The sequence below is a fragment of the Ascidiella aspersa genome, chromosome 1, assembly GCF_963924565.1.
Source record: "Ascidiella aspersa chromosome 1, kaAscAspe10.2, whole genome shotgun sequence".
NCBI classification, from domain to species: Eukaryota; Metazoa; Chordata; class Ascidiacea; order Phlebobranchia; family Ascidiidae; genus Ascidiella; species Ascidiella aspersa.
Window position 1 is genome coordinate 15,930,761 of NC_139447.1, and position 71,782 is coordinate 16,002,542.

The 71,782-nt window shown below is 37.1% G+C and overlaps 3 protein-coding genes and 2 non-coding genes across 10 annotated transcripts in view; 4 read left to right on the forward strand and 1 right to left on the reverse strand.

Moving 5' to 3' along the window:
- Positions 1–347: 347 nt before the first annotated feature.
- On the reverse strand, positions 348–422 carry Trnap-ugg (transfer RNA proline (anticodon UGG)). The gene has a single exon. It is a non-coding gene; the product is annotated as a tRNA-Pro (tRNA).
- A 3,174-nt stretch (positions 423–3,596) lies between these two features.
- LOC146168041 (EH domain-binding protein 1-like) lies at positions 3,597–35,865 on the forward strand. Of its 3 annotated transcripts, XM_083380391.1 has the most exons (25): positions 3,597–3,741; positions 4,260–4,317; positions 6,756–6,911; positions 6,975–7,156; positions 7,242–7,345; positions 7,482–7,652; positions 8,370–8,466; positions 8,696–8,784; positions 10,196–10,293; positions 11,061–11,239; positions 11,941–11,989; positions 14,298–14,432; positions 14,520–15,338; positions 15,875–16,036; positions 17,029–17,112; positions 20,187–20,295; positions 20,396–20,926; positions 20,994–21,074; positions 22,247–22,333; positions 22,942–23,042; positions 23,188–23,284; positions 29,242–29,347; positions 30,218–30,291; positions 34,336–34,450; positions 34,981–35,865. In XM_083380391.1, exons 1-25 carry the CDS (start codon positions 3,647–3,649, stop codon positions 35,069–35,071), a joined length of 3,870 nt encoding a protein of 1,289 aa, XP_083236517.1. In that variant the 5' UTR covers positions 3,597–3,646; the 3' UTR covers positions 35,072–35,865. The 3 variants fall into 3 exon arrangements, with proteins under 3 accessions (XP_083236517.1, XP_083236515.1, XP_083236518.1); XM_083380389.1 differs by having other exon boundaries at positions 14,298–15,338; XM_083380392.1 differs by lacking the exons at positions 3,597–3,741; positions 4,260–4,317; positions 6,756–6,911; positions 6,975–7,156; positions 7,242–7,345 and having other exon boundaries at positions 7,500–7,652; positions 8,701–8,784; positions 14,298–15,338.
- Positions 35,866–51,774: 15,909 nt separating this feature from the next.
- Positions 51,775–56,810, forward strand: LOC146168042 (uncharacterized). Its single transcript, XM_083381407.1, has 6 exons — positions 51,775–51,883; positions 53,016–53,125; positions 53,312–53,338; positions 53,458–53,517; positions 53,709–53,860; positions 54,881–56,810. Exons 2-6 carry the CDS (start codon positions 53,035–53,037, stop codon positions 55,844–55,846), a joined length of 1,296 nt encoding a protein of 431 aa, XP_083237533.1. The 5' UTR covers positions 51,775–51,883; positions 53,016–53,034; the 3' UTR covers positions 55,847–56,810.
- Positions 56,811–57,569: 759 nt separating this feature from the next.
- Positions 57,570–71,782, forward strand: part of LOC146168043 (inositol hexakisphosphate and diphosphoinositol-pentakisphosphate kinase 2-like) — a 25,117-nt gene continuing 10,904 nt past the window's right edge. Inside the window, exons 1-18 of one of the 4 annotated variants that reach the window (XM_083381371.1) lie at positions 57,570–57,684; positions 59,426–59,621; positions 59,733–59,903; positions 59,969–60,123; positions 60,212–60,325; positions 60,608–60,769; positions 60,842–60,963; positions 61,294–61,395; positions 61,468–61,554; positions 62,715–62,888; positions 63,498–63,580; positions 63,826–63,954; positions 67,540–67,661; positions 67,728–67,843; positions 68,177–68,230; positions 70,772–70,838; positions 71,083–71,224; positions 71,294–71,423. In XM_083381371.1, coding sequence (XP_083237497.1) covers positions 57,661–57,684; positions 59,426–59,621; positions 59,733–59,903; positions 59,969–60,123; positions 60,212–60,325; positions 60,608–60,769; positions 60,842–60,963; positions 61,294–61,395; positions 61,468–61,554; positions 62,715–62,888; positions 63,498–63,580; positions 63,826–63,954; positions 67,540–67,661; positions 67,728–67,843; positions 68,177–68,230; positions 70,772–70,838; positions 71,083–71,224; positions 71,294–71,423 — 2,150 coding nt within the window. In that variant the 5' untranslated portion in view covers positions 57,570–57,660. The remainder of the gene's footprint in view (positions 57,685–59,425; positions 59,622–59,732; positions 59,904–59,968; positions 60,124–60,211; positions 60,326–60,607; positions 60,770–60,841; positions 60,964–61,293; positions 61,396–61,467; positions 61,555–62,714; positions 62,889–63,497; positions 63,581–63,825; positions 63,955–67,539; positions 67,662–67,727; positions 67,844–68,176; positions 68,231–70,771; positions 70,839–71,082; positions 71,225–71,293; positions 71,424–71,782) is intronic. The other 3 variants (XM_083381379.1, XM_083381386.1, XM_083381394.1) reach the window with 3 other exon arrangements.
- Trnaa-ggc (transfer RNA alanine (anticodon GGC)) lies at positions 61,847–61,921 on the forward strand. The gene has a single exon. It is a non-coding gene; the product is annotated as a tRNA-Ala (tRNA).

Sequence of the window (71,782 nt, forward strand, 5' to 3'; positions counted from 1 at the left end):
AACCTACGGCGGCCGGCTCTGACTCTCCTGTGAAAATCATCCAGGCCCCGACCTCTGGTTCAAATTGGACACAAAGACATGTCCAATATTTTGAACTGTTTTACTGCGAGAAATGGCACAAATCCAAACAAAGCATTTTTTTCGCGATTTGCGTGTTGTTACCTTTTTAATATAATGAAAGACACACACAAACATATGTGTTTAATACCAACTGTGATCTAGCCCCTCGGAAGTTGCTTTATGACCAACGATTACGGCTTCCGTATCAATAGTACACCGAAAAGCCCTCGCAGACTCGCCGAATCTGTCGATCTATGATGCAAGCAGAGCAAGCCAGAAAAACAACTGGCCTGCAGTGAGGTTCGAACTCACGACCTCCGGTCCAGCCGGGACCGTCGCTCTACCAACTGAGCTATGCAGGCTCAGAGAGGAGCGAGTCGAGAAACAACCATGCGCCAATACTTGCACATTTTGTTAGTACAAGCAACTTCACACTGGGGGATCATCAGTCCGTATCAATCAATGAAAGACACACACAAACATATAAATCTGTCGATCTATGATGCAAGCAGAGCAAGCCAGAAAAACTGCTTGCATCGTAGATCGACAGATTCGGCGAGTCTGCGATGGCTTTTCGGTGTACTTTTTAATATAAGTTAGACTTATTTACTATTGTATCATAAAATATTTTCCGTCCCTTATAAGGAGTCATTATATTAAAATGCTTAAAAGCAACACGTGTTTATACCGAAATTGTTAGTTGAAATTTATTTACGGCCCGCGGAGAACTTGAGTTTTGGTAGGATCGCGACTAGAAAAGGTTCCTGACCCCTAATTGTGGGTCTATCCAAAACTAAGTTCGTACGCTGAATTGCAAATTTTATAGCAATTTTTTAATTTTGGCGCCTTCATGACGTCATACCTTGGTTTAATCGATTAAGTCTAATTGACTTTTTTGATCCCCTTATAGTACCTATTCTCTATTATGAGACCGATATCGAGTGTCTATTACTGATCTCTTTTTGATCAGGGGTGTCTATCGACATCTTGAATTTAGGAGCTTATACTGAATAGATATGACGTCATTATGACGTTTTAGACATGATATTTCCCAGTATTATTTTTAAAGTTCTTGGCACCTTTCTCGCCACGAATCAACGAATAGCCTGTTGTTGCAATTTTGTCTGATTTGTTTTAATTACCTGGTCTGGTTAGTCTACATTCTAAGTAGGCCTAAACCTTTATTTTATTCGTACTTTGGCTTCAAACCAGGTAGTCGAACCGTTTGACTTTTCCGGTTCAGGTTCGTTTCGGGTTTAAGGATTTTTTCGGAATCCGGTTCAGTACCGGTTTCGGTTTCGAGCAATTTAAAAGTTCCGGTTCAGCTTCGGTTTGACCATTGTTATTTTAAAACCGGTTCATAAAGTTCCGTTTCGGATACCATATCAGTTGCGTTAAATATAAAAATGTGCTCAATAAATGTATAAAGAATGATCTTTGAATTGTAAGTCATTTAAGCTAAGTTAGGTGACGTATTAAGAAAACCAGTAACTCCATATTGTATTATCTAAAAACGAACATGGCTTAACTTAACTCTGTAAAATACAAGTTGTGGCGTCATGCTGGAGTGAACCGCTTTTGTTTACAGGCTCGGGTTCGGTTAAGGTTCATGTTCTTTCAAACTATTCGGTGTAGTTCCGGTTCGGATCCTTAAAATCTTACAATAAAAGTTTCAGGTTCGGCTACGGTTCGGAAAAAATTGACTTAAAACCGGTTCGGTTCCGGTATGACTCCCTGCTTCAAACCACCATAGTTTTGTGACCAAAAATGGCGCTTATTTTCGGTTTATAAACCTTATAGTTAGAATTATGCAATGGGAGTAAACTATTATGCAAAAGCATTACAAAGTTATATGATTATTTAAATACTATCAGTGGTGTTTATGAATTATTCTGTTGCATAATAAAAAGTAGAGCTTGCTGCACTGGTCTATAATCCTATCATAGCGTTAAAACAATTATTAAAGCTACACACATTATTTAGATTAGTGTGTATGTTAGTGTTTGTGGGTTAAGTGAACGCTGGTCTAGAATCCTACACCCCAATTATTAAATTCACTTTTTTTGTTATTTACCTTGAGAACGTTGGTTTTAATAAGTAAATTAACAAGATAAACGAAACAAGCTAGCCATAAAATTAAGATTGAAATGTCATGTTTATACAGTTTTTAATGCCCAATTTGTTGTGGTTGGTATATAAGACTATAACATGACGATTCAACTAAAGTACTGATTAATTATTTTTTTACATCTTGCACAAAGTTCTTCATAAGTTGTTAAAGGTGTATCACAAAAAAAAAGTTAAAACGCACTACATTTAATATGATCAATCTGATTTAAAAGCAAGCATCTTTTTTATACATTTTATTGTCTCCTTATATACAAAAGTGTTTCAGCTTATACTATGTTGATTTTTGTAATATTGAACTTTTAAATCTGTGAAATAAATCTCAAGTTATGAAGGTTTGCTTTAAACAAATTGTGGTTGTTAGAATCAGACTAATTTATTAAGATTTAGACATTTCAAACACTTTTAACTTAATGTATCGACATCAGGATTTTCTGTGGCAGACTTATGGATCAGAATTAAATGCAAGCTATGATCAAAATGTGTGATGTTGTATAGTAGTTAAATTTGTCAAATAGTTATATATTTTTTAGTTTTGTTTGTTTAAATCATTGGTTCTCAAACTTCAAAAAAAATTATGCAACGGTCCCCTAGTAATTTTTTAAATTAAAATTGGTCACAGTCCCCTTAAAAATATACACACAATAACCTGTTGATTTTAATAGTATCAAATGGGTCAGCTGCACTTGCAGTCTTAGATAGGCTTGTTGATACCGTATTTGGGATTATAACTCTAACGAAATCAGTTTTAAAAACCGCGACCGTACAGCTCTAAGTGGCAGCGCAGCAAGCTGTAAAAAACGTAATTCTCATTAGCACAACGCAACACCATGACGTCACAATGCAGCTCAAACATGTTGGAAATTACATTAGATAAAAAAATTGTCACTTTGCGCGTATAGGTCGAATCCAAGTTTGGAAACTTTGGATTTTGCGCGGGGGAGACGATTTTGCAGCTTAAAATGGTGCGACTGCAATCTAATTTTCGCCCAAATTTAAGCGGCTGAAATAACGTTATTTGTATAATTTGCACTGCTAAAAATGGAGTACTATACTGAAAACCGTTAGCGCAACAAAAGTTTTGCACGTTTGAGCGATTTTTCGCGGCTGACTACATTTTACGTTGGTTTTACATAAAATGCACGGCTATGACCGCAACTGAGCGGAAAACTGCGTGGGGGATAAATCCCAACCTGGGTCGAACCTGAGTTTGGCTTAATTTCTTTTGTCCCACAATTAGGCCTATGTACGGTAAAGTCGTGTTGATTTTTTGATAGGTGCCTGGCGGTCCCAGAAAATTGTCTCGCGGACCCCAAAAGGACAGAGGATCCTAGTTTGAGAACACTGGTTTAAATCCTATTTTGTTTGAATCTAAAACATTCATATTTTTAATTTCATTTGCAGTGCATTATAAAATGCATCTTTGAATATTTTTTGATATTGTAAATTAAATTAAATTATGTTAAGAAAATTAAAACATGTGGGAAAGAAGGCTTGCAAATATAAGTTTACCATCGCCCTGAACCATCTTGATGTCCATGGAACCAAAGCATGGTAATTAAATATATTCTAATAAAGTTATTGGATTTTGACCTGAAAGAAACCATTTTTTCAGATCTTTCACCCTCCCTCTCGTAATATGTGTCATGGCCACAAAAATGTGCTTTCACAAAATACTTTCAATATGTAATGATCTGCATTATATAGGCAGTGTGTAATGATCTGCATTATTATAGGCAGTGCAGATTAATAGAAACATCACACAAACAGTGCAAATAGGCTCTTAAAGGTAAAACTGAAAAAAAATTGAATATATGAAATCTGTTGTTTTCTTTAACTAAATGTTAGTTTGACAATGGAATTATGTAAAATCACATAGCATATCAAAGTTCAAAATTCGAAGTGGTGGCTAGGTTGTTTGTGTTAAAAAAAGCGTTTTTTTCTTAGTAAGTCGTTACCAAGGCCCGCAAGGTTTATGGCATTAAACCTGGTTTATTTGATTATTATGATAATACCCATTCTGTGCTGTAAAACAATAAATGTGGTATTAAGTGTAGGTTTTGTATTTGCAGGCAACCGTTTAAGCTTGCAATAGTATGCACAAGAAGAAAGAAGAGGATTTCTGGAAAAGTAATTTCAAACATACATACATTCATACTTATTTATATTTATAGTTTTCTAATTTTACTTGTTGAACTATTTTTTTAAATTTCTACTATACATGAAACTAGACAAAATATCTGCCATTGCGCATGTTTAATAGGGCATTTACCAGTATAAAAGTATGTCACATAAACTTGGATTAATAACAAAATGCATAGCAATAAATGCTGCATTTTTCTTGGTCAACATCAAAGAAACCATGAAGCTGTGACCCATTATAACACTATTAGCTTTTCTTGTGTCATCTCGGTGTAATGGGATGGTTTCCACCACTAGAGGCCTTGTATAAAACAATGGTTGTCCATTGTTCTAAATTATGTGTCTTTGTGCTTCGTTGTTGTCAAATCTTTTTTGGAACTGACTATTTAAATATGCTTTAATTAATGTAATTTATCAGTTTTTATTTGTAATAACTTAAAATACTGCTAACGAGAGGGCCTTAAACATGTACTGTTGCAACTTCAAACTTGTAGTAAAAATGGAGTTTAAAAGTAAAACATGAAGTATTTGTTCAACTTTGAATCATAAATAAAATATAATTACAAATATTTAAGGTAAGCTAGTTTTGGACAAACCGAAACAAGTATTTTTATGACCACTTTTACTCAGGTTTGTAAACTTTTTTATAGTTTTATGAGGGAATATTGTAATGTTTTGTAGTAACTACTCTTTTTAAAACTATAACTTAGTGTAGGAAACTATTTCTGGTTTGGTTTCTTACATGTACTCCAGTGTCATTTTACGAAGGCAAATAAACATAGCCAGCAATGTTATGCAAGCTTGTTCCTATGGCTGAAAAGGCATTTCAAGGCATATTTTAGCTACAAAACTGAGTTCTTTAATCTTGATAAACCTTAATTTGTGGAACAATTCAAGGACAGTTTATGGAGTTATTAGTTTTTAATGTTACAAACAACTGCAGTGAATCTCATCCTAATCGATATGAGGCAAAGAATAGCTTTTTTGGATACAGTAACCGTGATATCATCATAATTGTAATACAGGGTTGTTCCTAAGCAAAAATTTACACTCGCCAGCGGGGCGAGCGCTTATCAATCAGCACTCGCCCGGACAAAATAACACTCGCCAAATTTGTTGGCACGTCGCCTGCCCATTTACGTCCTAGCGAGGTCATTTATTGGGCTATCGTTAAGCTGTCTTTTGGTTTCTATACGTAAACATTAGTTTTTCTAAAAGTCTGGTCGTTTATTTTCATGCGTGGATGAACAAATTAACGACCCATAAAGCAGTTTACGCTTAAAACAATTTTGTTTTAGCCGAAATATTTTATAAAATCTTTAGTAAAAAAATAACACTGACAATTTAGTAGCCACAGCCTACCTGTTTTCCTTTTTTCTAAAACTATTAACCACTGCAGCAATGACGTCTTTGGTTTGCCGGTAAACGTTTTTTTTTAACGGGACAAAGAATCATTATTACGATCATACAACGGGACAGAGAGTCCTTATTACGAGCTTTGAACATGACTTCCATTGACCTTATTAATTGTGTAGTGCTGAATGTATTTGTGTCTTTAGTGTTTAAGGAAATAACTGGCGTTAAGTAATATTTGGCTTAGTAGTGGTGCTTTAACACAAGTTGTCCTGACCTACACCAACTAATTAAATTTCTCGCCAGTCGGGCAAGTGGGTGTCAATCAGCACTCGCCAGGAGCAATTTGTACTCGCATTGGCGAGCGGGCGAGTGCTTAAGCCCAACCCTATAATATGAAATTTAGTAGAATGTATTTACTAGGTTTGCTAAGTTTAAATTTAACTAATTTCTTTAAATCGCAGCGCTTTGACCAACTGTATTTTATTTTGTTTTGAACAACTGATCACGTATTGTAAAGTTTAATAAAACGAGCATATGACATTGAGGACATGATTAAATTTTCATTTAAATGCGTAAAAAAAACAGAAAAAAATAATCCACCATTAATGGTACCTAGGACTATTGACTTAAGACTCTTAAGGGATCGTAAAATTGCAAAAAAAAGTTCAAGAATACAAAATATGTCAACTTTTTGTGGATTTGGGTCATTTAACTATTAAACATTCCCCCTCTTAGATGTTGTACATACATTACATGTGTATTTCGTTGATTTAGGTAATTGTTTTATGTTAATTTGATGTAACTGTGCTGCAAGTGAAAGAGGTTGCCGGACACTGTTTTTATGTAATATAATGTGACAACATCATTTTTTTAACAACAAAACACTTACACCTCAGTCACAAACAGCAAATTTGTCACCCATAACTATATCATATAAAACTTAAAAATGCTATGCCATTTATTTGACCAGCAGTTCTAAGTAGGTTTTACACCCGCTATATAAAGCACTGATAGCAATAAAATATTGAAATTGATTTCATTCCATTAACTGTGAATGTTTTCCTCTTTAGGCACAGAGCTGGCGACCAAGTCTGGAAAACCCATATAATGGTGTTGTGACCTGGTCAGGACACAATCAGGAAGCTCTTGAAATACATGTCACCTTTTTCAGGGAGCAATCGGGACAATCTTTTGAGCCAAAAGATTGGGTTTTTGTTTTGGAAAATGTAATTTAAGTGTTTACAATGATGTATTGATTTTCATTATACATTCCAACTGGCTTGTTACAGGAAACTCGGAATGGCAAACGAAAACCAATAGCAACTGTTCGAATGGACATGTGTAAATATATATTGGATGTCCCATCCCCGCAACCCATTGAAGTGCAGATGAAACCTCTGAACAGAAAGCTGCTATCAGCTACTTTGAAGTTTACACTTACTTGTATATTCATGTCTGAAAAACTTGCCACGTAAGTTGACTTGTCCTTGAGTTTATTGGCTTTTGAGCATTTCTCTGTTTTTAAGCATAACTAACTATTAATAATTATTGTATAGTGAGGCTGACTTAGCTTCAATGGCTGGCAGCACAACCAGTGAAGACACAATCCACTTGGGCGATATTGATATTGCTAATGTGCATGACTTTGATGATTCTGAAGGTAAGTTAGTAAACAGAGCTATATCCTTTGTTTTGCAATACTGTCCCTACATTATCACCAATGTAACATTGTGTGATTGTTCATGATTTTTGTTCATGGTTATTTTTTGTCATTGCATTCTCTTTTGTTTTCTTAGTTGAAGGAAGTTCACGTGGTAGCACTTTAGATGGCCACACAACAAAAACCTCAAACAACATTCAGCGAGAGTTGCATGACTTGACACAACAAATAGAGTCTTTTAAATTCCCAATGAGTGATTTAGACACATCTTCACAAAAAACATCTTCTGCAGTTGATGTCATTGACGGTTGTAGCTTCATAAAAATGTTTATTTTTTGTGAAATATATAATCATGAAGCGTTTGACAATATGCGTTGTACATAGTTTAAAAGAAAAATGCATGAATTTATAGACAATCGTTTAGTTATGTCAGTTAGGTAGACTATTAACGATGTTTTTATTTAGGCGTTTTTTTTAATTTTTTGTCGTTATTGTTTAATTTCCTATATTACAACATCACAACTTTCTTTCAAAGTGTCTAGTCAACTGAAGAGCTTTTTTCATAATTAAAAAAAAATCTGTTTTAACATCCACTGGTGACGAAAATGGTTTTCTGGTCCAACCTAAATTGTTTAAAATTAAAAATTAGTTGTTAGGGAGAGGCCACAGGCCAAATGCCTATACACATAAGGTAGTGTTTGTTTCTCCAATATCTTGAACTTTGTCATTTTATCGCTATAATGATTTTCTGAGGTATTATTACTTTGTGTTAAAAGGTTTTTAACACAATTTTCTTCATTATAACTTACAAAAAAACAATTTTATGTTTTATATAATTTATTAACTTCTTATTAGCTTAACAAGTGATGTATTTACATTGCTGTCCAATACACTGTTTTTAAAAGTTCAAACTCCTATTTTGGCAAATTAATGTGTTGATGCTTTAAAACTGCTGAGTTTTCTTAATTGTTTAGCTGTCAAGAACCATGCGTGAAGTACTTAACTAATTTATAACCTTTTACAGTACAAAGTGCAAAGTCAGGGAGTAGGCATACAAGTACAAGCAGTGTGCCCTCCGAGAAAACTTCTACCAGTCATGGCTCTAGTAATGACAATAAAAGGTTTGTGTCCCTTTGAAGTTTAATATTTATAGCTTCCCTTTATATGAATGATGACCTCCTTCTTTTCACTTTAAAAACAAATCTCACATAAAATCAAGATAGAGCTTAAATTTATTGAGGTATAGCATTTTATAATCTAAAAATAATACTTAAAAGGCCAAAAATTACTAATTTATATTTCATTCACCATGCAGAAATAAAAAATGAGTTTACCGTATTTATTCTTTAGAATAGATGCTTCAACTTTGATTGTGGAAAACGATGTTCCAGATAACATGCCTCATTCTAAAGAAAAAAGGTTAAGCCAATCATCCGAAGGTGACCAGAAACATTTAATCATTTTTTTGTGTGTAAACGGTACAATTTAAGTGTCTACAACTGTTTCTTGACTCAAACCTATGCCTAACTAAATTTATTGGAATTTTTGCATGAATATAATGGTATATGTGTTCTCCACAAAATAACCTACATCCATTTCCTAATGGAAGACTAGGCACTCATTGGCAGGTGTTTTTAGTGTCCACCAAAATCCATTTGTATATATGCTCAAATCCTGCACGCTTGTTTGGTTAACCTGTCTTGCCAAATTTTGGTGTAAATATTGGTATATTGACACTGTTGTTTTCCTTTTAGTTTTTGATATTTTTCTTATTCCTTCTATTATATATTATGATGAAGCATTTGTGCTTGCTTAGTTGTTTTGGTTAATTGCAGTGTCACATCAGGAGTTGTCCTGAGTATGTTGACAACTTGTTTATATTGCCATCATCTAGTTTTTCAGCTACCATTTTTTACAGTTTGGGCTACTTTTGATTTGTATTTATTACTTTTTGTCACCCGTTTTTATTAGTCTTTTTATGTTATGAATTCTGCATAAATGTGCAACAAAAGTTGAATCTTGCACGAAAAATGCCACTATTTGTTTAAAATAGTTAACTTTAATTTAGATTTTAGAGGGGTATGTGAACATTGTTGGAAATATTGGGAATTTTTAAGGGTAGCATTGACCCAAAAGCTCATCATTAAAATACGTAAAACATTTGTATAAAACACTTACAATGTTTTTTTTTGCTAATTAAAGCTTTAAACCCTAACCCAAATATAGTGCGTTATTGTAATAATTATTTGACACTGGGGAAAAAGCCCAAACTCGGGTAGGCATAAGATAACTTCTCGTCCAGGGTATATAGGATTGTTACGTCACAAATTGGTGTATTGGAACCTAAAGTTTTTATTAGTTTTTAATCTTAAGGTGCTAAATGCCAGGCAGCAAACTCAATACAAGATCCGGAGATTAGTATCCAAAAGCAGAAAATTCTGCCTGTCTGGTTTTGTTTTTACCGTTGCAACTTTTGACTTGTGCAATTTGTGCTTTTAATTGACGTTTTACTTTCCCAGCATAGTCGCAAAGGCAATGTGCTACACACGTAACTTGAAGCTGCATGGTATTTCAGGATTGTGCTAGTGCTCACCTTACATTTTGCAGTATCAGACAGTTGCTTGTTTTATGACATGATGTTATGACATAAATATGTGTTGGCATGTCAACTCTAAAACTTTCAAAGGTGTTATGTTGCAATTTTAAGTAACATTCTATCTTGACAACCTCTTAATTTAACAACAGTCTTGTAACCCAAATGATTGTCCCAACCCACATATAATAAAGAAGGGAACGCTGTTGACTCTACTATTTTGCCGTGTTTGATACTACTATATACATCTATTACAGCTTCCCATTCGTCGACTCCTAAGCTTAAACGGAGACTGCGACCTTCAGTAGACTTCTTACCCCAGTTGCAATCTGAAGAAAGTGAAAATTTACAACAGGTTTGAACTACGTATACAGAATGATATTTAACCTTTGTAGGCGAACAAACAATAAGACCTAAAAAGCAACGATGCCTAAAGCAGAAAAATCTATAATACCATAGTATTAGGCCCAAGAGCATAAAAAAACAAATACCCATATCCACGACAGATTAAGATCTAAAATCCTCTGAATAAGACCTAAATCTGTCGGGACTCGGGATACAGCTTAAATTCATTGAAATAAAGCCAAAATAGACAAATTTAGGCCTGAAACTGCAAGGAGAGGATATGGAATGATTGGGGGCCGTCTGGCATCGATTGACAGTTTTGGTGTCAACGTTTAAGCGCCGTAGTTTTATAGACGTTGTTGGGATTTGTAACTCGATTTTTTGGCCGATTTGGGGTTAAGGGTGGAGTTACAAAATGGGTTATTAAGGGAATTTGTGATGTACTTGGGGGTTGGGTTTGTTGTTAGGTGAAATTTGTATAAGCATGATTCTGACATCTGACTGGACTTATTTCGATTTATACATTATTATGACTATAAGGTATCAGTCCTATTTTGGTCTTATTTCGAACTGTGTTTTATTGCGACAGTGATGTTGTTCTTATTTCAGTCTTTTGGCTGGAATCCCTTTGTAGGTCTTTGAAATTTTTTTTACATGTTATTAAACATTATGCATAAATATAAAATATATTTTGGGCACAGAATTAGTACCATATTGAAAATAGTAAAAAAAACAGTGTTTATATAAAAGTTTTAAAAATGTTACAACCTCATTTAGATTGATCAACCTTCATCAGTTGGAAATTCACCAGCCACAGACAATCAGAAGGCACTCCTTAGGTGGTGCCAGAGAGTTACTGCTGGACACCAGGGAGTAAAGGTCACTAACTTTACAACGTCCTGGCGAAACGGGTTGGCACTTTGTGCCATACTTCATCACTATAAACCCGATTTAATGTAAGCTAAAATATAAATGTAATCACTGTGTTTAAAATCCTAAAATATTCATATTAAATAAATGCGCTCTATTTTTTACATCCTACGTTTATCGTGTTTTTTCCCTAAGTTTACTGGTGAAGACTCGGAGGTTACCTTACTCTGAAACTCGTTACCAAACATTTCCTTTTATTTACCTCGCATTAGTTTATACAGAACAAAATAGATGCCTATTTATCAGCATCGTTTAGATATGGCACACTTACTAATTTACTTGTGTTATCTTATAATATTTAAAACACCCAACATTTCATGTTAAAATTTACCGAAAATCGTTTCCGGATGTTTTTTTTTCGTGAAAAATATAATCATGAAGCGTTTGACAATATGCGTTGTACATAGTTTAAAAGACCATTTTTTTAACATTGCGCTGAAGAAGAAAAATGCATGAAATTATAGACAATCGTTAGTTATGTCAGTTAGGTACACTTTTAACGATTTTTTTATTTAGGCGTTTTTTTATTTTTTGTTGTTGATGTTTAATTTCCTATATTACAACATCACAACTTTCTTTCAAAGTGTCTAGTCAACTGAAGAGCTTTTTTCATAATTAAAAAAAATCTGTTGTTTTAACATCCTCTGGTGACGTAAATGGTTTTCTGGTCCAACCTAAATTGTTTAAGCTTCTCTTAAGGTGTTTTTTTAACGTTGTGCTTTTGCAGAGACTATACAAACTTGAAATCGTTAGATGGGAAGCAGAATATAAAAAAGGTAAATATGTTCGGATTAGGCAAGGTATTGTTTTTATGTTTAACGTGCTGAAATATACATGCATACACAACACATCCGTTAACAACAACTGAAATCTAGCACTACAGGAGTCGCCCTTTTATTCCCCTTTTTAACGATAACTGCACATATCATAGTTTTGAAGACTAACCGAATCAGTCGTTCCTTAAAAAAATTAGTGCAAGCAAGGCAGAGGCGTAGCGAGGGTATTTTGCGCCCGGGGGCAAACTTTAAATTTGGCGTCCCCTCCTCCATGTTCAATCACATTTTTTTATTGAATTAACATATTATACCGTACTTTATACGGAAACAGTTAAGAAGCGTTTTAGTTATACAAACTACACGTATGACTCACCTAGTCACTGTCAAACATGAATGATTAACAACTATAGATTATTTTTCACGTCATCGAAATCTGTTGTTTCCAATGTTTCTCTTTCAACTCTAAGAATAGCAAAATCTTTGAGACGATCCTGTCCCATTGATGCACGGCGTTGCGCGCAGATACGACAAAATAAGTTTCAATTTGCTGAACGACCACTCACAACTTGCAATTGAAACTGCTATTGTTAGCAGAATTTGTAGTGAACATCGCATATTTGGAAATACGTCATCATCATAAAACACAATAAAACCAACAAACTCTAAAGGAGTTCGGTTACTGAGCAGCATTCGGCAATCACCAATTTCAATGAAAAGATCGTTGTCATTGATGTTCGTGTCGTAGAAATTTGCAAAATCTGCACAATTTCGACGCATTGCATCCTCATCTGTGTCAGATAGAAGAGTCTTAACGTCCAACAAATATCCAAATTTATTGTTCAGGTCTTTTAGTCGTGAAAAAACGTGTTGACATCTCATATTGAAGCCTATGAAATACATTCTTCATAACGCGCAGAATTTCTTCTTCAGCTCAATCCCCAGATTGAGTATTTTGTTTTGGCCTTTTTTACAGCAGCTTGGCTCAAACCATCACGAAATGAGTCTTGGCTTTTATAGTGATTTTAATGGTTTAGTTTGGTGTTCATTTTGTTTTTTATGATGTCCTATACTTTACATTAAAATTGCACGTGTAGGTGACTGAAGACATAGTTCATGGATTTGCGATTTGCGAACTTCGCTACTAATTTTTAATAGTTTTTCAGTTGTTGGACTATAATTGCTACTTTTACGACCGATTCTAGGGCTATGTTTAGTCGGAACAATTATACCATATAAGTGTGCAATTGGGTTTGGCACCACTATTACGCCTGTACAAACTCTGTTTTTTTGCCCAACGATTGAAACTTCTGAAAAGTTCTCGTTTATTTTCTTGTTTTTTTTCAGTTGTATTTAGCACAATTGAGTCTCTGTGAGTACCATTGCATGTTTTCGAAGAAAAACGGTCCTATGTAAATTATAGTTTGGCTAACTTATATATAAACGATAAAAGTCATCCCTTTTTCAACTATTTTATATATAACAGGCTAGAAACACGGAGACACGAACCCTTTTTTAGCTAATTTAACCAAATAAGCAGAACTTTTTCACGCTACGTGCGACCAACGTACACTTTACTCTTTTTTATGTTGTCTAACTAATATGTAATTCCAAAATACCGAATTGATTTTCGTAGGGGGAGCGAAGCGCAGGACAATTATCAAAGGGGGCGCGGTTTAATAAAGGTTAAGAACACTAAGCTAGACGAAACCAGCTGCACGCAGAATCAGTATCTTGGCTGCTGTGATGGCTGGTAATAGCATAAGTCTGGGTGTGGGTTGCGTATCAGATGACGTCTGCCACAGCCGCTGGTGCGATCTTGCTTGTAATCGTTTTTTGCCCTTGTTGTGAAAAGTTTGTAAGCCTCATTTTGGCGCCCCTCTACCTTGGCGCCCGGGGACATATGTACCCCCCCGCACCCCCCCTAGCTACTCCTCTGAAGCAAGGTCAGGCTTGAGAAAAATTAGCCTGTGGTAAGCCGGCACCGTCGCTCTACCAACTGAACTACACAGACTTAACCGGAACCGGAAAGCAAGTCAAACAAAAACCATGGCACCATTGTCGGTTGCATCTTCATTTTGAAGGAGTTCTACTATATAAAGTCACCGACAAGTTTTTTTACGTGCCTGATCGCATGAAAACTGTTTACCTGATCGGCTGATTGGGTTAGTTTTCCCGAGGAATTAAGGAAGCTCTCCCCGTTTCATTTAAGAAATTATTTTATGTTTTATACCTGTTTTTATAAACGGTCTTAACATCATCTTTATGTTTATTGTATGTTGAATTACCGTATTGCTTTATAATGTTTAAGGCTTTCGATGGATTCAGATCTCTTGGCTTACCTTTTCTACAAAACCGAACAACATCTTCAATATCTGATAAAAGTAGCCTTATCTTCTACCTTAGCAAGATAAGAGAAGCTTTTGAACAAGATGCAGGAGACCAGGTACTTTTTTTTTCTTGTGTTTGGTTAATGGCACTAGTCATTTTATTTGTTCGGTTATTTTCTATATTTTTTATACTTTTCACGCAGAATGGATCACTGTCACAATTGTCGAACCGCCCCAACCTCCTGAACAGTCCCGTACTTTGTCAAATGGCAAGGGTGAAACTCCTTTCTGACCTGGAAGAAAAGGAGGATGAAGATGACGTCTTCTCGGCTGCTCTTGATGAGGTCCTTGAGCAGGAGAGTGAAACCTTATCAGAGCAGTTCAGTCCCGAAGCTAGCACTTGTGCGTTTAGGTCCTCTAACACCTCTGTAACTTGCCCAGTCGCTGTTAATGCCGAGCCGAAGATTTTACCTGGTGTTACTTCGAACTCTGTAACTTCTGTTGACAAAATAAGCAACCAATCGTCGGACAATGTTGCCGACATTAAGCTCGAAACAACCTCTTTCGCCCCTGAAATGAAAGCTGAAGAGGTCAGTTTCGATGTTAAAGAAGATATTACACAATGCGTGTCATTAAACTTCTACCCCGAAAATAATTCTACTCCCATTGACACACATACCCCGTCTGTGCATTACGATAATACTGACGTCGTTCAGTCGGCCACCACTTCAAACTTGTGCGAAGATCAAAATTCCACAAGATTGAGTTTGGTTGCAAATAAAGGTATAGACTCCCCGACTGCCATTAACAATTGTAATTCGCTTGGTAATCTATTGGAGAAAGTAGAAGTACCCTCAAACGAAGTTCCAGTATTTGAACTCCATGTAGATGATGCTTATTCTAATGAAAATTTGTCGGAAAGTCCTGATGTTATAGATGGAAGGGAAAGTGTTGATGTCACGAACAATTCAAGTCCTGACACATCTCCAAAACTAACTAAAGTTGGAAATGGTGTTGCCAAGGTTTGGAATTGTTGGTGTTTTGTAGTGATTTGTCAGTGTAAAGGCTTTCCGTGAGGATAAAAATATATAACAATTATTATTATAATTTGGATTGCTTGTCTACATACTATATGTGCTGGTGAATATCTGCGGTGGGTAAACTTTTTATACGGCGAAAGCCCTTTAATTTTCTGATGGATGACCCTATTTAGTTTTAACACTAAAAAATAATTCCTATTAACATTACAATGAAATCAGTTAACTATCTACACGAGCTGTAAAACATTAACTTCGTCCCATTAACTTAATTGTTAGTTCTCCAGCTCCTCTCAATCAACTTAAATCTTACTTGCAAACCTTAGCAGTTTGAGAACCACTGGCCTAGCTTATGTGTTAGGCAACTGTGTGGTGTGCATTGTACTTTTGTGTGTTATTAGCGTGGAATGCAAGTTTGTGCTTTGTTGATGCGTGTTGAATGCTTGTGTTTTTAAGTTGTTTTCTTCTGATAATTAAAATATTTTTTTTTATCATACCTTTACGCCATACTTAATATATAGATATGTTCCGCTAAAGCGCAACAGTATTCCTGTTCTGAACCCGTTCCGTTTGAACCTGCCGTGTTTGATTCGAACCTGAACCAACACCAATCATTCAACGAAGAAGAAACTGTACGACTGAAGGCGGACGATCCCCTGCAAGAGACTGTCGAGCAGTTATTGGTAATTTTTACGAATATAAAGTTATATATTAATCAAGCAAACGGGCAGCATGATTTATTTTTAATAAGTTAACACAATATTTGCTCATTCAAAAAATGTAATCTACTTTTACGTATAAAAATAAATCAAATCACCTTGCCCCCAATAAATTCAATTTTCAAATCTATTAACTTGAAATATGTGTGAATTATAGAGTTGAATATAACGGACTCTGACTACAGTTCAGCAATTAGCTGTTATTAACGTATTTAGTTGTTATTAACAATTTGCTGTTCGTAATTTAAAACCGGCTATTAACACAAAATAACTTTAACTGGTACTTATATAAGTTACGACGATTAACGAATATAGTGTTTCTTTACATCTGTTTAATTTAACTTCTACGTGGACTTACGATTGATGATTTAAGAATGCTGTTTTGAGAAATACACTTTAAAAGAACAAAAAAGTTCATACACGGCTTACCAGTTAAAACTTGTGGCATTCGCCCGATCTATTGAGCCTCTGGCCCGATATAACCCTGGCGCTAGTTATCCAACGCAAAATTCGTTAAACCCAACACAGTTAATAAAACGTTTCCAGCGAATATTATTCGGCAGATTAAAGTGTTACTATTGCTGACGCTAAATCGCGGTGTGCAAAAAAATTAGGCTTCGTTTGTTTCTGTGAAAGGAGTATATCGAAGAAATATATTACTATAATATACTAAAACAACTGTTTAAATGACTAAGTAAACGGTTTCCTTTAGCGCACTTGGCTCAGAATCAGACGTATGACTATTTTTTATAGCGAAATAGATCCCAAGCCAGTTCAAAATCAAAATGATTTTGCAATGATGGTGCATCATTCGCGGTGCAGATTACTTCAACATTTTTATTTTAGTTATGTTTCCTAAATTGCGAAATTAAACTGATTGAGTGGGTACAGCTACGCGCTTTAGGAGGTACTCACTGCTTTGCCCTTTCATTAAACCAGATCGTTTTCATATGCAGAAAGCATCCGCTGAACGAAGTAAAAAGACGAAGACGATGGAACTTATAGAGAAAGCAAAGGCTGATGCGTTGGCTTCTGCACAGGTTACAGACCTTTTTTTTTCTTTTTCCCAAAGTTTTACTAGACTATCCCGCCATTTTTTAAATGGCAGCTTATTGCGACACGCCCAGTCAGGCTTACCTTCAGCCACGCCTGATAGGGTTGTTGAGATTTTGAAATTTTTAAAAAGTTTAGCTAATCGAAGTTTTTCCCATGGTTTGGACCTTAAAAATAGGATTGACGAAAAAAAATTTAAATTTGGGTCATGATTTCGCCCTCCTCAAAGCCCCCAAAGTTTAGCAGTTAAAATCATCAAAATATGGGAATTCCCCTATTACGAAAACTTGCTAAATTTGCTCTATTGTTACCAAACGGTGGCAAATAGTATTGTAAAATGTTATTTGTAATACATCAACAACAAATACACATATTTAACACAAAGGAGCATTGAAAATTAGCTAAAAAAACTTTTTTTGCAACGATTGTATTTTTTAAAGTCTGGAAACTATCGCCGGTGTTCTTCTACGACTTGCAGGAGGCTAGCATGCTGCTGTGCATCATCAGTGATGTTTGCTGAATAATCAGTATTTACCTTGACCATTCTCTCAGCAGCATCATAACAACTTGACAGTATTTACAAAATTTTCTGCAACTTGGTAGTCTTTATCTTGCGGCCAGTCACAAACTGGAAGCCTCAGCCAGTTGCACTGAATGTCAAGAGATAAAAAAAGAAACCAGGACTCCTAGCCGACTAAATTTTCAATTCTGGTGCATCCTGTTTCTTTTGAACGCATTACTGGCAACTCCAGGGGAAATTTACTTGGGTATTGATTGGGTGTATCTAAAGTTTTTCTTGCCAATGCCGATTTCCTATCTTCGTCCATAGTAGGGTGAGAACTGAACATAGAAAACAATACAGTTTCTGCATTTATGTACCAATGATCAACTTTAGCAGCTTGTTGTAGGCAACCTACTGAATACTCTTTCATAGTTTGACAGCCAAAACGTCAGGTATTTATTAAAGATTCGGAACCAATACCTGTTTTTACCTAAGCTGAAACATAAAACAAGGCAATAAACTGGTTGATGCGCTGCCGGTGGTTTACAAAATCTTGTTCGTAGCCCATATGTTACATCCACATGAACATTGTTTGGCAGTATAGGACCTGGCTCATCCATCGAGCACTGCATGTAGCACCAGGTTTGCCAAACAATGTTCATGTGGATGTAACAGATAGGCTACGAACTATATTTTGTAAACCACCGGCAGCGCAACAACCAGTTTATTGCCTTGTTTTATGTTTCAGCTTGGTAAAAACAGGTATTGGTTCCAAATCTTTAAAAAATACCTGACAATTTACAAACCATGAAAGAGTGTTCAAAATATGACAACCAGGTGGCATAGGTTGCCTACAACAAGCTGCTGAAGTTCATCATTGGTACATAAATAAAGAAACTGTATTGTTTTCTATGTTCAGTTAACACCCTACTATGGACGAAGATAGGAAAGCGGCATTGGCAAGAAAAGTTTGGATACATCCAATAGCCAAGTAAAGTTTCCCTGGACTTGCCAGTGATGCGTTCAAAAGAGCACCACAATTGAAAATTCAGTCGGCTAGGTGTCCTGGTTTCTTTTTTCCCCCTAAACGAAGCAACTGGCCGCAAGATAAAGACTACCAAGTTGCAGAACATTTTGTAAATACTGTCAAGTTGTTATGATGCTGCTGAGAGAATGGTCAAGTTAAACACTGATTACCCAGCAAACATCACTGATGATGCACGGCAGCATGCTAGCCTCCTGCAAGTCGTAGAAGAACACCGGCGATAGTTTCCAGAATTTAAAAAAACAATCGTTGCAAAAAAATATTTTTTAGCTAATTTTCAATGCTTCTTTGTGTTGAATATGTGTATTTGTTGTTGATGTATTACAAATAACATTTTACAATACTATTTGCCACCGTTTAGTAACAATAGAGCCAATTTAGCAAGTTTTCGTAATAGGGGAATTCCCATATTTCGATGATTTAACTGCTAAACTTTGGGGGCTTTGAGGAGGGCGAAATCATAACCCAAATTTAAAATTTTTTCGGTCAATCCTATTTTTAAGGTCCAAACCATGGGAAAAACTTCGTTTAGCTAAACTTTTCAAAAAATTTCAAAATCTGAACAACCCTGTCGCCTGACGACAGGGTTCTGTATTTGATCGGTGAAGTTTTACTTCCGGTCGAAGTTAAGTTTACTACAGGTCGAAATGTTTTACTACAGGTCGCAATTTTTTTAGTGGCATCCTGTCAGGGCGATGCATATAAGGTATACGTTTGCGTTTCGATTTATGATCGAAATCGCACGCTATTCGACTCGCAAAGCCAACATCTTTCCGCGTGGCTGCCGCCGTGACCTTGGAGTGCCCTCTGTAATCCCGTACTTTATTGGAGGGCTGGGGCCCGTTGATATGTGTCCTGCACTGGTTTGTTGGACAGAGATGTCTTGACAGCACGTCCGGCTGACCACTTGGCCGCGGATTCGGTTTCACTTAATGCTCTCCTAACTAGTTTGTTTTTGTAGCGCGTTAATTTGCCACTTTATCAGTTAAAGCGTGACACACGGGCAGGCGCCAAGAGAGTCCAGTGATCACCCCGTTAATGCACGTTTAGTATTGCGATAACTTTTCTTTACTTCACCAACGAAACGAAGTCGAATTCTCCTCCAATCAGAGTCGATGCAGTTCAAATAACCTCGTGTCCACACGGAGTCAAGCTGCTATGTACTCTGCCACGGTCATTGATCTAATCCTATTACTGAGAGTTCACGAACTCTTACCTGTCACTCATTCACATTGGCAAGGGGTCTCGGGGTTGCCTGCCTTACTTGTGACGTCAACGTGGTTAAGGCTGATCAAAGTTTCCTATTACCAGCGGTCTATAAGTTATTTTTGGTCTGTCTACAACTTTGCAACTTGAACTGAATCGCAAAGGTTTGTTTGTGTTTAGTAGTATTGCCGTCAGTGAAACACTTTCTCACGGTATTTTGTTGTTGTGCTATTCGCGGTCACCCAGTAAATACCTGTAGAATATCGTTAACTAAATGTGTTGTAGCACTTGTTTCTTGTTTGTTGCAGAGCCCCAAGCGGGAAGTAAGCGAACGAGCTCAGAAGTTGATTGACGAAGCTCGCGCCACATTGGGGAGAACTGACAAACCAATCAAGCAACTGCCTAAAGACGATCAAGGTAGGTCTGGTTGACAAGAACCTCCAAACACAGAGCCCATGTCTATATTTGCGTCTGGCATTCGAGGCCACCTTTAAACAAGCACCTTCCTGTGTTTCAGGCTCGCCATCGCTCGGCGCCCAGTCATGCGCATCTGAAACGTCAACAAAACGACATTCTACTGACGGACGCGGCGCGCCTTTCAACGGGATCGGCGCGATTCCAGCAACAGCCAAGCAGTCGGAATCGGATAGCGTTGTAAACGCGCTGGAGAACAGCAGTTCCGCTTCGCTGTCCAAAAGCAATAGCTCGAGTGGCTACGAGTCGCAAACACGTGACACCACCGACGAGAGTCTGTGCGAACACGCCAACGGCACAATTGACGCAAACCCTCCTGTTGAGCGCCCCATCGGCGAAACAAACTTAGGCGGTGGTGAGTCCCTCAAAGGCGCCGCAGATCCAATTGATGACGCATCCGAAATAAAATCGCGTGATCTGGAGCCAAGCGAAACCGAGGTGCCCCATGTTGGTTCTTCGCCACTACTCAGCTACCATCCCCTGCAGTCACCGCTTCACGAAATCGTGTCACCTCTCAACCCATTTCTTGCAGAAGACAGTGATAAGATTCATGTGGCAGATGGAGAAGGCAAAGGTATAGTTTCGCCCTAAAGCAAATGCAAAAAATCCTATTTTTACATTTAATACAGCATCATTTTCAGGTTTCGTGATGAATGTTGATATTGTTTCCGATGATCTTGATTTGCGAAGTTCCGAAAGTAATGTCACCCCGTCACTTCAAGGTTGCTATAATTAAAATGTGGATTACTTTACTAATCATTATTTTAGTTATAAACTGTTCTTTGGCATTGCTATGTATTTATCTATATCAGGGGTCGGCAACCTTTTTCTAGTTGCGGGCCCAAACCAAACTCAGAAAGGTCTCTGTGGGCCGCACAAAATGTTAACTAAGAATTGTGTTATTTTCATGTTAGAACACCTAGGAATCAGGCGGGACTGGGATATTTTTTGCTCATAAAAACGTGTTTATTACATTTACAGAGGCAATAAAGTGTTGACGCAAAGGGCGAAAAAAACGTTTGTTTGGTTACAAATTTGAGTCCACATGTTCTTCATCCATACTACTAATGAAAAGTGTAATAAAACTACCTTGATGAATCGCGGTAACATTTAAAGTTAATCTAGCTGTGTTTGTTGTTAACCGTTAGTCGAGGCCCACCTGGCGAGCGAAGCGAGCGCGAATTTTTTGGGGTATACCGGTATTTATTTTAATTTATTGAAGTTTTTATTACATTGCCGAAAATAAAAAATAAAAAATGTTAAAAAATATATGTCCAATATTTTTTAATATGTTTTCCGTGACGCACTGGTCAGTCTTCCACGGCGCAACGGTAAAGAACCGCTGATCTAGTTGAAAAGGCAGAATTAAAACGTAAACAAACCGGACGTAGGATAAACATTCGCGCGAAGCGCGAAGATTTTTTGCAATTACGTGGTTAAAATAATCAAAACGTTTGTGAAATAGACTCATGTCTAATTTGTCAAAGAGGCGGCGGGCCGGATGAATTACATCGGCGGACCGGATCTGGCCCGCGGGCCGTAGGTTGCCGACCCCTGATCTATAGTATATACTACCTATATTGCTTAGCAAGCACCCTACTTTTTTTTAATCGTCCAATAATTTGTTCTATATCAACTGCCATAGCACAGCTTTTGTAAAAACCACACGTGGCAAACAATGGTCGCACCCCTGCTCATGTTAGCCTTGTACACCTTAAATGCAACCGTGCCCTTATTGGTAAAGTATAGCAATCACGCCTAACAATTATAATAATTTTAAGATAAAAAGTTTGTAGTTGGTTGTAACCTTTGTTTTTGTGTTGTTTTGACCAATGGCCACCCTTGGTCAGTAGGGTTGTAGTAACTTATCACGTATCTGAATATTTTGTTGAAGGCGAAGGTATTGACTTCGACACCAACGCATTAAGTCCAAAACCACAGGTTGAGATGCGAAGGAGTCATGCAGGATCAGCTTCTTTGGGTACGACCTTTTTATTAGTGCTTAAAGAAAACTAGAAAATATGAATTAGGGGCCTCTTGAAAAGTATATGCTGACGGAGAATGTTATATTAAGCGTGGCTCCAACTAAGTAACATTGAAGTAAGTCATGAATCAATAGCAGTAAACTGTGTGGGAACAGATAAACAAGATTTTAGATTTATATATATCCTAACAACTGTCACTATCTTCAATGTAAATATTACTAGCTCATGCTTTATACCTAACGTCTACTTGACTTTGACGCTCAAATTAAAATATGCTATCTTTGTTTGTTTTTTGCCGTCGTTTTTGATTAAATTTGCAATAAATAGTAACATAGTAGGTTCAATGATTTTTGTTTTAGAATCTGTGCCTAATCCAAAACTGACAGTGGAGGGTTTTTTTTCAAATAACAGGATCTAAAAGAAACTAAAAATGTTTAAAAATATCTAAAACAATGCTAGTTCAAATAAAGATATTTTTTGTTATTTTGATGTTGTTTGGTTTTGTTAGGATTTTTATTTGGTATACATCGTAACAATAGGTCGATCTCAAAAGAAGGTAAATTTTCTTTATTTCACTAGTTTTGTATGCATAACAATTTTATAGTTGACCGACTTTCGGTGGCCAGCACGTCAGACCTTCATCGTAGATTGAGCACTGCTCTACAGAACAAAGATGGATCAACAATCAATGTTCTTCTTACCGAGGTGGGCAGAATGCAATTATTATAATCCATTAACATAATGTTTCGTGGTATTTTGACATTAACAACTGGTTTACAATCATTTAAAATCCATTACGTGTTGCATTTGAAGCTGCGTACAAAAATTTTCTTCATTTATTGTTTTAAAGCTCGAGAAAGAACGATTATCGCTGGAGAAAGAACAGAAATTGGTTGAGGAAAGATCCGCTGAAGTTCAGTTGGAGCTCCAGGATCTTAAGTCAACTAGTAAGTTTAATATTCCACACGGAGAAATAACATTAGCGCCAAACACGTAGGAAACAACGCTAGCGTCAGCCCTACCAGCTAAATTATGCGCAACCACGTGGTGGCGTGCGTAGTACATCCTTATCTCAAAATAAATATTTCTCCCGTGGAAAATTGGTCGCGTGTCTCAGACAAAAAATAAACAGTTCTTTTTCCCGATTTTTTTAAAAAGGGCCAGGCGTTTTTTGTGTTTAAAGGCGTGTATTTACCTTAGTTATCTTCTTGGTGCAATATTGGATTGACGTCTTCGAAAACTTGAGATATGTGTCGTGTTTGCAACTAATTCCAATTTTATTACGGTAAAAAAAATATATATTTTTATGAAAGGCAGTGTTTGATATTAAGGTATAATATATACATTACGGATGTGGAGTTGCATTTGGAAGGAGATGCAGTTGCGACCGTTTTGTCGCACATATGTGACCCATTCAAATGCGCACTTTCATATTCGACCTCATTAAAATTTTACGCTAATCTCGTAATGTTATACGACCTAATCCGACCACAGAAGTAGGCGATTCGGTTTCACTAATCTGCTCCGATCGTTCACCGCTTTCAAGCGCTTTCCTTAATTGAAAATACTGGCCGCACTTAATTGGCCCTGCCCTGGTCTGCGTGATGCATTATTAAGCGTTAAAAGCGCTTGCACGTGCCCCTAGTTAACTTGACCATTGTATAATTGCGATTCAGTGTAAGGCCGCTCATCGATTTTATCCTGATTTTCTACATCGGTCACAACACAGCAACTTTTCGGGACCGGTATGTTAAAACAATGGAGCATTCATTTTATAAAGCATTCTACCGAATTCCTTTATTTTTGGTTTTACTATTACTTTGTTTTAACATACATCGACATCCATACTTAATCCAGTCATTTCCTGAAGTATCTTCTTACCGTTAAAATGATAATGTTTTACGATCCACTACGTCTCGTCCCAGAGCAAACATTCACACTGAGGTCGTGTTGGTACTTGCCTATCTACCTTGTAAAGCTTAAATCCACAATACAAGATGCGGTTAGTACTCGCCCTATCCGCCTTACAGCAGATCCCTGATCCCGTTATTGCAGGCACGTCCCTGTCTGCTAAGCCCCATATCAAGGTTTTTATCTTCTCCGACGCACCTGCAGCTGTCTTAATTCATCGCCCTATAGCAGTTATGCACACACCCTTGCCCGTTTGCTGTAATCGCAAGCGGTCTATTCCAACCAGGCGCCTTACTGCCATGAAAATCCTTGATCCGATTTGGGTGGTTTTCGTTGAAAATTATAATCGGCTCCGTCGATCTACTTTTGCTCCTAAATCCCCTTACCACAACTATCTGTCCTTTAAATGTGTTTCACTTGTACGCTTGGCGCGCCAGTGGAGTAAGGCAACTACAGAAGGTGCATTGAATAGTCTGGTCAAGATGGGTACTAGATCCCTTATTTAAACTGTCTCATTTAAAAAATATTTTTGTTATTTTGTGACTCAGTTGGCTTTAGCCGGTACCAGTTATAACGATTGTGTAAAATGAGACTTTTTGGTGATTGTGAAATATTAGGCGGAAAAATGCTGCGGATTTAAGTTTAAATCTATACCAGGTTTTTAATTCTTAAGAATTATTAAAGTTTAATTCAAGACAAAATGGCGGCAACGTTCCGACTGTTGGAAGTAAAGTCCTTTCTCTGCTGTGCTAGTCAAGCGATATCGGAAAGATGGCGAATTGTTATGTAGGTGGAATGTTGTATGTTTACCGTGTTAACTGACGTCGATATGATCGGCACTTCAAACGTTGCCAGGTGTGTGTTTCTCTCGTCGACTTTTGTTAAGTAGTGGGGTGTCGCTGGTTTGCGTGCGGTGACTTGCAAACCTCGCCGCCTCGAAATTGTCGCGGTCATACGAGAAAGTATTTACTTTAGAAAAAAGAGCAACAACCAAACTGTGGCAATTTTCTCAGCCATCCGCTATTTTGCTCTTCTCCACCCAATTTCGATTTCCCCCACTCGTGACGCACTTCGGTTCGGACAGGGAGCGAGGGACGATTGAAATATCAACTTTCGAAAAGTGCATCCCGCCTTTTTCGTGCCCCCTCTTCTTCCTATCGACTTGTCGCGAATTCGACGTTTTTCGATGCTATCTCAAGCGCCCTGTCAGCTCCAAGGTCGACCCCGTGTCAGTCAGGATTAAGGGACCTCGACTTGCGCTTGCAATCTATGCCCACCTTTCAAACACCAGCTTTACAAACGGAAAAGCGCGTAGCAGCAAGCTATGTTATGTGTGTATTCTTGTGACAACTGGCACACAACCATTTTACGCGGCTTCAATCATGACACAAGACTTTAATTTCGCCTGTTGTTTTGGAAAGTGGATGCGCGATACAGTGGATCTTGGCAGCTTGCCCAAAGACCCATTAATTTCGAGAGAATTTATTTTGTCTTTTCTCCCCACCCGGTGGACACGCAAAATATAAGTCAGCTTTTAGAAAGTAAAATTGCAGCATTTTGTTGGGCATGGAACAGTCGTCTCCTTATTATGTTGGTCAGATAACTTGGTCTTTGCTGATAAAAACAGTTATTTTAACTCTTTGTAACGCAGTCTATAGGATTCTATAATATATTATACATTTATAGAGAATCATAGGGATTGCAAAATGTTTTGTTATTCGTAATTTAAATATCTGTTTTGCAGTACATATCGACATAAACTTGATAAAAAAAATATTTATGGACAATTTGTAAAAAATATTTTTCCTACCCAATGAAAACTGATCCTCTTTCAACATGAGCATATATGTAGTTGGTAATTTCGACTCCATGGACACTAGGTGTCACTAGTCGACTTTAGCGGATAACATGCAGTAAGTGAACTTGGAACGGAGATCGTAGAGGTGATAATGTCAAGGCCAGCATGCCACTTGTCGGCCATTTTATCGATTCACTCGACGAACACGGTTTTGTAATTACCAAGTCCGCGTTTTTTCTTGTTCACCTATAAATTTAAACAACACCCTTGCTGGACGCACTCTGTACCTTTCGGAGTGCAGTTCGCAGCATTTCCTTTCTCCAAGGAAATTCGAAACACTTGCAGATTATTCCAATCCCTTTATCGGGCGCTAATCTGATCTGCAAAGCTTCACTAACAAATGCTATTCCGCGGGACCAAATCGGTTTCGAGAATGCTGTGTTGCCCAGGCCTACTGTTTGTTGTTCTACGTTACGCCCATTGCTGATAGAAGCAGCTGCAACGTCCACGCGCTTCTTACAACCAGGACAGAAAAAGATTGTGGAAGTTACTCGCCTTGTTGTGTTCTTGTGTTTTGATGTGTTGTGCCTTTAACCGGGCGCGATTCATTCAAGTCACGGGCCTGTCTGTGTCGCTGACAGTGCGACAATGCCTTGTTGGTCTAGCAGCTGTCGGGCCGCGCCCGGGCACTTTATTCGCGGTGCGAGCATATGCGCCCCGGCCCGTCTCCACCTTTCCATCAGATGTCGCAGCAAGTTGTATAACAGGACTTCATTTCGCTTGTGCTGGAAACGTGGCGCCGCTGGTGCGTGGGTGGTCGCCAGAATGCCTTCATTCCAGCATTCTTAACGCTCCTCTTGTCGACGAGTTGCCTGTGTGTCCGGCTCCTGCTGTCCGTTTGGAATGACCGCCTCCCTTGTAGCCGCTGTGGTCGTCCAGAGTGACCTGTCAGCCCATTAAGTAGGCGTGTCGATTGCTTGTTCGTTGCTGCCCGTGTTGACGTATTGAACCTTCTTCATTTAACAATCAATTTGGCATCGTCATTTTGAAATGCTCAAAACTTATATTTTTGTAACTCGGATACGTTATGAGTAGTGCAATTATATTTCGTTTATTACAAACATATCTAAAATATCAGTACGGTTGCTTGCCATAATGTTTAATATTGTAGATCGTATACAGTAAGCTTTTCTATTGTGTTGTTACTACGAAACATTGCTGTGGTGCATCGTCGTAATTCACAAAAAATAAACAAAAAAGCGTTTTCTCGATGAACATCGTGGGGCAGTTCGCGTGAGAGCGAGCTATCATTGCTTTAACCGGTGAGCTGGTTCAATTACAGTGATGCGAGGCACAGCATCGACATTTCATTCCGCCGTAATCTCTCCATCTGCAGCCCTTCGTAAAGCGACACCGTCAGGGCATCAGCCACCACAGACCGGGCGTCACTTGTTCTAATGCAAGTTATGTTGAGATTCGCGTAATAAATTCGTAATGTTTTATTGTGATGCCTTGTTCAGCGCTTCTTATTTGTTTCTTCTATTCGTTATGCGAGCCTTTGTTGCAATCCCGCAGGCCGCAAGTAATGTAAAAGGGTAGGATGTTACGCATTTTTCAACTAAATGTAGCTTAAAAGCCCAACTATTATTTTAAATGGATTAATGACCATCAGTTGTAATTAAATTATTTCAGAAACATATCGATTTATGCAGCTTAAGGTTTTCAAGTTACAAGCACATTGCTTGTTTAACTGCATGAAATTTTAATCAAGTTTTGTTGGAATACTGAAATTAATAAGAACTTGTCTATGATGACGTCACCTTTATTTGGTGTAGCGGTGAATCACTGGCATGTTGTGAACGTTTCGTGGACGTTTGAATGCGCTGTTCGTGAGATTTTTGTCCGCCCAAGCTAATCCACATCCGACAGAACACGTCATCGCACCTCTCAAAGGCGCCGCTAGATTTTTACTAGAACGCAAGCTCCATGGTGAAATATATCACATGGGAAATTTATTGCGATTTACTCTGATTACCTAAATTTTTATCGCTTGTGTAATAGCAGTATCAAAAGTTTTTAATTTATATATAATGTTTTTTTTCATGAATCGGTGTTTCACGTAAAATGTATATATTTTTAAAATGCGTGTTTGGATGCCTATCTCTCATATTCCGTGTACCGATACGATCTCACTTTATATCCACAATATGGTTGTGGTTATTGTGGAGTAAACTTTTTCTCCCTGCGCCACATGCGGGTTAAACCGATGCAGCTCCTTGTCATACATAAAGTGCCTTGTCTTGCATAATATCGGGGTTGTTTCGTTATTTGCATAACATGTGATATCGGTTTGGTTGGTTTGTCGATATAACATAAAAAACTGTTTTGCCCAGTGTCAAATAACGGCTCCAGGCGATATGGTGGATCACTTGTTAAAGGTTGAAGTTAATTTCAACACCAACGTGATTTCGTTGATGTACATTACAATCCCCTTGACGCGATCAATTTGCTGGCGGTGAAACGAATTTTTACAAAGTGGTGATGGATCGCTAAAAAAAATCAATACACGTTGTCCGCAGATGTGCCAACGTGCTGTTTGACTCAATGTGCCAACCACTGCCCTCGCCCCTCTAGAACCCTCAATAGCGGCATCAGGCGCCATCATTGCCCGTCCTTGTCGAGTTTATGGCTGGTTTGATTCTTGTTGCTGTTTTCTTTTCACACCTCGACTGTGATGGATGGCTCGGTTCCCACGCCTGTTGACTTGTATCGCGCTTCTCTCGTCTGCCCACCGACCCTACACACCAGCACTCTCCTACATGCGCCCTTTGTGACGCCACACAGGCCATTCAAAGAAAGGCGCGCACCTCTCCACGTCGGGGTGGCGACCACTGCCCGTTTAAACATTGCCGCCCGGGATTCAACAGCCCGCGCCAAGTTTTAGTCATACCACTTTTCTAATAGGAAGCCTGAATGAGCGTGAACTTGACTGCGGCATGTCACAAAGCATACAGGGTAATTCCGGACGAATTGCGTTAACTAGTTCATTTTTTCTTTTGCGACTTTTAATTCAACGCCACGTATTGAGTACTAAAGCCCCTAACCGACACACGCGCTTGACTGTTTTTTGAAAATTGCAATAGGCTTAATATAAAAGTAAGTTTTGTGATTAAAAATTACTTTAATTATTTCCAGGTAGTCGTGGTGGAAAAGAACGCGAGGGACAACTCATGCAGGAGTGGTTTCAACTTGTTCATAAGAAGAACGCCATACTAAGGCAACAAGATCAACTCGCGCTAATGTAAGTATTTGTTTTTCCTGTTCCATTATTTGCAAAAATTATCTACTTTTACCTTTTAGGTTGTTCCAAGTGAGTTTGTTTAAAACGGATATTAGGTTTGCTTTATTTCTGTAAGGTGTATTATTGAAGTTTTTTACTTTAAAAAATTGTATATTCGTGTTCCCTATAAAGTAAATAATTTTTTGGGGGTTCAAAGCTGCACACAACTGATGCGGTGATAGTTGTGATTTTATTAAGCCTCGGAATGTTGAACTTTGCTGATACGGCATTAACCCAATTTTGCTGCCTACTCTTGAATTAACTGCGCATTCACTGGCTTTTGGCGGGAAAAGCCTGATCTTCAACGATATGGGAAGAAATTCCCGATGGGAAAAGCCGCCTGGATAAAACTTTTCGGACTCGCAAATGCACCACACGAGATAGGATGAAACGGCGGGGCTGGAACTAATCCAGTTACGGACCGGTTAAAACTTGTGCCGCATAAAATGAATTGCGCTCGTCACGAGGCACACTCATGCGCAAACGCACACTTGTGCACTGTTCATCCAAGCGACACGTGATCAACGCTGTGCTGACGACGAATGCATCTCTATTTATTTGTTCGCTATCAAACTTGGGCTTAAGCCGGACGTGCATGGGAGCGAAGCTGGCACCTTGCAGCCAGTTCCTTGCGCCGTTTATTGGGATTGTCGGAAGTGGCTTGTGGAGAAAGCCCCCAATGACGAGCGGTGTGCGTAACTGCCCCTCGTCAAACGAGCAAGGGTCACGATTCGTTTGATAACCCCGCGTCTTTCATTTGCACTGCCCGAAGGCCGATTTGAACGACGCTACTTGTTTGTTTGCGTCATAATCCCGTGTTTGATTTTGCAGGGAAGAAGAGCAAGAAATACTGGAAAAGGTCGACCGAATTCACAAAGAACTCATTCCGCTTATGGAAATCGAAGGTAAGATCTAGGTTTAAACAGTACGTTCGATATGTCATTGGAGTATGCAGAATTATAACAAGTGTTATCAGTTCTATTATTTAACAAAGTTTACAATTTCGATCTAAGAAATATTATTACGAATGGCATATCTGTAAAATAGTTCGTTTCAATAATAAATTGGTGTGCAACCAAAAAACACTTCCCAATTACGACCAGCTGTATCCACCTACTTGTTCATCCTGAACAATTTCTTATCCCCGCTGTTTGATTCAAAATGGACGAAGGCTTCCACAGAACCCAATGCCACTCTTGGTGACAACAAGTGTCGGCTAGTGCGAACCGGTAAAACCGATCCCTTGTGCCGGTCAACGGCCTCGTGTGTACAGCTTACATCTCACGTGTTTAATTAAATCCGGACTCGTGCTTTCGCGCTGCTTGTACAAAACAAACGCTCGGTAAATACTTCTTGCCGTTCTCGTCATTCATCTCGCCCAAAAAACGCTTAGTGGTTGATTGCGGCAGCCTAAGCCGGCGTCCATGCTAGTCGCTTCGTGCACGCCGCCACTGGCCCGCCCCACATCGCTGCTTATACTTGCACAATGCACATATATGGCTTCCATGAAACGGGCCGGGAATTCCCCGTCTCTCGCTTTGCCATCGTTAACCTGCCCAACACAGCAAACCTTATGTCTGCCTAATTTGAATTGAAACTGCTGCAAAAAGATTACACAAAATGCATGTGTTATCCAATCCAGCCGACTTCCGACCGGCTTCGTGTTAGTTTAAGATTTGCAATGAACAGTGCCTTTGTTCACGCGGCAAGAGAATTTGGTGAAGGATTTTTTCTCGTTTTGTTAAATACTTCGTCATCGAGACATGGAAATTTTTATGACGATTCTTTTATAACTGAACCTAAATATTTTCCGCTTTTTCCACGTCCCCAAATAGGACTTGACTAAAATGGACTTTGCTCTTGGCTAGCCGCACTCACAGCGCGGGTCGTCTAAATCGCATTATTCCGTGCTATTACAAGCACTTTACCTGATTATCGGCAGTAATGTTCATAGTTTCTCCTTATCACCCACGATCGCCCTTGATCTTTAAGCTTAAAGTTGCTGTGCATCAACACAGCAACTTGGTGGTGGGTCGGGCGCTCGATTCGGGTCGGATGTTCTTTTCCCATCCACCGTCTACTGCCACCGCCGTCGTCGCCAGAGCTCAAAGCCACGTTCAAGTCTTCACAAATCGGATTACAATTGGCGGATCAAAGCTATCGGGCCAATCTTGCATTCATCTGTGTACACCTTCCATATAGAAAGACGCTGAGGGCGTCGTGGGATATAAGCCGAGGCTTAATTCACTTGCTTCAGCCCAGCTAAGCTCAACGGCTGTGTGTCGCGCGCCTCCAGTCCTGATTATGATCTACGGATTGTTTTGATCGACGCAGTCTTCTTTGTCGCAACCTTGTCACACAAGTTAAAAAAGTGGTGTGGCGCGCGGTAGCAGGTCGACATTCCTTCGCGAGTTGACATTTGCTTGTTTCGATTGATATTTGGCATTCGGTCGCGTGGCAGCTCATCCTGGCACTGACGTACCCGTCTTCAGCTGGTTTTTCCCGGTTTTTGACGTCACGACAAACATCGGCGGCAATAAGTCTATGAGCTCTGTTTACTATTTCGACTTTGACTGTCGCCGACGTTCGCCGTGGTGCGCATCACGTAACATTTTTGTGAGTGACCGCTCTTAATCGGTAAATTTAATTCCGATTCACTCGAGAGTCTGTTTAATTTACTCGGTTATGAAGCAATTCGCTTCACGGTGATCTGGATACAAGTCGATCGATCTCGACTTTTTGTCTTTTTTTTGAAACCTTTTAAAACGCCGATCAAAGATTCGAGTATCGGAATCTGAACGACCAAGCTCCGCGCAGCTTCCGTCGTCTTCTGCGCCTGCCTCGGTGCCACCATCTTTTCTTGGAAATGTTTTTCGCCAACGATGCCGGCGCGATTCTGGGTAGCTCGCGGTCGTGTGCATCGCGTCGCCCAGTCCCCGCCGAACCGCGCGCCTTGTTTTATACATAAACAAACGCGCCGTTATGTATATCGTTTCGTGTTTGTTTGTGTTTGGCCAATGGCTCGCAAAGCGCCGTGTCGAGACTCGAATACGGCCCGTTTATGCCTAAATAACATGGCGAATTCTGTAATTAATTTCGTGCTGGATTGTGCAGCGCCGAACAAGGATTGCGTTGTGCCGTCGACCGGCGAAAAGTGTCTGGTCATATTCCGCCAGTGACAAACTCAACAGTCGAGCAATGACTTTATGTCGGACATATAGGGTGCCAATTTTCCTATCACGTAGTCTCAGTTTTAAGTTGGGTTTTATCCAAATTTTCTCCTGTTGTTGATAATCGCCAATCCGATTCCTCGAAAGCGTCTTACGGTCACTCACTCTTGCATTGTTTTAGCGATAAATGGCAGATTTCAATGCGCAGCCCATTGTTCTCATCAGCATAATTGCGCGTTCCGAGAAAGGCGTGGACATTTCTTGGTCAACGCTTGTGGTCGGATCCCACAAAAAGCCCACTCTATCCGGGCCCGGCGACTGACGGTGGTGCGACATTAACGCGCAGATCGTTTTGTATATGTTTGTATTAAAATAGAATCTGGTTTTCGTTGAAAAACTTGCGGCGAGAAAATAGCATGGCATCAGCAGTCGCACAGGCGTTTAATTAGTCGCTTTCCCGCGGGCGTGGCTCCATTCTTGCGCTGCGGTTGCTTCTAATAAGCACGTTCATCCGCCGCTCGCCTAACATCGACTCGCAACAAGAGCAGCAAAGTTCGACCATTGGCCGCCGCTTGCCGCCTGCTTTTCTGCCGCCCGCTTTTGCCAGCCAGCGATAAGCTGCAGCGCACTGGGCGCGTTTGTTTGGCTTGTGCCCGCGTCGTGCCATTTGTTTATGATGTAGAGAGCCTCAGTAACTTGAACTTGTTAGTGATATCTGTCAGCGAACATTGTACCTCGTCCATCACATATGCTTCTACTGCTTGACAACGTTTGAAAAAAGTCTGTTGCGTCGATGTCATTGTCACAAGGCGCTATGTGAGAGACCTCCCCTGTGACGAGGCAACTTCTTTATTTGAATAATATATTTCTATCGACGTTCGTTGTTATCACAATCACAATTTATTTTTTTATTTGTGTCCCATGAACTCTTTGCACCAAAAACTACCATAAACAAGTCATTTTATGTCAAAAATAAATCAATTTATATAAAGAAGCAGTCGTGTTCCAGTACTAGTTTTGGATCTAATCAAAGTTGTGGATTTTTGACAAATGTCCTGCACATATAACACTCTTATAAACTTTTTAGACCTCAATAAAGTTCAAGAAGATGTAACTATTTGCTTAAGTAAATTAATTAAACGGCAGATTCACCTTCGTATTTTTAGCCAACATGTGGCAGTAAAATGTAATCGCAAATCTAAATATAAACTACAACACCAAATCTACTTCTAACGCAGGGGTTCTTAAACTGGGGTCCATGGACCCCCTTGGGGGTCCGTGAACTAGTTTTAGGGCGTCCATGAAGGCCTATTTGAAATATTAGTGTATATTTTAAAAGTTACCATTTTCTCAAAGAAAACAGTTTAATCAATAATAAAACGGATTTGCACTGTATATATTTAGACTTCATTTCACTTTCACATTTTTGGACCGAAATCAGCAGATTTATGAAGTTTATTTGTATTGTGACATCATTTTTGAATTTTTTTCCGCTACCGTGGTCAACGCAAGGCCAAAAAAAATGTTAGGGGTCCGCGGTAAAAAAAAGTTTAAGAACCTCTGTTCTAACGTGATTAACAGCCTACAAAAACACCTTTTTGTACATTAAAACTAGCTTAGTTCCTCGACTACGGAGCGCAACTTTTTCTGATTCTTTGAACTTTTCTCGAAGATTAATTTTTGAAAAGTGCCACCAACGGAAAACTTTGTCTTGTGTTTGAGGGAGTTATAATTCGAGAGGGTAGTTATGTATCAGCTCCCCTTTATTTTATCTTCCAGACGTGATGAAAACGCTGGCGCAACAAGAACGCGAGCAGATTCTCCTGGAGGAAAAGTTCCGCTTAGTTAACGAGCGCGACCGAATCATGCAGGACATGAACGAAAAGGAGCAGATGTAAGTCATTTTTAGACTATTTTACATGCCTTATATTTGTCCCCGTGGTTAATTGCATTGCTCTTCCAAGGTAATTGTAACCCTTTCTCAACTTATTTCGATATCTTCTTTACCTTAGGAAGTGGGACTATATGGTGCGCTTTAAGTGGATGTTAGGCGAGTGTAAGCTTTGTGCAACCCTCCGTTTATTAAGATTACTAACAAAGTTTTAAAACATTTCAATTTAATGTTTTTGTTTCATTAAAGACACATACGTAAGCTAAATTATTATCAACTGTTCATTCAATTAGTTGGTTGATGCGTAATCCTCGGAAAAATTCACATTGTTCGAAAACAATTTGTGAAATATTAATGTATAAAACGTGAACAAACAAGATATTCAATTTTGTGAAAATTGACAGAACAGACCCATGATGGTATAATTGCGCTGTAAATAAATAAGTTAATTTCAGAAAATATAACCCATAAATTGATTATATGTATTAAAAAGTTGCTCCTCTAGTAGTATTATGTTATATTTGTTTTTCCAGGGCGCTAGACGAAGAGGAACGACTCCAGACGAGTTTAGGTGAGAACATGTCCAAGGTGATCAAGGACGACGAAAAGTGTGTGGTTATGTAAGCTTTGCTTGAATGTTAGCAAAGGCGGTAAAAGTGACATTTTCTGAAGTTCATTTATTCTTCGTAAAATGCCCTAATGTTTGCCAATCTCGAAACAAATCGAGCATTTTACAATCTCGTTGCCAATCTCCTGCCAGAATCGTCGTTTTCGTGCTGGTTTTCCTTACGTGTTAAATTGCCTAAAGTTCTCTGAAAAGGTGCGAACATGTATTCGCACAAGTGTTGCTCCACAGTCCTTGCTTCAAATCGAAGTTCCTTACAACGGTAATCCTGCCGGCAACGTGGCTGCGTTTTGTGTTGTTCCAGCCCATATAACAATGAGCCTATCAAGTGCGTCCTTGCACTCTGATTTCTTGCGCTCATTGCTATTGTTGTGCACCATAATCGCATGTATGTTTCACATATATGCTCGCTCGCAGCCTTTTCGTGCAATTTTCTTGAATTGTTTGTATGTGTTTTACTCGTCGTATTTTTTCTTATTCGCGACCCTGCATTCCATACTGCGATGCAAGTTTGCCCTTGTATGCTACAACCAACTTTTGTAGCAACACTCAAGCGTAAAAACTAATGTTTGAATAAAGCGCATTGCAGTATTGCGATAAACAGTATTTGACAGGCGCCATGAATTCTATCAATTAGGTGTTTACTGGATTGGTAATGTGTTATTTGATTTTACATTTCTTCTCAATTTTTTAATTGTATGTGTTATATCGTGCTTGCAATGTTGTATTACGTGCATTTATTTCTTTTTAAGATGTCTATATTGCGTTCTCAATCAGAAGCGCGGAAATAAAAAGAAAGCCATGATGAATCAAATGTTTGCTATTTGTGGGGTGCATTCCATTAGCTTTCTCTAGCAGACAAGAATAGGCTGAGGCAGCATCACCTATCGCGTCAAAGACTCGATATATCTTATTCCGCTGTTTATTGCCAACACAAACGAGATCAGCCCCTATAATCACCTAAAGACTCTGTTGATCACCTTGCGGCTTTCCCCTCCCAACTCCTGGACAGTGAATCACTCGCTTGTAGTACGTTACACGAAAACAGGCGCCCTCGAAATGTGTGACGTCACCTGGAGGGGATTTTGGCAATGACCGCGAGCCGCCGAAAAGGTTTCAAACGGACAAGAGTCTTGCGCTAAGCACCCTGAACCTAAACAGTAACAGAAAAGAGAGACTCGTTTTGTACATATAGATAAACGCGTCTTAGTAGGGTATTAGCATAAACAATTGCTCGTATCTCAGGATTTATCTCCGTATGCGAGAAATCGGTTTCTCTGGACTGCCCTACAATTACCAAGCAGGAACAGCTAGAAGTTACGATTTTTTAAGTTGTACTTTTTATTATTTTGTCAGTTTTTAGGTTTTGTTTGGTAATTGTGGTTACACGTATTGCCGGCTAGTTTGAGGGCAACCTACAACTAAAAAAACGTTGAGCTTTCATCGAGAAAAAATCGTGAGGTGCGACGCTGTAAAGCTAAACAACGCCGTACCAATCACAGGACGTGGAAAACACTGTTTACCTATATGCCGAGAGGAGTCGCAGGAACGACAACGCGTAGTTCTTTAATTACTGCCTGTCAAGCGGGATTTGAGACTTTCTATTCCATTTATTGGTAGGCCGAATCTTTTAACCACGATAAGTTAAATGTGCCACCATGCTTCGTGCCACATACTTAGGCGGATTATAGCGCGCACGGCCACGCATTTGTTTATGACACTTGTAACAGTGGCATGTTATGCACTGGAACAATTATGGTAATGATATACCCAGAAGGTCTTGCGCATAAAAACGTGTTTGCATTACGCGGTTCCTTCGTTAACGGCCACAATAGCGCTGTGACCACCCTCCCAAATTAGTTTAAAGAAACCGACAGCTTCTGAAGCAAATTTGACCACCTCTTGAACAGTCGCTGTTTAATTGTACGCACAAGTGTCGGACACCTCTGGGTCGGCGCTACTGTAGTTTCCGCACGTGCGGGCAAAACTTGTTTTTCTTGCAAAGTTGTTTTCTACGTTTGATTCTCGAATACGCTGAAAGGGAGTCGTTTACACGTGCCGACACAACGTTTGTCTTTCTGATTAGCGACGAGATATTTTAACAGTGCTGAAACCTGACTACGTCACAATAGTACCCCACGCTGATATCGCATTGAAGTTTCAAAAACTATACGTTTTTCACTTTACTATATCACGAAACTAAAAAAATGACTTTCTTTTATTACGCAATTCAATTACTAAATTAGTTAGGCGTAATATGCATTTGGCCTTTATATTTACATGGTAAACAGCAGTTTACAATAAGTTAGCAATAAATCACTCGTTGATGATGGTGCGCACATAACAGATGGATAAGATAGCGCATTCGGAACCATATGCCCTCTCTTATGTAGAGTCCATACCGAAAGGACAATTATAAACCACAAATCCGGATTAAGGTGTCAAATGTTAATGGATCTTCAACATGGTTGGACTTTAAAAGGATCCCGGTACTAACATGCAATTCAATACGTAGATAAGAAATGGTTTATCGTTGTTTCTTACCTTCAATTCCTCTGAGAACAGACCCCATATATGCTTTCCGAAATACCCTTGTACAAAATGGCGCGGTTTTAAGCACAAACAGAATATTTTATTTTTTCTAATATCTGAACCTTGTTTTACTGAATATCTAAACTTACTTTTTCCCTTTTATGCTAAAATATTTTGTTTAGTGTATTAAAAAAACACTTGGATACATTTAGATGAAAGGGCCCGTATGTTTCTGTATTGCACAAACGTCGGCCCCAAACTCTTGCGTTAAGGCGATTAGGCGGGCGGACGAGAAATCACTGTTTGAGTAAGTAAGCAGCCGGCGTTTAGAAGCATTCAGACCACTCGCAAATAATATTTGGTCAACTTAAAAAAACAACTTCTCGGCAGTTTATTTTGTTTCTTTGTCAGTACAAGCTACTAACGGCTATAGCGTAAGAGTTATTTTATTGTAAATTAATTGTGGATTTGCTTCGTAGCTGATACGTTAAATTGGCGACAGAGTTCAAGCCCACAAACATAACTGTTAACCACGGGAGTTAGTTATAACTGAAAAGTACAGAATTTTTGAAGTCCGCGATATATCGGATTAAGGTGCAAGGGACGCCCACGACATAAGATCTTGAGTTAAGATTTTCTTTTTATTTATGCACAGTTACAAATTAGTAAAGATTTTCGAACAGACAAAGGATTTCTTTAAAAGAATAATTACTGATTCGCACGCCCATCGTCCCATTCACAAGGCGGGGGGCGTTTACCCAGTTTTCGGCACGCGCACTTTCGCCGCAACTGCTTTAGACATCATTTGCTCGAATTATTGAAAACAAAGGTCGCTCTTGTCGGCAACCAATCGTGAGGGATTTAACGAATGTGGTCGATTACCGTTGAAATTAATCTCTCTTTTCTGTTGCGCAATTTGCAGCGATCTTTTGTTCTATTTTGGAAAACTGGTTTTGTGCAGCGCGTGCCAGAGTGACGATCGCGTAAAACAAATACAAACGACCAGGTCCTGCAGAGATTATGCAGCCTGCTGGTTTGCGTTAAATCTGTATGTTGTACAACAAGGGTAAATATACACTCTTCGTTATTTTCTCACATAAACTAAAACGCCCATAAATATTGGTGTAAATATTGAAAAAAAAACATGACAACATTAAAATGAAATTAATTTAGAAATTCTGGTTCTGATTTAAAACATGTCTTGTCACATTTATAAAAAAAAACTTATGTTGTGTTCCACTTAAACATAGCCGCAAATATCCCGTTGTTGTTTATACTTGTAGCGATCAGCTTAAAATATACATTTTTAAACACTAAATTAGTTTTAATTACCATCAGTGGCAGCGCTTTCGAGGTGAATGTGCGGTAAATGACAAATATATTTAAATCTGCTTCAATTGGAATCTTATGAAGCGTCCAAAATCTTTTGGGAAGGATCGTTGTACAACACAAATAAAATTGCAAAATGTTAACTTTAATTTACAAAAAACAGCTTTTAAGAAACCAATACAAAATGTAAACGTTGAAAACCGGCATTTGAAGCATCTAACAAACCTGCAGATACCAGAATGGATTTTCCATCGCAAAAACTGTTTGTTGTGATTGATCGTTATCTAGTGAAATTTCAAAAACAAAATGGCTGACTTGTAATTTAATATATCATTTAAAACTTTGTCTTGAGTCTTATTTGGTCGGTATTATAATAGCATGTACTTTAAACAACTTAATTTGCAACATGGAAAGTAAAAGAAACTAAATTGCGTGTTGTCCAATAGGTGCTGAGTAAACGCGATGGCAGGGCGCTTAGTGTTGTTTATCTTTTAAGGCGTCTGCTTTTGGTGTAGAGATGAGCACATAAACAAACAGCAGATATTTTACCTTGCTCAAATCTTCAATGTCATTCTAGTTCGTTTCAGAGGATCTCTTTCAGAAAGCTATTCCATCGTTGTAGTGACATCCTTCTAGGCAAGCGCTTTGTATAGAAAAAGAGCAAATCAGCAATTTAAATATTTCATCAATGGTCATATTTTGTATCGGAAGCAAGCTCTGAAAGATTTACTGTGATAAACAAGTTGTGTGGAAAGATGAAAAGTGTTATATTTGCTGAATTAAACAGACCACCGACCACGAAGGAGAATATTCAGTTTAACAGGATTTTGTCGTCTAATTTGAGCTATGGGAAAACTCCCGGCACTAATTTGTCACTTGGGTGCGTTTAGGCATTAGAAAATCGAATGCATAATCCGCTCAACGAGATAGAGTTTTACTAATTGATATTTCAAAGCCGTCGCGTATACGGCCGGTGTGGGGAGGTATAATATTGTGAAGTAGTAGCAATCGAGCAACCGTTTTACGCCATCTGTTGAGAAAGTAAGCGAATAATAAACAAACACGATAACCCGACGACGATGTGTTGTGATGTAATGAGAAACATAGTAAATCGCTAAAACTGTTTTCGCGTATATTAACTCTAATGTTTAAAAGAGGTGACGTGATTTGTTTTTCAATCACTCCGTCCCAGAATGTGAACGCACACTGGTTTTGAACAAATAACTTTGTTGCGACAATTTTAATATTAAATGGCGCCAATTTGTGATTTGTTTGGGTTAAAATTCGTTGTCAAAAAAATCGTAAACCTATAAGGCATAACTTGTCCAAACAAGTACCGCCCTTTTGCGACCGCATGGCGCCAGTTTTCTTCAACCGCTTGCTTGTACCAAAATGTCTCTACGTTTTCTGTCAAACATTTTTTTTTTAAATAAGCAAAATAATTGTCAACTTACCAACCTTACCAACCTTATCATATGAGTATATTCACCTCTAACTGGTTAACGGCGTTCTCGTCATATACGTTGCAAAACTGTTCAGCCCACCGCCGATAGTTTAAACTGGACAAAATTATTAGTTTAAAAAAAATAATAATTCAAAACTCAAAAAAATGTTTTATAGGTCGTACGAACGAATCGTTTTTATATTATTTTTAGGTCCATAAGTTGTGCAATTTGCAACAAATAAAAACTGATTTGTTTGACGAAAAGTTAATTATTTAAGTAGAAATGTTGGAGTAAAACATAGTTAATCCAACGATAAAAAAGGTTCTAGATTAAAATTACATACAGTCAAAGTATATTTCGATAAAAATCGTTTCGACACGTATTACGTATTTCGTAATTTTGCAAAATATTTTATGTTTACGGTCTTTTGCCATGCAACTAAATAATTGACATCCCACTGTGCACAACTTGTTCGCTTGCAAACAACGTGTGCTGATAATTGGCCAAATTATCTCGCACTGGGTAATCATGTGGTTTGTTTAATTACTAAAAAAGCAGTTATACACAGTCATCGACATAGTGCCTCGAAATCATTTGTCCCGAAAATCGGCAACCTATGCTGTTGGCACTTGAGATGAACTTGTTATTAATTCGGTGGTGTGAACGTGCGCGCATTTGATGCCAAATCCTTCTTGGAAATAGCGAATCAATCGAAGGCCGACGCATTTTGCGAGGAATGTTTTAGTTTAATTCAAATGTGTTGTAATTGCTACGCTCCCATTTAAGCGACTGCGCCTCTTCGAAGGAGAATTTCTTTAGCTGGGCAGCAGACTTTAATCGCATTTCATAAGTTTATCAATACGATTTACAAGCAAATTCGTGCTTACGGTACAAACAAACATGGGCTGGGAGGTTGGCGAAATCAGAATCGTAATATTGTTACTGTACACAACAATGTCACGAAAATCTGCGCAAAACAATATATTTTGCGCTATAGAAATTGAAAACACCGAGTGATTATTTAATGTAACTACTAATATCAGCAACTAATACTTCATCATTTAATAGCATCTCTTTACATTGAACGATTTATTTGGTAAAATATTTATTTTTTATTTTTTTAAAGCTTTGAAGCATGTTTAGCAAAAATATAAGAGTCGTTTCCTTGCTATACCCTCGGTATGAAAGACGATTTTAAAGAAGTCCCAAGGGACTTGTATTTTGTGTAAGGTGAGATTAAAAACAGGCTATATATCTACTATGAAATATGTGAAGTTTAAAATAAATTTTCCGTTAGGACGAAAGTAGGGTGCGTGTGAATTTAATGGCTAAGTAGAGCATACCATCATGTGTATTCTCTTGAGATAGTTGTTTTGTATTTACGGTAACTTTTGTGATGTGTGCGAAATCGTTAGAAGGAATTGTTCTGGCATTGTGCTAGTATAGTTGCGACACGCAACTTATTCTTAAAAAAGCAGTAGCATACAATTTTATTGTAAAAGCAGTAGCAATGCAATACGATTGACGTTGTTGGTCATTCAATGCAGAGGAGATTACTCGAATTCGATTTGCGCTATACAGACCCGCACGATGCGAGTAGTAGATGCACGCAGCGACACGGAATGGGATATTGAGGCCAAGGAGATTAGGTGCGCATTATCGTACAAGAGAATATTGCATTCCCGTTGTGGGATTAATATCCATTGCGGTTGTCTGTTTCATGCTAAGATTTGTCGCCGGCCGATCGTTCAAGCAGGAAACAATTTTCAACGGACACGCGGTTTAATCAGCTTGTTCCAATTTAAAAATTCGATACTGCCACTATTTTTGCATGGGTTGTAATCTAACGGTATACAAACTATATACAGTTCCATTTATGTAAATAGTGTTTTAAAATTGTGCACATTTAAATATTTCAACGATAGATTTACGTATTTTTATAATATATAAGATTAACATTATGAAGCTCAGTGCGAAACACATAAACCCGTTAAGGGGAAGGCAACCAAGACTGCTGGGATTCAGCATCTCGCATTCGCTGGTTAAGTTTATTCGCCTTTGGAAAGCATAGGCAGAGGTGCGAAAATTTCGAAGTACATGCTTGTGTGAATGGACCTGATGGAGTGGTCCACTTGTGGGCCTGCGATTTTTGTTTCTCTTAAATATGGATCGGCTTGGGAACGAGTCCAGTGTCAAAACAACGACCTTCTTGACTGGCGCTCTGTTCGCACGTTGTTTTTTAAGCCAACTCCAATTTTCACACGTCTGAAGTAGTTCCAATCCAGTCCACTTCACGTGAAACTACCTCAACAGTTCGCCTGGTTCTCCTTGGTTTAACCAAAACTAAGAAGCCAATCGTATATTTTATGTCCAAAATTTTGAAATAATGGGACTGAATTTAATTAACGTACATGTGCACAAGATATGTCAGGTTCATAGAAAGGTGTTAACCAGAAAGGGCATTTAAAATAACTTTGAACAACAGCTAGTACACACACACATCGGGTTGCATGCAATTTCACAGCTTGTCGCTCTCCGGATGATAAAAGAGCCCTAGGCCCCAGCACGCAAGCCGGTCGAGTACACTTGACTTTTCCGAGCTCTGTGCCCAGTCTCGTTCGACGTGTCAATCTTCGTGAAAACAATGAGTGGGATGACACAGAGCAAACCCCTTTTCATCTCGTAAATCGACTCAGTTTTGTCACTGTCACTGATGAAAATCGAAAATGTGATTCTTTAGTTTTCAGCACTTTCAGCGACTTAGAGCAATCTCAAATGAGAGCGAATTTACAATAAAAAATCAACGGTCAAACATATATAAACCACGTTCAAGATTTTTTAAAGGTAACGGATTGGTAACAATATAATCGCGTAATGAAATCATTGAATTTAATACAACATTGGATCATATCGTTCCATGCCAACCATTGTCCGCTTTTACACGCGAAATAAATAAACTCGAGAAGTTTTTCTTTACTTCGATTAAAATCGCCGGTATTTAATTTGGCACATAGGTCGAGAGGTGCGCAGTGTCACACTGATCATATGGAGCAAGACGGCAGCTAGAGGCGCACTGAAACGAAAAACGCGCTTTAGAAAAGGCCAGTCGAGCTCCGGTGCTCTTAGAGCGGTGAGCTTTATGGCCGAAGATTATCCTCACTTCGCTTGTGGAAGGTCGCGCGAACGTAACAGCGTTTTAGATCAACTTTATGATAATTAGAGAGGATAAAACAAGGAGAGGATAAAATATGTCTAGATATAGAAACAGATAAGGCAAGACAATGTTGAATAACTCTAAGAAAATATCAGTGTTTGCTTTGTTATTTTATGCTTAGTTTTGTGCTATACAAAATTTACCAAATTGTTTTCAGAAATAAACTATATGGCCCTATAAATCGTATTCTCCTATTTTTTTTACGGAAATGGCATTGAAAAAAAGACCTTATAATTTTATTTTTTAATGCAAAAAACATATTCTTCTTTAACTTAGCTTGTTTGACTTAATCGATTTCTTTATTGGTGCATAGATGAAATTCAAAACTGTACAAATTGGCAGTTTTAAACAAGTTTTTGAAAACAAGAATAGAACACGAATTCCCAAAAGTTTTTTTTTGATACAAGAAATAAAGGTTGTCACATTATTTTGTTATGAAGCGCTTTGTCTTCGGATGTGCGAAGATTGTAAGCTGGTAGACTTGATTAACTGAATTAGTTTTAAACAGTATTTGCGTTCGACTTGACAAGGGCGTTTGAAAGTGTGGCATTGTCTTGCGGTAACGAGTTTAAGTGGAAATCTTCGCGGCGTTGAATCGCCACTCGTGTGTGTGGTGAGCTAATTATAAGCCCGCGTTATAGAAACTTTTACATTCGCCGGTGTAATATGTCATGCTTTTAATTATATGCTGTCCTTGGCCATACACGCGCCCGCGGCAGCAAGCGATAATTCTGCGCCTTCATCGCTCTGTTGTCCGCACAAATTCAAGTAGGTCCTCAGCTCATGTGATAAACAGATCGAAGCGCCCGAATTCGGCAGAATAGCCAGAATAGCCAGACTAGGCAGGTTTTAAAGTTGACTTTTTTTGGAAAACTATACGCAGTAAAACTGTCTTAAAAAATGAAAATAGTTAAGTAAAATAAACGGTACAGTTTAAGGACATATACTGAGCCATATAATTGTTAAAGTTACGTTTAGTGTGTCAGATATTATCTATTAATATTTTTGCTCGTTAAGTGTTCTTTTTTTGCGAAGTGCTTCTCTAGCTCCTTTCATCGTCTTTATTTTCATGTGCCGGGAAGCCTGCACGATCTTCCCGCGTAGACGACCAGGATGGAGCCGTGGTGAATAGCCCCGCGACAAAATGGTGGTCAGCAGGTTGATTTTGTTCTTACCGATGTGTATTGAAAATGTGGCACCAACACTATTAATATGTTCTATTGCTAGGCAAAAAAGTGCGATTTCTTAAAAACCTTTCTCTTTATAACAAAAAACATGGGCAAACAATGTAATACCATTAAATTTCAATTTAGCATAGTAATATTCATAAAAACATAAAAATTAATTTCTGTTTTAAAATAGTTTAAAATACACTCATTTTTAGGATGTTTTCTGTTCAGTTTTTTATCGTTTTTCGGTTTATTTGTATAGGCCACTTTAAATCAGGATCCAATTACACTATAGCGCCGATCGCTTTGATCTCACATGCTTCTGCCATTTTCCACCCGACAGTTCACAGTATTTTTGAAACGACAACTATTCGGGAGTCTTGCGTGAAATTAATCCTGTTTTCACGCGCTCCGCCATAAAAAAGCTGACGTTCGGTCAGTCCAGAGCACCCTGATAAACTTATACTTTGCGATGTCGCAGGTTGAGCAGTAGTTGTGTGAGTAACACATTTAAAGATATGTATAAATACTGCATGGTCCTATTTAATGGCAATGCTTGAACTTGACTCTTGTTTTTTTTTAATATAAATTACACGGCGTCCCTTATAAAAGTAAAGCTTGGAATTTTATCTTTAGAAATAGTGCCTCGGGTGTTTTGCCGTCAGGTGATGCCTCGCACTTCATATTTAGTTCACGGTATGGATGAGTTACATGCCAAACAGTATATTTGTAAAATGTGTGAAAGTTTGACCGAAGTCCGTTCTTAAATCTTGTTGAATTTTGCAATTATCATATTAAAATTGCAATTAACCTGTATGTTTAGTATTTCTACTCTTACCACAAACAAAACAGTTTTGGAACAAATTTATGCGAATTTTATTTTCCGTGGTAGAAAATTGCCAAACGAAAGTCAATCCACCATGTCTTCAGTGCCTACCTGGCCATGTATAGCTTTCAGGTAATCAAAGGCAATTGATTTGGATCGACACTTCTAAGTGATGTCGACCTTTAGGCGAGAGAAGGGGGAGAAGGTGCATGTTGACTTGCTTTTACCTTGCTCCAAAAAGCGCCGTCCTGTCTCTTTTTTTAAAAGGTAGTTGTTTTGTATCGAACATGGCGGCAATTTTTCGCTCTCACATGAGCCTGGGTCAACGTGTTACTGAACCGTGAACAGGCAACATTGCCGAATGAAAATATTTTCTATGAAAATTGGCCTTCGTTGAGTGCAAGCATGGCAAAGCTACCCTTGCCTAACAAGCGGATGATCACTTCTCGCCCACATAGCAAAAAAGGCGCTTATTAATAAAATATGAACAGGGCACAAGCGATGAATATCTGCCGCGAAACGCCCAGCGTACGCTTGAGTTGCTTCGGCGCCGCTCTCTCCAAGTTGGGGTGCTGTATTCTCCCAGGCTGTCTCTGTCTCTAGACACCGATCGATCATAATTAATCACTGTCCTACGACCGTATGACATCTAAAGTACGTCGTTTCGCAGTTTTTAAAAAGCGTTAAGGGATTTGTTGTCACAGCAATGCCTAAAATATTTGTAAGTTGGCATCTACGCGTGATTGGGACACGCGCCTGCAGAACACAACTTTGTACCTCAAGACAGCAGATATAATTCGAAAATGTATGTAATTATAAACAACACAATATCCAGAAGTAATTTCACCCAACAACAACATTCTTATGTTCCAGCTGGTTAGCATATACGTAACTGTCTTTAAAATGTACTTTTAATATTTTGTGGTCAGGCTTCCATTGTGGTCAGTAAATGGTTAAAGTGGGGGCCTGCCCTTGTTTACTTTGGCCTGCGCGCGAGGCAGACAGAACTTCAATTGAGCTCTATATATTTCACTTGCTTCAGCAGCACCAGCACTTGAGCAGGCAGATGTAGAAGAGAATATCTCAAACACAGCACTCACAAATCCAAATGTGTTTAAAGTTTTCAGAAAAGTTTTAGGATACCGATGTGAACAAAATCAAGATGTATAGTAAGTATACGATTTAAATTGAGAAAATAGTTCTGCAGATAAGTATTTTTTGCGATCTCTATTTTATCAAACTCGCACCTCAAGAAACTCGTTTTATTTTTTATTTCGCTTTGTCTGCAACAATGAACTGGTGAGCAACTGTTTCTGCCATATCCATTGGACTGTTCTTGTGTTGTGTGTAATTCAAACAGCTTGTTTTTTTTCTTTATTGCCGAGGTTTAACGGTGTGATTAACTATTATTGAAGACTTGTTAAAAGTTATTGTGAATTTTTTATTTTTGCTTTAATTTTAGGCATACGAATCCTGGCCACACTTATAATCTATATAATTTTTGTTGCCGAAAGTACGTTCTATAAACAGGTTTCGTTTAGTGTTGGTTCTAAATTATTTTAGAAATTGCTTTAAAGCAATTCAAAAAATATAGATAATACGTCACCTTCCCTGGTGTACATAAAAAAATCATGTTTTTAAAAAAGCCTGGATCATTACCTCTTTGGCAGTGGTGATGCAATATGTACGCCGCAAAGAATTTTTGCATTATCTGACAAAATGGCACCTTTTTATTAGTCACTTTGAAAGGAAACATTCGTTTTATATTCCTAATATTCGAACAAAATATAAATTTATGTTTAATAACTAAAAGAGCTGTGTTGGAATTTAGACAAGATTTATTTTACCTTTGGGTTCTTGTATTGGCAGTGTAAATGCAAAACAACTGAAAAATGGCGGCGCGTATAGTTGATAAGGACAAAACATGGTTTAAATTATCTATGGTTAAATAACTTGAGCAACTAACAATTCAATTATTTCCTCGTGGAAATAAGTGTTTTTGTATTTATTAGCAGCTTATTTCAGCTGTTGCCTTTATGGTTATACTTACTGACTCAACTTAAAATGGTAAATTAATTTTGAGGGGTTAGTTGTCAGTGCTATTAAAGCTTAAATTAAAAGAATTAAAAATATTAATTTTTTGGTAATGTTTTATTGGCATATAGTAATGAATGGCGTAGTATGACCTAAAATAGATCTTTCAATGGTGGTCCTGTCTGACCAATTACAAGGTATAAAGTATAATAGTTGGATGGACATTATATATAAATAAACTTCAAGTTGGTTTAATTCAGCAAATGATAAAAAAAAAAACTATTTTGCTTGGGTTTTTCTGTTTATGAGAATATTTAGTTTTATCCAACATGACATAGAAATGTCTGAAATGTGTAATTTGGCAAGAGTTATCCGTTAGTTTTGGTTATTTTTTTTTTATGTATTTAACATATCAACTGATGTATTTTAAATTTCATCAGCGTAAAATTGGTTTTATCTTTACAAAAAATGAAGGATAGTTTGCAATAAGTGACAGCAGAATGTTGTTTTGGGGTAGCGCTGATGCTAATGCCCTCAAGACTTTATGGTTTACATATAAATTTCAGGCAATTTAGTACTTTTTGTAGCTAGTTTCGCTCGGACGGTGTGACGAGCACGCGAGTGCAAAATATTCGGACATTGTGTGAGAGCACAACAGCAGCGAGATGGTTATATTCACATCAGCGAACCCCGCTGTTTCATGTCCGCTCGAATGCTTGCGAACCACTGGGCATGACGTGTTTGACAGATATCGCACAAAGCAAGAAACCGCCTGTCACGCTGTCACACACAGCACGATGAGCTCAGAGCAAAAAAACGAACAAACTCCCTTTCAACGTATTTTTGTGACGTTCACAGGTTACTCACGTTTCCTAACCACAACCATAATCATTTAAAAAACCTAAATAAACGACAATTTGCTTTGTAATTTCGACTAGTATCTGAAAATTACCTTGTTACATAATGAACTAAAAGTAAACACACGAAAGATGACATTAATATTTGTGAAAATCAACAAAATATAATGTTGTAACCCATAAGGTCGTAGAAGGAATTTTTCTTGACAATGTGATTGTTTTACGGTGAAGTCGTTTGCCTCGAGCAGATGTAGCGAGACATTAAACAGCATCGGTGATTGGACAAAGCTGTAGACTGGCTCCCCCTTATTACGAAAATATCAGCGGGACATTATACAAAGTTATTACTCCTACCCACTGCTAGCGGGCTGTCGTGCGCCCGCTGTAAGTCGGCATCCACAGAGTGGCACAGCGGCATATAACTGCTCAACGCGGCCAATTTGTTCTTTGCAGTTCTTTTGTTAGAGGGATTAGTTGGTTGTGCGACTGCACATCTCCTCCAGGCAACAACTCAGATCACACACGAAGCAAGCTAATTGCCTCGTTTCGTACCTATCATTTCATCGTATCATAAACCTTATGTGGCAAATATCTCAAGAGCATCTGAAATCAAACTATGGTTTACGTAAGATGTTTTTACTTCCATTGTCTTTTGGCCAATCTTATAGCTAAAATAAAACGATTTAAAGAAATCATATAAGATTTTCTTTCGTGTAATTTTGAACACATTATCACATGTAAACAACGGTCACAATGTCCTTTCGGCCTAAGGTCAAAACACTCCGCAATTATTTAGGTAACAAACCGTAGTTTTGCACGTTTGAAATTATAATAAATAACTGTCTATAAACAAAGAGATATACAAACACAAATCGAACGTGTGTTACTTTATTACTTTATTAGTGAAGTTCATTTATTGATAAAACGACTATTTTATGGTTGAAAAATCAAGAAAAGGCACTTTATTAGTGTCAAAAAAGCAAAGGCATCGATCAAATCGAAAGAAAAGTGTCATAATGTTAAATATTATGCAAATTGTACAAATATTGTAGTTTTCCTATTGCAAAGTTTAAGTACTACAATATTAAAACGGCGACCGGGTGTTCGGCGCCATTTTGTTTTTGCGTTGAACTTGATGCTAAGCGCATTTTTACTCGCGTAGCACGTAACTATTTTTCTAACTAAATTATTAAAACCTCAAGCTGTCGTATCGGTATCGTGGGGTTATTTAACTTTTCAGGGATTATTGTAATTATATGTTGGGTCTGGGTCGTTCCATTTCTACGACAAATTGTCGTTTGTTGATTTAATGCGAAGCGGTGTCGATTATTTGCAAACGCAGAACACACGAGCGATAACAAGAAGTGATTGGTGTCGGCTTGTGGCAATTGTTTTATCATTAGGCTACCGCTGTGCATCCGCTGCTATCACGGTGTTTGCTGGATCACCGAGATAACTACTACATCCGCTTCTGCGTGCTGCAGCTATTACCTGGCACTTGCGTAATTTCCTATTCGTCAGCGCATTGGCCGAAGTGCCAAGTTTGCAGCGAAATAAGACCCAACCTTATCAGGTGCAAGTGGAAGTTTTGGCAATTAACTGGAGCAAATGTCGTTCGCACTAACGACACTTTCGCCAAGTCACAGATAAGTTATCGTTGGGTTCACTTCCATAAGATTAATTTTTGCTTGGTTAGTTAAATCAAATGACCATAAACAATCCAACCTCCAGTTGCTATCGCTGTCATGATCAAGATTCCTATTTTTCTATATATTATTCAATACCATACATGTCGTTTCTGAAGTCACCTTATGGCGCATAATTGATGACGACTTAAATTTCCTATTTGCGCTAAATGTAATTGATTTTACATACCGACATGTCTCGTGTGTAGTCTGTGTTTGTGCGGTTGCAGACAAATTAACCAGAAACGCCGTTTTCGATTTGTTCATTGCTCAGTTATGTTTGACCAGTCTGTCGCTTTGAACCCTGCATGTCGCGGGCGCGAATCATGGCCGGTGACCAAATATGACGAAAACTGAGTCCAACGTTGCAAACTTAACAAGCACGATATTGCCGAGTGTTGTTGTCCCGAAAATTGTATTCACCGACGGTTATTTTGTGCACTTCGACATTGCAGAGTAATAACGTCGAGTGGTCAGCCTGGCTTTGCTTGTCGACACAGGTTTGAAGCAGTTCCGTACTTGAACAGCTTTGTCTCGTGTGTCTGGGGTAATTTAACCTCCAAAGGCTTTCAATGACCAGTAAAAGATCCGCAACAGCGAGTAGTCAAGTGTCCAATAGCATTTACATCGTTTTAAAAACTTTGATTTAACCCCATCTGGGGCATCGAAAATAGCCCATTTTTGCGATGACCTAAAGCAAGGTTTGTGGCAATTAGAGGGCTGCGATAATAGAACATGGACGTCCCAGCTGAACGCCCAATTTTATTTTATGTAAGGCCCGGAAGGACAATGGCACAGTGGGTTGTTGCACCTGCCGAGTGCCATTTTCGGTGCGCCATTTGTGGGCAACATCTTTCGTATATCGCTCGTTAGCGTCGATTCTCACCCTTGTGGAAATCTCGGACAATTCCTGTCTGGCCTTCTTCAATTCACACTCTTCGTTGTTTGTTTCTTTCTTTTCTCTCCGCGACCGCCCGGCGCGCGCTCTCGTTTTGTTTCTTTTTTCATGCAGCTCAATTTTCCAATCCCCTCCCCTTTTTCCATCGCCTATTTAATCACTTGAAATGGGCTTAAACTGAGTGCAAGTGCTTGGAGTTTTATTACTCTCTCGGATATCCTCGTGACAACATATCAGTCTTATCCGATTGTGACGCAAGAGTTGGATTAGATGCAGTTTTAATCGCCTTTAGTTTCCATCAAACATTGGAATGTTATTCAAGTTTAGAAATTGCAGAAGTACGTTAGAAATCTCTCAAGAAATTTACCATTTATGGATTTTCGTTAGTGAATTTTTCAGTGTCACAGAAAATGATTGTTAGGATTATTAAGTGCCAGAAAAAAAGGATTTGCTTTAAGCTATAGTGTAGTTAGAACCGGCTTTCAGGGGCAGATCAACGAATTTTTCGAAAGAAGTAGAAAAATAACGAATTTTATTTTCTTCTTATTTTTTTTAATATTGATGTACTACTATCAATGTTCTTTGTATAAAATTTAACAAGCCAATAAAACATTTCTTGTTTTAACGATTAATTATTATTATTATCGGTATCAAGGAGTTGCATAAAAATGCAAAAGTTGTTTTATTCGTGATAAAAACAATTATTATTTTTTAGCATTCCATTTAGAAAATTTAAAATCTTTAAATAATCCTTGAACTTGAACATTTGCTTGTCAAATATTCGTGGGAGAACAAAGAGCATATCCTGCTAAGGAGTTACAGGTAAGCAAATTAAAATAAATAGTTTTAAAATATAAGTGCTGTAAGGTCACTGAATTTTTATTAATATTTACTTCAAAGATTATTTTACCACTAGTATTCTATTATTTGGAACCTAGGATTAATCTTTACCACACATATTTTTGTATATGGATAGATCGCTATTTTCGCTTATTTTTTCCCCAAAAATTAATAACTTTAAGTAATGTAATATGCTTGTTTTTGGCAAGCAAACGATAAAAAAATATGTTTGATTTTTGATAAATGCAAAATTATTTTATTGAACGTTTCGGCAACCACCATTTCTCCCCTTTGCCCTGCTATATATTATAATGGACATATTAACCCATTGTTATAAAGTTTACAGTGTTTAAGTCATTTGTTTTGGGAAAATTCTGCAAATGAATAGGCATCACATTGTTAATAAACAAGTTGCATAGTGCGTTGGGCGTTTGTTTATTTGATTATATGACACGCGAGTCGGACTGTTGCGTGAAAACGCGCAGCTTTGGTCTTAACTCCGATAAGATCAGGTATTGGCTATTGGACAGCGTGAGAAGAAATCTCACTTGATTGCAAGTGGTGATTTAAAAGTACAGTCCGCATGGGAATTAAACAAACATAATCGAACGCAAACATATTTTTGAAAACGAAATTTAAATCGTTTTTTTTTTATGCCAGAAAAGTGAGCGTTATATGTTCGAACGTAGGCAACATGTTTGTTTTGTATCAATAGAAATTTGTTGGCCACCATAACGCGATAACATTATACAAGGGATAAGCCTACTAATCTTATGACAGGGCGCTTATTATATGCGATCGACGTTGTAATGCTCACCTACACGATTTCGGTTTGTGTTTTAATTCGCTATGGCGCGTGTGATTCCTTCGCCTCATTATCACGCCACAAGGTGTATTGTCTTGGTTTGTTTACTTTTGAGCCGGTGGATGTTGCACCGGCTTTCCAAGGCCGCATCTACGCGTGATGCAATTAAGAGCAAAAACAATACCGTTTCGAAACTAGAACAAATTGCACTGGGCTTTTGTATAGATAGGAGGTTGTAGGTTGTACCTTGGGCAAGTTGTTATAGGTTCACCGATGTTATATTTTTATCTTTTGATACTTTATACGCAGAACTTGGATATCAAGAAAAATGTCTTATCTTAAGTCACCACATTACGCCATGAACGGTCTCGGATTGGGACATGATATGAATCTTTTGCACCCAACCGTTACTTATCCTGGTAAGGCTGCTGTTTGATATATTTAGACTACAACAAAGATTTTTTTTAATAGTTTAACGTATTATATATTTCAATTGTGACTGTGTTAGTATAGTAGTTAAAAAAAATCTAACTAAATTTTTTTTTTGTTTTTCTTTTTTTTTGCTGCTTCAAAATGATCATCACAATCAACTTTATAAACATCAGGAGATTCGGCAGCTTGCTATTTTCAACGTAAGTTTGTTAAATTGTGTAACAACTGTGTTTACTTTTAATATAAATTTCATTGTAAAAAAATAAAATTTGAGATTATTTAAATTATAAACATATAGTTAAATGGAAATGTTTTATAGGAATCCAAGGAATGCACCAAGGAGCGAAAAATATGCAGTTTGGAGCTCCACCAGTTTACAGTAAGTGTGTGTTAAACAGTTGTCAGCTAATAAAAAACATTAAACGTTATCTGAATATTTTTTAAATAAATTATTAAAGATTATTTTTACTGAAAACAGTACTCTTGTCTTAGCAAAGCATTGTGATTTCGACAAGTTATTTGTATTGTTTGAGCAAAGCAACAAGTGCAAGCAATGGTATCCTCCCGCAGGTACAACTCGCAAACAGCGCAGGGAGAGAACAACATTCACCCGAGCGCAGCTGGACATCCTTGAAGCATTGTTTGGCAAGACCAGATATCCGGACATCTTCATGCGGGAGGAAGTGGCGTTAAAAATAAACCTACCAGAATCTCGAGTGCAGGTGAGCCGATGTTTCTGCTTTCATCACCTTTCCTGTCACCTTGTTCTTGTAAATATAAAGACAGGGTTCCGGATAACCATGATTACTAAAGTATTCCAATAAAAAACACGATAAAGCAGTAATTCATTGAATTATTCGTTTGTCAAACCTAAAAAAAGATTTACGAAATTTTTAAGGCGATGTTTAACACCCTTTACTTATAAATCGAATGTTTTGAGCTCAAATTCTTGTGCTTTACTTTTCTCGGAGTTGTATGTATATGGGAACATGTGGGTCGAAGAACGATTATTCCACTTACGTTGCGGATTATCCGTGCACCGAATAATATGTTTATCCCCGCTGCGTAATACCCTTTCACTGCTGCACGTCACTCACAGTCGCATGCATTCGCACGTCGCCCTACCCCGTTTCTCTGCGCTGCGACGCCGGGCGTTCATTGTTCAGTCAAGGCCGCGTGTGCGAATTGGCGAACTGCGGGATTGGCGCACAGAAAATCCAAAATGGGGGAAAGCTGTATCAGCATGAGCGTGATTAATTTACAGTGGCGTTCGCGTTGCAGACTGTGGGAAAACTTGAATACCAGCGAGTTATTAAATACTTGCCGTTCATACCCCATGGCGCTATATCAGCCTACTGCCCATGTTTGTGTTTCCCACGTTGTGCATTAAAGCGAAGGCCTAAAAATATTAAAACTCTTAAGTGAAATACCCTAATTAAAAGTAAAACGGGCTAGGTTTTTGACACTATAAGACAGTGGTTCTCAACCGGGGTGCCGCGGCACTCTAGGGTGCCATTTTTTACGCTCAAGGGTGACGAGAAATATTTCAAAATCTTTGGGATTCCATTTTTTTCTCTATTAGTGAGCTTCTTGTTTTTAATCTCATTTATTGTAACGTTTTAATCTTTAGTTAATCAATTCAGCAAAAATACGAGCAAGGGTGCCGCGAACTATCGGTTAGGTGCCGCAAGCCAAAAAAGGTTGCGACACAGTGCAATCACACCAATGTTTTGATTTCCCAGGTTTGGTTCAAAAACCGCCGCGCAAAATGCAGACAACAAGTGCAACAACAACAACAAAAGCAAAAATCGACCAGCAGCGGCAGTAGCAACAGCAATACCAACAGCAGCGGAAGTAGCAGCTTGACGGCAACAAGTACAAACAGCAACAACAATAACAAAAAGAAAAGCCCCCCAACAACTCCAACCCCAACAAGCAATGGGCCAGCCGCCAGCACATCGCCGTTTCAATCTGCCCAGCAACAACCAACCCAAGCGCCCATACAGCCAAACCATTTGTCTCTGCCTCAAGCACATTCCTCGTCACCAGTTCCTGACTCACCAGCGTCGTCTAGTGGACAGTCCGTGCCCTCTGTTTCATCATCTGCTATGATCAACGGTAGTGGATCGACCGTTGCAACACATCAGCAAAGTATGCATGGCCACAGCGGCGGAAATATAGTACAGAACAACAACTCTGGAAATATTTGGAGCCCGGCTTCAGTTTCTCCAGGAGCAAGCAGTGACGGTGCGGGTCATGTTGGAGCGATCGGAGGATACGCAGGTGCGCCATCTACAAGCAGCTCGCCATACATGGCTGCATCAGCTGCCGTTGCCAATGCTACACACTCTCCTTATGCATCGTCCAGCAACGCCCAAGCGGCGGCAGGTGGTTATCACGCGCAGAACTACCCTTCCTCTCACTCTTACTTCGGCTCTATGGAGACCTACTTGCCGTCGATGCCCTTCCACGCAGGTGGATATGCCAGTGGGATGAGCGACATGTCTATGGTCGGACAACAAAATACGCACCACGTCGCTCACCACGCTGCCTCAATGCAACCGCACGGTGCCGCTCATCACCAATTCATATCACAGCCGTACCCGTACCACGCGAGCGGCGCAGGTGCCATCAATTCTTATTCGTCAGTGTCTGATTGTATTGACTACAAGGATCAAACCCAGGGATGGAAATTCCAAGTTTTGTAAAGTCAGGAAATGTGACGTAAAATTGCAATGAGATTCACTGAACAAGTCAAAGAATCGCGCGACAGAGTGTGTGCGCGAAACGGTGTCAGCTGCAAGTGATATGGCGCGATGTTTGGGAATTCCGGTAATCCCAACTTGCGCAAACTTCAATAAATCGTAAAATAAACAAAAATTAACCAAACTATAAGACGAGGTGCTCTGAATTAAATACAGACGGGAAGTAACGTCAAGTCAACATTGTTTCATAATATACCCCTCTGCTTTATCATGTTTTTGTTGTTGTCCGTTTTTGTAATTCTCCCCTTGTGCGCTCTTTTCTTTTAATTAGTGATATTTAACATATTTACCATTGTTGATTTCTGTGCAAACTTATTTCGGAATTTTTGTGCTCTTTTTCTTCGAAATTTTAGTACTGTATCAGCTGATTTTTGAAAAGAAAATGCTGCTTTTTAGTTTTGTACTGCTATTTCAATATTTGATTTAAAATATGACCCCGATTTACCCACCCACATACAAATGGTCGCTGGTAATATTTATATTCAGCTATAGTCATTTTATTTGGATTACTAACTATCACTCTATTAGCTTTTTATTGATTACTTGACCTCGATGAACTGATTAAAGCGTAACGATAGGCTATATAGCAACCTAACGTGTATGTTGAAGGAAATTGTATTGCTCTTCGTGTCCTTAAAGCTTTTTTGTGCTCATATAACATATTTGACATTTTTTCCCTGATTTTGTGTTTGTTGAACTGTTAATTTTTGTCCTCGCATAAAGACGATTAAGGCGCACTTTCTCAAACTTTGGGTTACAAGTATTAAAGAGTTCGCTGTACAAATCAGTTTATGTGCAATAAAGATTCATGCTTACTAGAAGACAAACAAATCCCAAAAACCATTGTACGCACAATATAAGTACTATTAAAAGATTTAAATTTTAAAATATAATGTCTTTGGTAAAACAGCAGTGTTGTGAACGTTCAAAATAACGTGTAAGTTTGTTTTTTTCAATAAATTACACATCTTTATGACTTTTGTTATTTTTTTGATAAATATGACTTGCAGAAAACCAGAATTAAAACCCATGAGCATTGGGCAGGTTACCGGTACCACATTTGCCAAGACCAAAGAATAAGCACGCTACTGATAACTCGGGCGGATCCACGATTTTTTAAGGGGCATCCACAAATACAAATAATCCTAAAAACACGTGTTGTTCTCTGCGCTCTTAATTACGCAAAGAGCTGAAAATTCCGTTTATTTAGTTGATTGGGCAAAACTTTGTTTTTAAAATGAGACGTGACGCCATCGGACAGGGTTCACCCAATTTTTTTTTGTACTTTTGAATATGTGGCGGTGTGCGATTTTAAGGGTATATTGGCATTTTTTAAAACTTCTTACAATGCTTTCTCATAATCCATATAGTTGTAAATACTGTTTAATGAGCTGAGCTGAAAAAGCCCCCCAAAATAGTTCAAAAAATAAGAGCCTTTTACCATTTTAATAACTTCAATGAAAACAAACAGCACAGCTTAACATTGCCAATGTGAGCTCTTAACACCCACTCGCGCGAGTTTTTTGTTGAGGAATAAAACATCCTATATAATATGCTATTTCCTACCGCTATGTTGGAGTATAAAAAAGTTTTACTGGTTTCTCGTGAAAATAAGCTGATGATGAGAAAATCACTGAAGCGATTCAGGGGAATCCCTTTGTGGTGAAAACTTTGTTGCTGCAAATTGCCATAAAATTGCTTGTTTGTTAATGCAGAAACAGTTTTGCTGCTAGCGCTGTTTACGATTACGCAACCGGATGATGGAAACTGAAGTGAAAAACGTAGGTGTTTGTTCTAAGATAAGGGAAATTAGCTAGTTAATTTGCACATTTCTTGATGTAGTTTTGAGATTTGTATGTACTTCGTAAATGATAAATTATAAGACAAAAAAAAAGCTAAAACCATCCGCCGATCACCATGACAGGTTTATAGCGGTTATGCCAAAATGTTTAAGTTACACTGTACAAACCAATAATATAAAGACATTTATTATATTATAGATTGGTAGCAATACTTTCGCACCCTAACCCAAACAATATGCATTGTGGTATGCGGTATTATTATCATTTTTTTTTGCATAAGTTTTCACGTACAATAGTGAAAGAGCGGCTAAACTTTAAGCCCGTTTGGAAAGTATGACAATCACAAGGATGTCTAATAGGTACATAACTTAAAAAACAGGATAATTGGGCACACCAAATCTCAACACTGGTATCCTGCCTGCTAATCTAATCACAAATATAGGTGCATTTTCTAACTTTTTTTGTAGCAAGTTTGTCTACTAAAAATTACAACTGCACTTTTTATAAATGGACCATCAGTGTTACACGAAAATTATCAGTATGTGATCTTGGAAACTGTTTGTAATAGGCTTGTTGGCCTTGAATGCACCATTTTCGAATATATATACATTTTAATTTAGAAAAGTATAACCTACCGGTAAAATATTTAAATCATGTTATACTGTGGAATATCCCCTTTACTATTTAGTTGTTTGTGCAAACAGGATGCTTTCCCCTCTAGGATGTGCCCACTTTATGGCTGTGACAATATTCCGGGCATCACATCTATTTAAAGAACATTCAGCCCGGCTATCTCAAAGACTAGAGTATTTTGTCCTTTAAAACATTTTATTCAAATGAATAATCATTTAATTTACCAATATTTTTATACCCAAAACCTTTGTTTAGATTTTTAACTTCAAACAATTCCTAAATTTTTCTGCTGCAATGGAAACTAACATCAACGATTTAATTATTGCAAGTGCCAACCTTTATTTTAATGTTTGTAATGCCAAAATAAGTAAAGAAATTTTATACCGTAAAAATCCCCACCCATTTCAAAAAAGTAGCAGACATTTAAAAAAAAAGTTTCAGCCTGGTATTCCTAAAAAAAGGTTTTATAACTTTTAATAATCTTTATACCTATTTAAAAGTTATGGTATGTTCACTCATATTTCTAAATAGTTTATAGGTTATTAACAAATTTAACTATGAAGCAATTAGTGCATATAAGTATGTAACAATTTTTATTACTAAGCAGAAACAGAAGATATTCATATGCTTGAAACCCATAAAATACTAGAATAATTTTTTGGTATTTTGTTTTAGTATTATTGACTTAGTTTACATTGTATAAATTAATGTTTGTTGCTGCTGAGACAAAAAATTAACCAAAAAAATAGCAAGCATAATTGTAAGATTTTATAATGCTATTTAAAAGCTTGCAATATAGTGTCCAGTAATCCCCTATTATAAGGGAGTAGAAATATGTTTGAGGTTATAAAATTGAAAGTTAAGTATTGTAATACAACAAAGGATTTGCGCCTTGGTGCATTTATTTATCAAATGCTCCTTTAGTTGCTCATGTGTGGTTTGTTAAATAACATATATTTTTGTTGGTGTGCTGCCATTTTTTAAGATCAGTTAGCGTGCAGCATGTCAAAAAATGGTTACTGCTTAATGTGCAACCCCTTTATTTTTGTTTTCCCTTTAATAGTACTAAATGTGATTGTTGTTTTAGGATGGACAAAAGCAGATTATTGTTGGTATCTGTGCAATGGCAAAGAAGACCAAGTCTAAACCTATGCAGGAAATTCTGAATCGACTACACATGTTTGAATATATATCAATAGATGTATTTGATGAAGATATAATTCTAGATAAGCCTGTCACAGAATGGCCTCTTTGTGATTGTTTAATTTCATTTCAGTCTACAGGTAAGAAAAAACATTTATTATTTTTTATACTGGGTTAATTGTCTCTCGTCAGGATATTTGTGCAAAGCTTGTGCAAATTGTTTTCTTTTATTTAAATGATGTTGTATTTAGGTTTTCCACTGGGAAAAGCTGTTGAATACACAAAACTGCGTCAACCATTTCTAATAAATGACCTTGAAGAACAATTTCACTTACAAGATAGGCGAATAGTGTATAAAACTCTACAGCAACATGGTATTGAAACACCAAGATATGCTGTCTGTGATCGAAGCACAGGAAAAGGTTTTAAATATTATTATTGTTGTTGTTAGTGACATATTTAATCCAAAAAACGGAAACTTTTTTAGAATGCCATTTTGAGGAGTATGAAGATCACATTGTTGTTGGTAATGAAGTTTTTCATAAACCGTTTGTTGAAAAGCCTGTTGATGCTGAAAATCATAATATCAACATTTATTATCCTTCTTCTGCTGGTGGAGGATGTCAAAAACTCTTCAGAAAAGTATGCATTTAAATTTTGGCGGACATCTATTATACCAAGGCGTACTTAAACTTTTGACATTGGGTTCTTAGGAAATTTAATTTTCCAGATGTCTTTTCAGATTGGAAATCGTAGCAGTCAGTATTCAACGCAAAGTTGTGTTAGAAGGACTGGCTCTTACCTTTATGAGGACTTTATGCCAACTGATGGAACTGATGTAAAGGTTAGCAAACAATGAATAGCTCATTTTATGAAACATATTCCTAAATTGAAGTTTTATGCTAATGACTGTTTAAAAAAACTTTATTTTAATTATAGTTCAACGGGATGTTTAAAGAACAATATTTAGATTAAAATTAAAATCGGATTAAAAAAAACAAAACAAATGTTTTTTTACTTAAAAATGTAACTATTTTTTACACTAAGTTTAACAAAAATGATTGTTTCTAAAAACAGGGCCAAGATATATATCTTAAAACTATTTTTTTATTATTTTAACATCCAGGTATACACTGTTGGTGCAGATTATGCACATGCAGAAGCACGGAAGTCGCCAGCTCTTGACGGTAAAGTAGAAAGAGACAGTGATGGTAAAGAAGTGAGATTTCCAGTGATCCTTTCAGCAAAGGAGAAGTTAATTGCTAGACAAGTTTGCCTTGCATTTAAGGTGTGCAATGTTCCTCATGATTTTCCCTTAATTATTTTTTTCTTTTTTGAAGTTTAAATTTTGTATTTGCAGCAAACTGTTTGTGGATTTGATTTTTTGAGAGCACATGGAAAGTCTTTTGTATGTGATGTTAATGGATTTAGCTTTGTTAAGAATTCCATGAAATATTATGATGACTGTGCTAAAGTTTTAGGGTGAGAACCATTTTTTTCGCTTAGATTAGTGGTTCCCAACCAGTTTAGTTCTGTTTACCCATCTAGTCGATATTCAAATCTAATTCCCCCTACGAATTTGTTTTGCTAAATATCGTTAACATTAATATTTTCATGTAATTCTTAGAACAGAACTTAAACCCTCGATTATAAGCTGTAAAGCCTCTATACAAGAACTTTATTTTTCTAACATAGCACATAGCACAGATCCCCCCCCCCTTCGTTGGGAACCACTGCCTTAGAGCACCCGACAAAGATTATGAAAGTTTTACACAAGTTATTTTGAGTCTAACTATTACATTTGTTGTGCAGAAATATTATCATGAGAGACTTGGCACCTCAATTTTTAATTCCTTGGCAAATTTCATCAGATACTGAAGACATTCCAATTGTCCCAACAACTTCAGGAACTATGTAAAAATCATGCATACCAATATATTTTATCAGGATTTGATCAAAATGAGTTTTCTTGTTTAACATTTTTAGGATGGAATTGAGGTGTGTAATTGCTGTTATTCGCCATGGTGACCGTACGCCAAAACAAAAAATGAAAATGGAAGTAAGGCATCAAAAGTAAGAAAGCATTTTTATTTACATGTTTTGTCATCTATAGGTGTTATGTTGATTGTAGTCTTTATTCAATTTTATGTTTTTTAGGAGAAATTAACCCTACTGTTTTATATTCTTAGCCTATATACTGTAGTGAATATATGTAGATAAAAAAGTGAAAAACAAGCTTATACAGCAAGGGTGGCCAAAACCACAGAAAGGTCTTTGCAAGCCGAACTGTATAGACTTTACACATCTTGTTATAACAACCACCACTACTGTTAATTAGGGATAACTCTAGGACTAGGGTTTCTGAGCCTGCATAGCTCAGTTGGTAGAGCGACGGTCCCGGCTTGACCGGAGGTCGTGAGTTCGAACCTCACTGCAGGCTAGTTGTTTTTCTAGTCTGCTCTGCTTGCATCATAGATCAACAGATTCGGTGAGTCTGCGATGGCTTTCGGTGTACTAATTATACGTAAGCCGTAGTCGTTGGTCAAAAAGCAGCTTCGAAGGGCTAGATCTCAGTTATTAACACACATATGTGTGAATGTTTCATTGAATAAATGATATGGTACTGTGGATCCCCTTCTATGAGGTTGCTTGTACTAACAGATTGAGCAAGCATTGGCGCATGGTTGTTTTCTCGACTTGCTCCCTTCTGAGCCTGCATAGCTCAGTTGGTAGAGCGACGGTCCCGGCTTGACCGGAGGTCGTGAGTTCGAAACTCACTGCAGGCTAGTTGTTTTTCTAGTCTGCTCTGCTTGCATCATAGATCAACAGATTCGGTGAGTCTGCGATGGCTTGCATTGTACTAATTATACGTAAGCCGTAGTCGTTGGTCAAAAAGCAGCTTCGAAGGGCTAGATCTCAGTTATTAACACACATATGTGTTAATGTTTCATTGAATATGACTAGGGTATGCTATTTTTCAGGGGTCTAACTACTTGTACCTTCGTTGCAGGAACAAGATTTTCACAAAGCAGCAAATAATTTGCTTTTACTTAGTTGAAGAGGCCAGAAAATATGAAATGGCCTTGTGCCCAGTTTGCAAAATAGGTCACAGGCCGCATGATTTGCATTGGCGGACTGGATCTGGCCCACGGGCCGTTTGTTGCCCACCTCTGTTTAACAGTATAATTGAATATTGTGTCGCTAAACTTAAATATCAATATTTTTATTTTTAGGTTTTTCGATCTTTTCACAAAATACAATGGTCATAAAACTGGAAAATTAAAGTTAAAACGTCCCAAACAGCTGCAGGAGGTTTTGGATGTGGCAAGATGTCTACTTGCTGAACCTGAAACCATTGTTCAAGAGAAACTACACAAACTTGAGCAACTGAAAAATGTTTTGGAAATGTAAATAAATGATTTTTTTGGTTTGTCTATCCTTTGTTAAACTATCCACACCCGGGGCATCAGACATGCTGCCGTGCATGACCATTTCAGGCGGCTTTTTTTTAAACCGCTTAAGTTTTTTGCAAGTCTTGTGCAAATGAAGCTGTTTCAGTTTTAGGCTGGTATTCTGTAAAATGTGTGAAAAATTTTCAACACGCCAATACTTAAATTTGGCAATTTAAACCTAAATGTTTTCTATAAACTTGGTTAGTTGGCCTGTTGTAGATTGAGGAATTAGGTCTAAACAAGGTGCCCCATTGCCGCCATTCACACACATGTGGCCAGCCAAAAAAGTGTTCACAGCATGTTACTGTCTACCACCCAGCTAAGAGAAGAAGAAGAAGATTGAATATGTATGCTTATCTATTGTAAATTAAGCGTAGGGCAGATGAATAAATTTAATTGATTGAAAAACGATTTTTTTTCTACATTCTGTTGTTGCAGCCAGCTCACATATTCAAATGACTTCATGTGTTAGTAAGAATTAAGTTTGACACCCCTATTCTACATAACTGTGTTGTATAGCTGTTAAGATTTTATAGATACATATTGTCTATTTCATAAATGTAGGTATGGCCATTTTTCTGGAATAAATCGAAAAGTTCAATTCAAATACATGTCATCTCGCAATATGACATCAAGTTCAGAAGATGGTGAGTGTACTAATATTTAAAAGGAAATAAGTATTATACTGTTTTATAGCAACTAATTTCAGTAAGATATAACATTAACTAAATAACTTTTATAATAATATAAAAACAGCATTTCCTTGCTTGATATTTGTTTTTTTAAAAACAACATATGTTAAAAAAACATACTTGATTAATTAAGTAGAAACTGGTGTAAAAGAAAAATATTTATTTTATTTTAGCGTTGAATATTTATTTTTAAATTTAAGATTTGCAATCATACACTGGACCCTCTCTACTTTTAATATTGAAGTGGGGAGGGGAACTTACACCTGCTGGTAGAAAACAAGCTGAGGAGCTGGGTCAAGCTTTTCGCTGCATGTATCCTGGTGGTCAAGGTAAATATAGTTTTTTGCGATGCCAGAAATTTTCTGTTCTAATGTTACTTAATGCAAACAGTCTGATTGTATTTGGAAAAAAGGCAGTTTTCTATTCTGTGCTTCACAAGCCAAGCCAACATTTTTTGACAATGTAGAGCTATATATTCGTTAATTTAGGAAATTTAACATTCCAATTTTATTCTGCTTTGTGTTAAGGTTTAATTTAGTTTTACATGTTTTTAAGTATATATTTACTTACCATGTATATATGTCCACCGAATTTAACAAGCAATTTTTCAATTACTTACAAAAAAAAATGTTTTCATTAACTTTTGTACAGATCCTTAACATCGGTGCCCATAATATGGTTTTCATTGAATTTTTTAATCACATTTCAATACCACTATACTTCTTGATATCATTTTTTATACTCAAAATGCAGTAAAGCATTGACTCAGGGTCAGCCATTAAAAAATTGTGATTCACAGTAAGAAATGTTACGAGGAGTAAGTAATGTAGTTTAAGTATAAAAGTTGGATACTGTTATCACTGGTTTTATTCCTTATTTATAAATGCCTTTCTAACAGCATTATGTGTGCAAATAAGTTCAGATATGCCAATAAAAAATGTGAATACCGATCTTCAAACATTTAAGTTTAGCAACTAAAAACACTGCCTGAGTGTTTGATAGACTACCAAATCCCAAAAGATTGCAAGTATAACTGCAGCTGTTAGTTAGGAAAATAAAACAAGCATTACCATAACAGCCACACCCTGCCTCGACTTGAAAAGTGTGGCACCTAATTTTATCAGTTTTTATTCTTATTACACCAATAGTTATACTTACAATTTTGTTGTCTTCTTTCTTTTGATTGTGTTGCAACTTTTTGTAGTACTTGAGACAATTGAGTAGTTTAACTATTTGCGATCTCTCCCACTATTAATGCAATATGGGTAAATTTCATTTGCTCATGCAAAACAAAAGTTTATTCTTTTTAAAAATAGTTCAAATGTTGATAATTATGTGTCCGTTTGTTTAAGATCAGGTAAAACATTTAAAAAAAATTATCTCTTTTCTAGCAACTTTTTTAGAAACAGAACATGCAATACCCCAAAATTGTTACCATTTACAGAGATAATCCAGAACTTTGTTTTCCAAAATATTTTTAGTTAAATATTTACCTTCTAATTTATATAATATAAACTGCTGCTACCAGGCATAATAACAATAACCAAAACTGCTCCTCTGGTAATTGTAATTGTTAACCAATGTTTCGGCAACCTGTTCAAATTGCCTTCTTTAGGGTGAATAACACTGAACGCTTGTAGTACAATATATGGAAAAAAAACAATGGAAGAAAAAACGCGAGGAACAACATATTAAAACAAAATGCAAAAACTAATATCAACTAAAGTAGGTGTTTGTAGCATGCTAAGAGCTTCATATCTGTTTTGATGTTCATGGTGTTACACTTCTTGTGAATGTTCCAACATTCCAGAAATAATATTTTTCCATAGTCTAACTATCGTGGCATTATAGAGCCTGCACCAAAATTAATTGAAGAGCCTTGGGAGGTTTTGTATGGTTCGAAAGGGCAGACTTTTTTGCGCCATTCTTCGCAACATTCCTTTGGTGTTATTTTCTGCAATCTTAAACAACCTTCCGATATACACCAAACTACAATCTGCACAGGGGATAGAATATGCAATCCTTGTTGGTCAAAGAAAATTATGTGGTCTTTTGAGTGACTCTGAGGCTTGTAGAAAAGTATTGGTAGGTTGCATACCAACCGCTAAACCGAAGTCTCTCAACGCCGTAAGACTTTGATTAGTTTTAATATGCAGATTGTATTTTGATGTATATCGGGAAGACCAAAGGTCGTTAAAGAATCGTCTAAAGAACACCAATGGGATATTGTGAAGAATGACATGAAAGTCTGCACTTTTATACCCACAATATCCCCCAAGGCTACAAATGATTCGGTACAGTATCTTTAATAACACTAGAGTCAGACTATGGGAAAATATCATTATTGAAATCATGAAACATTCACAAGAAGGGTAACATGATGAAAATCAAAACAGATGTGATGCTCTCAGCAAGTTAAAAACACCTGCTCAAGGACTAGAGGCTATTTGTGATCGCAATTTTTTTCTTATTGTGTTGTTCCTCAAGTTTTTTCTTCCATTTTTTCCTTTGTGTTTTTCCATATATTGTATTATGAAAGGTTGGTGTCATTCACCTTGAAAGAAGGCAAACTGAATATGTTGCCGAAACGTTTGTTAACTAGCTGTTTTGGTTTACTATTATTTGCTTATGTATTCATATTGTAGTCAAAAAATTAAATTACAAATGTTTAACCTTCTAAACAACATGATGTGTTAGTTAAGTAGTCAAATATTATGCTGTACTAGATACAAATTTACTATTGCTATTAATGCGTTACCTATACTTCATGTTGCACTTGCACTGAGTATATGATATTGGAAATCACCTTGACCCTTACAAGATGACATAACCTTGCTTATTATTGACGTTAAGTTGAACCTTGAGTAACCTCTGTAGTACTTGGGAAGATTTCAATGGAAGTTACTATTTAATTTAATGCGTTTAAGGGAATTCTAAAATCTCTGCACCTGTCATTACACGTTAGCTGATTGCACAATAACACTTGATTGACACTTAATTGTTAGATGAAGGTTATTGCAAAGTAATTCACCGCCTGAAATAAACCTGTCACCACACTACATGTCTACATTTGAAGAAAGCACAGTAATAGTTCGCCACCGCTATAGGCCTTAATCCAAACTTGGCACTTCAGTATTTACTTTAAGTCACACCTTTGGTGGTAAAACAAAGAAATTTTATTGGTTCCAATTACCCAATATAAATAACCAAATTAGATTTAAATCTAACAATCGATAACTTTACTTGGAACATCCCTCATCAAATCTAACTATCCATAATTTCACTTGGAACACCCCTCATCAGTACCTTCCTTCTTCTTACCCTTTTATTTCTTGTGTCACCAAGTTTTTTTAAAACTTTTTATGATGTGCATGGGTGTACAATTATGTTTTGTGACTTGGAAATCATGAAAGCACCACACAACACAAAGAGCAAACTGTATGATTAATAGAAAATTTTCAAGTAATATGGCAAAGTGTACTTAATAACCACTGCCTTTAAATGTATATCTTACCATCACTTTTCTAATACTACTTATTGTTTTCTTTCTTTTCTCTCCTTATTCTGCTACTGACTCCCCTTCTTCATCTTTATCTCTTCGCCATTCTTTTTTAATCTCTACCCAGTTAGCGGGGAAGTTAAAGGTAAGTTAAATGTTGTTTTATCCTACCTATTCTGTCTTTATTTCAGTTACTATACTTTTTCAGTAAACTTTACTTTTAAATACACATTAAAAGCATTATTATCCCTGTTTTTTTTTTTAAATTCGCTGTGCTTCAATAAGTTTATTGCAAATCATGTGATACAAAAAAAGTATGGAAAAGCATATTAAATTTGAACATATATACAATTATTATATTAAGTTTAAGTAGTTTGTTTAATGTTTGTGACTAGTTTATTTATGTGTCTAATAGGTGACTATGCTGGATTTCCTGGTTGTGGATTACTGCGACTTCACAGCACATACAGACATGACCTTAAAATATATGCCTCTGATGAGGGAAGAGTTCAAATGACTGCAGCTGCCTTTGCTAAAGTTCGTTTGTTAAAATAAGTTAACTAAAAAGCCTTCCAATAGCTTTTTAATATTTTAATTTTTCAGGGTCTTTTAGCATTAGAAGGTGAACTAACCCCAATCTTGGTTCAAATGGTGAAGAGTGCAAACATGAATGGACTCCTTGACAATGAGGGAGACAACTTAAGTAACTGCCAGCAAAAGTAAGTGGTTTCTTAGGTTTGTTTGCAGAAATGCTTTTTGCTGTTAAAAAGTGAAGGCTGTTGGTGCTCAAAGATTTTCTTCATTCAGGTTGAAATGTGTTTCACAGTTTAGCAGTTTCTGGCCTGGTATCAATTTATGGTAAAAAAGTTGATAGCCAAGTATGCAGTAGAAAGCAAATATATGAAAGTTGAGTTTGATCTTGGTTTTAGGTGGTTTTCGCACAAGTTGTATCTTATCTTCACTTTAATTTAACTATTCTCTTTTTTGCTGTAATTGTGTTGTTATATTTTCTTTTCTATTCCATTTACTTCTACTCATTTTCTTGTAACCAGTCTTCTTCACCGAGATGAAGATAGCAATGATCCTGTTGGAATAAAGCAGTCATTGTATGTTGTGTTTGTTGATCTTGATGGTTTTGCCTTTGATTTGCATGGTGTTTGCACCCACCTCTCTAGTTTCACAAGCCACCTCAACAGCTCAGACAGAATTAAAAAAAAAATCACATTTATAACTACACTTAATTAGTGATATTTTTTATGTCTTAAAATTATTATTTTATCTAAGAAGTTTAGTATCCTTTTTTGTTGATACCAACTTTTTTTGTGGATACCTTCTTGTATGCATTTAATTTGTTTAAAGTTAAATTAAATATCATTTTAGTCCCAGGGCTGTACCTTTACCAGGTATAACTGATTAAATTTGTTTAGATTGTGGGTGGTAAACATATATAGTTTATGTATTTTTTTAGGCATTAACTCATAGTGGTAAATGTTTCAGAAACTTTTTAAACAGAGAAACTCTTAGATTACTTTTTAGTGGTAGAGGTACATTTATATAAACATGAGTTACCATTTTGTATTGATTACATTTGATTAATTATACCTAGCATTTAACACATCTTAGTTGTTCAAAGTAGAATCCTTAGGTATTTTAGAATAGTAAGTTTTGGAATCTAGAGTAACAGATCCATAATTTTAAATGTTTTATGTTTTTATTAAAGTATTTCACTTATGTTTATTTTAAGGAGGGTAAATATATTTAATCCTTTAATGACAAAATAGCAAAAAGTTGCCAAATCAATCTGAGAAAATATGTTTATTGTAGAGGAAAATAACATTTCAAATAAATAAAATCAAAACAATTTGTGTTTGTATTCAAATATTTTACAAGAATGATAATACTGCTAGCACTCTATGACTTGGCAGTTACGTTATGTGTCTTACCTTGTTGCATATTGGCCTAGAGTTGTTCTTGCGTAACCTATTATCGCTTTTTTCTGGGACAATAGCGCTTAATGTTGAAATCAATGATACTACTTTACTTTTGTATTATTAATGAAATGTTACTTTTGCAACATAAACGCATTTATAGAAGGGAAATTGTAAGGTATCTTCACATGACATTACATGTTAGCATATTGCCCTATAAAATTTTATTGATATCAAAATTATAAGGCAACAGATACCAAATTGGTCATCCGGAAAAATGTTAATGTCCCACTGCATAACCACATTTAAAACAGGCACTATAAATGTTTTAAGCATCTGCACTTATTTAAACTTAGCACTGCTGTATATGCAAATCAAGATTAACATTCCTCTTTTAAGAGGTGTGTTTTAAAAGTAATTGAGTGGTTGCAATTACCCAATATAAACCAACAATTTTAATTTAAATACCTACTTTGAAGATAATCACATCATTTAGTTATCACCTTGCATGCACAATCAGCATGTACATTATATACTGTCATAATTAAAATTTATCATGTATATCAGTGCACCTAAAACTAATTTTTTTCATTAAACCAGAGTGTTCGGCAAGGCATTACAATTATTATAAGGTTGGGTTATTATCAGGTTCTATGTGATAGTGGTAAGTAGTTTTGACAACATTTTCCAACTAGGAATTTTATGTACTACAATTCTGTTGTTGTCTTCTGACCTTCTATGCGCCGGTTACTATATAGTCTATATTACATAGATGGCTTTTTACCTGTGCAACATTGGGTCATCTTGTTTGCTAAGAGATGAGTACACTATCTTTAAAACGTTACATATTTCCTTAATTATAGTTTGTATCTCACTATGGATCCTATCAACAATAAGATATCTTTTATCCTGCAGCAAACTTAAAAAATATAAACAAATTTGCACATGCGTTTTACAAATACATTAAATTATAACCTAATCATCACCTTAACTATGCAACAATGTGGGACATAAATACTATAATATTGTCAGATATCGAATGGCCATTGTTCAGTAAGTCTTGTATACTTGTTCGCATGCATATTGGTAAAATAAAAACAACTAGGTTATCTTCCAAAATCGAAAAAATTAAGGATATTTTGAGACACACTGGTGTGTCTGGCACTTATTTTGAGAATCACTGGTTTAATGTGTCAAAAAGTAATTGTCTGTAAAAAAAATTGTGCAGTATGGCCTAGCGTGGAGCCACATTTCTCACACCTACAGCAATTTTTTGTTCAGCTTTATTTGAACAGTGCTAAATCATTTTTTTAAATACCAAAATAGACATATACAACACAAAACCTTTATGTCATACTTATGGGCTTCAGTTTTTAATTGATAATTGTGCAGTATTGTTTTTTGTTTATAAATTCCAGTGTCTGCACCCTAATCTTTCTGATTAACTTAAATATTTTTAATAAATCCCCTTTTTGCCCACAAATCTATTGATTTTGTGAAAGATTTGAGCATGAGTTCTAGTTAACAACACACTAATCAGCATTGTTATAGGTAATTCAATCAATTTACAAACATGATTTTCCTAAAATGCGATTAAGTAAATAAATCTACTGAAAAGTGTATCAGTTGTCTATTAAAGTATAAAACAAACATAATTGTTTATATATATACAACTATCAATAAAAATTATACCAAATACACATATATATTTTTTTACAGAGTAAAGTCTAAGTTACAAGATCTTCTGAATAAACCAGGGCCTTTGACTGAGGAAGACTACAAACAGGCATATTACTTCTTAATATTGCACTTTAAATCTAAGTTATTGTAAACATAACTTGTAAAAAATGTAACCTTATTTTAATAACTGTAATTTCAAAGTAAATTGTTTGTTTACTTTGGTTGTAATCATTTGTTTGTATAGTTGAGTTAGAGCTGTATATCGTTTTTCCACTATTCATTCATAATATTTCCTATTATTTAAGCTGCTTTATACTAATATTTAAGTTGCTTTATGTTACTTATTACAGATTGTTCCACTACAGTCCCATTCTGTTGTCAAAGCAATTAAATTTGTTGTAAACCCCCATGATCAATGTGAGAAAATATACCAACACATGAAATCTTTAACCTCACAAATGAAAGATGTCTTGGCAACTGATAAGCGAAAGTGTAAATATATTGTATATATATTGGTATTAAGAGTTGTTTGAGTTGTCTTTATATGTAATGTGTTAACAGCTGTTAAACTCTACCACAATGAATCAGTTGAAATAATGCTGCAGAGATGGGCAAAATTGGAACGGGATTTCAAGCTGAAATCTGGACAATATGATATTAGCAAAATACCGGATATTTATGATTGCATAAAGTAAGGCTTTACAGTTTAATAGTTAATAAACAATTCTGCAGAATTGAACTTCAATAAATATGTTTATTGTAAAATTTGTTGCACTTACTTCAAAACATTAGGTTATGAATCAACCATTAAAAGGAAGTTCAAAATTAATACCATTATACCATGTTACAACATATCACATAACACATTAATAATATTAATGCATTGCGCATAAATTTGAAAATGATATTAGATTAAGCTTCATTGGCACAACATTTTGGTATAATGTTTGTTAAAATTATTTTCAAAAGCTGTGTTTAACTTGAAAAAGCCTTTAACCTAACAGTTGATAGTCAAAAATATAGGTATTTGAGTAATGGTTAAACATTCAT

Coding starts and splice junctions, on each gene's coding strand:
- LOC146168041 (XM_083380389.1), top strand. CDS start 3,647: ATGTTAAGAAAATTAAAACATGTGGGAAAGAAGGCTTGCAAATATAAG. Junction 10,294..11,060: donor AAAGTGAAAATTTACAACAG/GTTTGAACTACG, acceptor AACCTCATTTAG/ATTGATCAACCTTCATCAGT. Junction 17,113..20,186: donor ATGCGTTGGCTTCTGCACAG/GTTACAGACCTT, acceptor TGTTTGTTGCAG/AGCCCCAAGCGGGAAGTAAG.
- LOC146168042 (XM_083381407.1), top strand. CDS start 53,035: ATGTCTTATCTTAAGTCACCACATTACGCCATGAACGGTCTCGGATTG. Junction 53,126..53,311: donor CCCAACCGTTACTTATCCTG/GTAAGGCTGCTG, acceptor TATAAACATCAG/GAGATTCGGCAGCTTGCTAT. Junction 53,518..53,708: donor TGGAGCTCCACCAGTTTACA/GTAAGTGTGTGT, acceptor ATCCTCCCGCAG/GTACAACTCGCAAACAGCGC.